This window comes from Pleurodeles waltl, chromosome 1_2 (assembly GCF_031143425.1).
Source record: "Pleurodeles waltl isolate 20211129_DDA chromosome 1_2, aPleWal1.hap1.20221129, whole genome shotgun sequence".
Classification (NCBI taxonomy): Eukaryota; Metazoa; Chordata; class Amphibia; order Caudata; family Salamandridae; genus Pleurodeles; species Pleurodeles waltl.
The window spans coordinates 551,573,830-551,645,918 of NC_090437.1; positions in this window are offsets into that span (position 1 = coordinate 551,573,830).

Below are 72,089 nucleotides of genomic sequence, written 5' to 3' on the forward strand. Positions count from 1 at the left end.
GGAGCGGTAGCGATTCCCCTGAGGGCTGGTAAATGGTAAATGGTAACCATTACGTCCATGGCGATCAAGGGGTTAGCAATTTGTACATAAATATTGCTATGTCTTTCAATTTACCTTATCCTGGCAAAAATGTTACATGACTCACAAATTGCTGATTAGGTATCCTTGACTACAATCTGTATTGGATGCACCTGTCAAAAAACTAAATAAATAAATTCTAATCCGAAATGTTGCTAAAAAATACAAAGTTTACTGCCAGTGTGAATGCTGAATTTTTACTAATAAATATTCATGTATTTTGAATTATGAATCTGCATAGAATTTGACTACTAAAGAAAGTAATGTGCAGTTTGGAAAATGTACCCACTTGAGTGGCTGTCATAATTCACAAAATGTCCTTATTAAATGCATATTAATAATTAATGAAGTTCCTATGTTATTATTGTAGTAGTGTGTTAGTCTAATGAACTTGCGTTATGTATTTGCTTTATTAATTATAGGCCTTAAGTTAGTGAGGTTTCGGGTCTAGTTTGCACAGCCTCATATTAAGCTGCACTGTTCTAATAAATCATGAGAAATGTACTCCTGAAGAAAATATCTGTATTGTTTTAAACTGAGTTGACCAAACGTTAGCAGATGTCTTTAACTTTCTCATGAGAACTGCTAGAATGTCTTTTACTTGTAGGAGAAACATTGCATAGTTTAGTGTGTGAGACAGCAATGTTCCCAGGAGCGAACAATGGATGCACTGACTGGAGTATGGATGGAAACAAAAATGTTACCTGACGGGCCTGATGGTAGGAACAGAAGAAGAGGAGCTAATCATCGGCATGTGAAAGACAGTTTAGTTATATCTTAGATTTGCACCTTTATTTCTATTGAACTAAATGTAAACATACCATTCTTTGACCAGTGGCAATGTGGGAAGTTCTTTAGACCATTTTAACTTAGCCCGACTGCACAGAGGAGAAGGGAGCATTTTTCATTTCATTCTCATTTCTGTGCTCATTCTATTCTGTCTGAGGAGCTGAACAGTTCCTGATGACTTTATTTCTATCTTTAATTTATTGCTTAAACCTCTGATGCTGAATGCTGATCCCTTAGGCATTTCTTTCATAATGTTTTGTATAGCTTACAGTCCCCACTTCTGAACCATTCCATTTCATTGTCCGTTGCTGATCGAACTGATGTCCAACAGACGGAGATAATTGCGGCATGCTGACCCAGACAGAGGAGAGATATATAGCAATATGCTATTGATTTTGTTGTGATTTTGTCTTTTGTTTCTAAGTACCAACTGCTATTTTGATAGAGCCCTAGCTAGATGTTTTTCCAAATTTATGTTGACTAAAATAGTTTTGCATGAAGCCCAAACATGCTATTCTAATCAGAAGGTTAGTAAGGGAAATCCTGAAATGTTGAAAGGTTGCTCATAATAAAAATTGACATTACTCAGTTGCTAAACCTAGATGTATGCTATTTATATTGGGCAGTTGGTCTTGTACTATAACTCTTGAATGCGTCGTAATCCATGCACTAGTTAAAGTGAGATTCTTTAGAAGATTTGGTCAACCAGTGTTGTATTTGTATGTGTACCATTTGGTTTTGAAACTAATTTAAGTGACATTCGCATTGTTATTATAGGGAAATAAAGTTTCTAACTCTTACATAAAGGTGTGGCTATTCATGGCCAAAGGGGTCATGTTGTGTGAGTATGCTGACTCCAAAGGTTATTAATACTGCTTATTGATATTGTCGATGATTTGTATTGTATTTGTGATTTATGGTGGAAATTACTCTAAGTGCAGTCAAAAGGTCTATCAAATCTCTAATGCATCCCCTTATAGAATAAAGATAAGAAACCAAATAAGGTCAGACCTGCTAACACCAGCCCTGCCTTCCCAATGTACAAGAGTGAGATAGGAATAATGAGAAACGGCTAAGCTAACCTGTGTCAAAACACTTAAGCCCAGATTTATCATTTTATTGTGTTACCCTTGCATCATGTGTGGTGTCACAAGGACAGCACAATACTTAAATCAGGTTTACAAAGCAAAGCAAGAGCACTTTGTGTGGGCTACATTGCTTGGTAACTCTGGAGTAACACATTGCAACACAAGTCACTGCCTTGCATTACTCTGGCCTGTGAAGGCATTCCACGGGTGAGCATGGGTGCTCCCATTCATCCACCCATGGATTTTGGTGCATTCCAAGATTAACCAAAGCTTGTAAACCTAGGAATGTGCCAAAATGCTGCACCATCCCATGGAAGGCGTAACAAGAAGAAGTATTTGTATTTCTCCTTGCTGTTTCCTCTTTCTAACTGTGCTGCATTATAAACTTCTAATGATTGTTTTTGTGTTCCTGCACAAAAACATTCCTGCTTGCAATGCAGACACCCTTGCACCATGGCGCAAGTTGCCTGAATTGGCACTAGAAAGTAGATTGTGCAACAGCACAGGCAGAGGGCTTGAATGTATCATATATTGGTAAAAACAGCACATCTCTTCTCCCTTTCACTCAGTGTAGCAAGTTCTCTTGCTGTGTTGCATTTCATGAAATATTGATAAATCCGCATCCTTGATTGGAAATATGAGTTGTGTGATAATTATCACACGCTCTCAGTTTTCCCTTGATAAATTCTGTTGAAGTTTATAAGGGTAAAAGATCTCGGAATAAGGCAAAACATACAGAATTTGGGGGGGTGATTCTAACATTGGCGGGCGGCGGAGGCCGCCCGCCAATGTTCCCCCTCCAAAATACCGCTCCGCGGTCAAAAGACCGCTGAGGGTATTTTGGGATTTGCCCTGGACTGGCGGGCGGCCGCCAAAAGGCCGCCCGCCAGCCCAGGGCAAATCGACCTTCCCACGAGGACGCCGGCTCCGAATGGAGCCGGCGTAGTGGGAAGGTGCGACGGGTGCAGTTGCACCCGTCGCGTATTTCAGTGTCTGCTTTGCAGACACTGAAATACTTTGCGGGGCCCTCTTACGGGGGCCCCTGCAGTGCCCATGCCATGGGCATGGGCACTGCAGGGGCCCCCAGGGGCCGCTGGCACCCCCTACCGCCATCCTGTTCCTGGCGGGAGACCCGCCAGGAACAGGATGGCGGTAGGGGGTGTCAAAATCCCCATGGCTGCGGAGCGCGCTCCGCAGCCATGGAGGATTCACCCGAGCAGCGGAAAGTCGGCGGGAGACCGCCGACTTTCCGTTTCTGACCGCGTCTGAACCGCCGCGGTCAGAATGCTCGAGGGAGCACCGCCAGCCTGTTGGCGGTGCTCCCGTGGTCGGTGACCCTGGCGGTCACCGGCCGCCAGGGTCAGAATAACCCCCTTGGGTGTTTTATATACTAATTCAAAGTGTTAGGTGCCATTTTCCTTTGAAAAATGTGGAATAGGAAGTATTTACAACATATGGTAAATACCTCACCCTGGGATATTGGTGTTTACCACATATGGAAAATACTCCATCCTATGTCAAGAAACTCATAATGAGGGCCTTATACTTTTGGTTCAAGACTTCTGGGCATCGGTTTCAAGAATTCTATAAGATGTAATCATGGTGAATTTAAATATGTTGGATCACAACAGACTAATTATTAAGGTTTAGAGTTATTCCTTGTGACTCTAGGATGAACTCTACCATGGTCGACTGTATGCAGTCTGCCCTTCTTCCATGACTTTGTCCACTGTATGACTTGGTTCCAAGGTGGATTCTCTAGAGACCCACTCAATTGAGCTAAACAATAAATGTAAAGTGCATGTGCTCTACCTCTCACACCTCTTCCTGCCACCACATGCCTAGAAAAAGCGCCCTAAAATTGTATATGAGCACCACCCACACAGACCACAAAGGATTCATCTAACCATGCACTTCTTCGCAATGTATAGTGCCACATGTCCGTTAATGTATTTAGAAGTCTCATTAGAGGCATACAGTGCTAAACATATGCCAGTACAATACAAAGTTGAAATCTTAAATCAGCATGAAGGGATAGTGCTTATTTCAATAATAACTTAAAATAATGAGATTCATCGCCGTAGATGATAGGATACATAGAAAGGATACAAGATGATCTGTTGAGATTTTAAAAAAATGTGCATCATACCAGACATGCTTAAAACACTCACAGTATTTGTTAAATAATACACTTTCAACATTGCCTTTTCCAGACGTCTTGGGGCTGGAATATAATGAGAGGGTTGCGAGATGACTCTAAAAGGGCTTCCACTTTGGTTGTATGTTCTGAGATTGCAGTTGCTTCTGTATCCTTTGTAGGTCATACAGCAAGCCCTACATTCTGGCGATAGTCGGTGACTTGTGACCACATTATGGTATCTCGCATTGAATTAGAGCCTATTTTAATGATAATAGGCACGAACAACAAAAGGATGCCAGTTTGCGCTGGGGATGCAAGGCACTTCAGACGTGCATTTGAAGAAAAGCGAAAAAGAATGATGTCTAAACCCTTGACCTATGAGTTAGTGGGTCAGTGAAAATGCACTTGTACATTCAGAATAATGAGGCACTTTGCATAAAGGGTTCCATTAATGTGAGTGGTGCAACCTTTATAAACTCCTGGAAAAGAGTTGAAGCAAAACGGGCACAGTTCATTGTTAATTTAGATAAAATATCCTTTTAAACAGTGGCAATTTTTCAAAACAGTAGATTGAAAAAATAGTTTCCATAGAGTTCTGCAAATTATTGGGTCTGAGAAAATCCTCTTTGCTGCCAAGCAGACTACCGTGTCTTTATTTTTACAAAACAATTATTTTTAACATTTCAAAGTATTACTACGTTGTAATTAGTCCTGTTTCAAGACATTACCATTGCTATGCACTTTTCGAAATATAATATTCTGCATAGAAGTTCTCAAATTGCTTTCTTTTTTCCCGTTCATAAAGATACAGCGTTAAAGCAGCAGTTTCAATTATATGTAGATTCACACTTAAATGTCAGGCAAATCGCCATTGCTTATCAGAGTAACATACTGAATAATGTGAAAATGACCTTCACTTTAACTTACATTTATGTCAATTTATTGATAATAGTATATAGCATAATGCGAAGGTAATTTCACCCAAATCATGAATAAATTACAAAATATGTGTGAACATTTTTGACATGTGGGGCTGGTGCTTTTGGTGAATTATGTGGATTGTACAATACAAACGAGTAAGACACCAGCAATATCAAGCTTGTTTAACAACTAGGAGAGGCCCTGATGCCCACATTGGGCCAAACCGGCCATACCCTTGTTGAATCTTTCTATAGGTTTGCACCACCACTAAAGGTCTTTGTTAATTGACCTCTCCTATGTAAGACATGGTCGATTCTTAAGGCATCAGCTCCTCATTGCACCCCCTTCTCTTAGAACTGAGAGTCTGCAGGCCTACGTTAGTTTATGTGGGTCTGTTGTATTTTGTCACTGGCCAAAGGCACCCAGGTGATAAGTGAATACAAAAGTTAAGGAATAAATGAGACAGACCTTTTCTAGCTTTCTTTTAAAGTCTCTTCATGATTCCATACCAAAGCATTACTTTTACACTCTTAGTAACCTTGAAATTATTCAGTCTTTCACAATGGGTTTAAGAGGCTCTGTTCTTCCCATGATAAACAGGGAAGGAACTAAACAATTGTAAAACATACATTGTGCAACATTTCACTTTTTACCACATAACAGTGGTATCCATGTCATGCCAAAATATTTATTATGATTTCATGTTCTTCTAAACCTGAGTCCTGTGACCTCTTTCTTTAAGTGATTTGTGCATGCAATTCAGACTTACATTCATATATAATACCCCACTTTACGAATTTAACTACTCTAACTGGCGAGAAAAGATGGTTTTGGACCTATAAATGGATTTACTCACACAGAGTTTTCTCTGTGAGTAAATCACTTCATACTGGTGGCCAATATGCATTCTAGGAAGCGGCAAGTGAATTCCCTAGTAATGTGAGCTTACCCACTAATTTACAGTTTAGTGGATATTCGGAAATCCATTTTTAAACCCCCACCTCAGCGCAAATGGTAAAAATATGTTCTCACGGAGGGATTGAGTAAATCAATTGCCATGCTGGGAAAGAGATGTAAATACCCCCAAAAATTGAAAGACGTGTTACATACAGGGTTTGTCCATGGAGAAAAAAATAAAAAAAGTTCTATGCTGATGTGAGGACCTATTGGACCCGAGTTGGTTCCCCTGTTTCTTAGCTTTGTTTTAGATTTCATGTTTTACATGCTTTAACTGCATTTGTTTAGCTGTTGCATTTCACGCCCTTTTCTTTGATGACATTTTACTTGAAATATATAATACAACTTGCTTGTGTTCGCTAACCTTTTCTCTCAATCTAATCAGTACATTCTGTTCAAGACTAGGAACACAGTACACAATATCCTAGTGCTTGCATTGCCCTTTCAAGAAACAGCTTCTAACATCTAGACCTAGCATTACATGAGAGCTGCGCTTCTGATGAAATGGCTTTTATTTTACAAGTGGTGCACTTACCCAGAAGGGGCAGACAGGTATTCCAGCCATGACCATCCTGGGATGAACAATGTGTTCGACATGGACCTCTGATAGCAGTTGTCTCTCAGCTTCCAGAGAGGATTGACATGTACATTGCAGGCTGACTCCTGACACCATTTCCAAGTATATGGCTAAGGCTAATCCCTCAGATCGGGCCAGGAAGAAGGGCACACCTGCAATGCTTTCAAAATAGTCTTAGGTTTAGTTAGGAACCTCTTGAATCTCTAGAAATCATTTATCATGTTTAGTTTATTCCTCTTCTTTACCATGTGGAGAAGGCTGGTTACTTTACCTTTTTCATCCGCTTAATCATCAGAGCTCATTCTATGCAAGATTACAACTGTTTCAATAAATGTATTGAAGGCATATCTCATATGTCACTTGTGTTTTGCCTAGGCATCATGAGTAATCTGACGAAAGGGTGAGATCTGTTTCCATGACTTCCCCTGAGGAGTCAGAGTGTCATGTTCAGGTTGCCACAATCACCTTCCATCTTAGCAGCGTTCTGGGTGTGGGTGAGGCACTGTGATCTAGCCAGGAGTTGGGCCAGTGGTTTCTGATGGTGTAGACAGACTTAGGGTCTCATTACGAGTGTGTCAGTCTTCAGACCGGCTCATTTGCGGTGGGACCGCCGCACTCGCGATTCGGCCACCGCACTCCTCATTGTCCCACTGCCACATTAGAACCCTGGTGTGAGGGACCGCCTAAGGACCACCATCACTGCCAGGAATGTGGTTCTTGACAGTTAGACAACGGTCCAAGTTGTGGTTAACTACAGCAGTGCTGAACTCAGTGATGCTGTGCTGATTACAACTCAACTTTCCACCAGCCTATGACGGTCACTCCGACATGGGAAGGCTGGCAGAAAGCCAGTGCCCGGGGCCACAGGGAGGGGCCCCCCTACCCAACACCCTCCGAATGCAAATTGTCTGCAAAAGAGGGTGCTGGTGTACTACAGTATTGGTCTTGGTTCTTGAGGCCCATAGTGTAGCACTGATCCCACCGGTCAGCCGTGCGGGAACATTGTAATACAATGTTCCTGCTGGTCAGCCTGGAGTGAACATTGCAATACGACTGGGGGGGACACCACTGACATGGCACACTCTACATAGCATTGGCGGTCCCGTGGTGGGACTGCCAATGTAGTAATAAGGCCCATAGTCTCCCACGTTGTGGTGTTCCATCATTCTCATACTCAGTACTATTACTTTAGTAGGAGCTGTGTAACAATGCTTAGGAAGGAAAGACTGGTATAGGTTCCTATGAATAACTTAGAAATGTTTTATGATTTTTTGAAATTATTAAATCCATACAAGCTTTTAAACATCTGAATACTGATTTAAAAAGGTTTTGTTAAGTTTTCACTTAGCAGTGTGACTATGATGCTAGGTGGTGAAAACAAAACAGAGAAAAGGGAGCATTATTTTTTGACCGTGAAAGGGTATAATTTTCTAGGATAGTCAGTGCCTCTTTTATTGATGGGAAATCTGTTTTTCTCCATAGAAATGTCAAGAGTTTTTAAAAAATAGATCTAAAAATAGATGTTCTTGCAGTTATGGCAGATATGATATGTTGTTAACATCGCAAATGGAACATAGTGTGAGGGTTTGTTGTGCAAAGGGCAATGAAAGAAGGATTTAGGATGTCAAAACAAAAAGTGTGAGTGACCGGCACAGTCCTGTGCAGTTGGAAGGTGCCATGTAATGGGCCTGTTGGAACTTGTACTCAACTGGCAGCATCAGTTCTTTACCATTTCCTGGGTCACTCTCTCTTTGCTCCAAATAGATCCTGCATGACCTGGAAGCAAATGTGGATTAGAAATGATGGCCCATATGGTAAACAACACCAGATGGACACATTTATTACTGGACCTTGCTATTATGGGAATAGTGAAGCAATTCTTCCAATACAAGATGATCGATTTTTGATCTGGTACTTCAATAAAGTTCAATGCAGGACTTACTATTTAAAGATAGGTAATTTTCTGAGGGGATGTGTCACAATTCTCCAGGTATTTCATCTCCATTGGTGTCAGTACCCCGTTGCTCTTGAATCCATTTCTGCTCTTATGTTTGCCCTTATAGTGAAAAACTCCTAAATTCATTGTCAGTACTGTGAGGCCAACCTGTCCGATAAAATAACATTGCGTTACCTTATTACGTTTAATAATGGCTAACTTTTGGTTGAGGCCAGATGGCCAGCTCATGTTTGCCACCTATGAAGTTGTAATGAAAAATCCTCTTTAATAGTAAAGTTGGATTTTTAATTATAATTTAGTTGACATTTTCCTGCCCTTTTGTGCATGCAGCCTGTCTTGATTCACATGATTGGGTGCAACTGGAAGCTAGAATTTGCAAATTCATCCCAGACAGTCATACAATAAAGGGATTAGGTGTGCCTGAATGGTCCACCTGCTTGCAGGATGAGGGTGGGGGCCATAACTGAGCAGACCCATACTTGTAACTAAATAGATTGTGCTCTGCCTTCACATAAAGGAGCTATCACAGCCACATTGTCAATGCAGCCATCTTGGACCCATGTCATCAGAAAATCCCATGGCCTTCAAAGATACTTCTCCCACCTTCCAGAGATAGGGCACCATGGTGTTGAAATAGAACTTTTAAACACACTCTCCATCTCTCTTTCTGGGTCTGAAGAAGGTCTCTCAGAGGACTGCCTGCTACTGTGACCTGTTGTGCACTCTGCAAGATTGCTCTACTGTACCTGGAAGGACTGCTTAGCTGCATGGAGCCTGTCTTTAACCCTCAGAGGCCAACGCTGCTGTTGAACCCTGCATCTTAACCTGAACCCAGGACTATAAGAGTGACTCCAAAGGCTAGCTTGCTGGCCTCCTGATCAGCGCCACAGGGATATAAAATGCTCCCACCAGCTTGAACCAGCACCTGGGCACAGACTGAGTGATTTATGGACCACCAAGTGGTGTCCTACCAGTCCTGGACCCATGATTATGGTGCTAAAGGTACCCAGTTGTCCCATTCCCAAAACTGAGGACTTTAAATAATTTTTACTCAAATCTGTTTCTGAGAATCATAGATGACCAAGGACTAACCTGCTTGCCTATCCTCTCAAGGTGAATTGGTGGTCGGATTGACTTTGCAGCTTCTCCTGCTACATTCTTCTCTGCAGCAGCAAATCCTGTTCAGCAGTCCTTTGCCAAAGTGTTAACTGCTCTTGTGGAACTGTTTTCAGCTACAGCCCACTACTTCATCCTGCTGGAGATTTTTCGACTTCCAAAAAAGAGAGTAAGTCTGAACGTAGACCCAAGGTTCCTTAAAGATGATGCTCCCTCCTCAAACAGCCTTGACCCAGTGAACTTTACTGTCTCAGAACCTTTTTCTCAAAATGACTTTTAAGGCTGAAGGTAAGCGCTGACTGGGCCCAATCTACTTCTTGTATCCAAACCCCGTTCCACCATGGTGAGCCATATTTTTCAACTTTGACCTGGTTTCCCACGACTAGCTGTCCACAGTTGGAGCTTTAATCTTTTAAGCATTAGTTTTTACTAAAAGAGTTAGAAACTCATAACTCAGGTTCTACTGATTGGAATTTAGTCATTGTGGAGTCAAATGATGTACTCAAATGTAATCTATTTTTCTAAACTGGTGTGGGAATTTTATGTTGTTGTGTTTTCACTTAGTTACTGTTTGCCTGACTGTTTTTTTGTGCCAAGGTACCCATGGTTAGGCACAGGTTAACTTTATTACTTTTTGTGGTTCACCCTGCAAGGGATTGTGGCTCTTGCTTGACCAGGATTCACACCCTGTCAAAAAAAAAAAAAAAATTCTCACTCTCTCTTTGAAATATGTTTTGAGAAGACCTTGGCAGAGTTTACTTGAATGAAAATGCAAAGAATGTAATAAATATTTTTCAGGTGCGTCTAGAAGAGAAGCGGAGGTTCCTAGAATGATTGTTACTATTGAACGTATACCTGGATTACTTACTGCCATTCTGCTGTAAACAGGAGTGGAATCTGTCACCTGGCTGCAGCTTAAGGGCGTTAGGGAGCAAAGGTTTTAATAAATACAATTGAATAAAAATGGCCTCTCCTGACTAGCAGTCACAAGGTCAATCTGCTTCTTAGAAATGGCTGGAGACATTTCATTGAGTGGATTCTTATTAAGATTAAGATCCATGTTTAAGTTTAAGGCGTAACCAAATGTAAAGCTTGAGCTGAAATTTCTAGATGTCAGAAATTCTCTCTGGAAGCACCACCCACTAGAATACCTCCATTAGAAAGAATGGGGAATGGGAAAGAGAGTTAGCTCTTTCTTTCACAGGTTAGCTTTGGTAAAACCCATGATGGAATGGCATCTGATTGAGAACCTGTTTAATGACCTGTTCAGAAGTATATGGAATGAGTGCTACATGAGTAGAAGAAAAAGAAAAAACGTCAATAAGCTGGTATTAAATTATATCAATTGTAATAGACATTAACCACAACAGAGCCAGTGTGCTTACCTGGATCCAGGGTGGATGTCACATAGGTATTGACTAAGATACCAACGCTGATCCCCAAAATGCCTAAAATATTGAGTACAGTAAATAGCAGTAGATTAATGTGCACCACCAAAAGATAGCACAGACAAACAGGGACAAGCCAAAAAGGGTTCTCGGTATGGATGAAAGTGTAAGCACAAGGGTAAAATAAAAGATGTGGGGTACAGTATTGTGTAAAACAAATATGTGAAAGGGGAAACAAATAACATTACTACCTGTTGCCAGGAAAGGAGATCTGTGTGTAGTGGAGATTAGTGCAAAAGATAGAACATTAACAACATGATTCCTTCCCTCTATGCACTTGAACTGAATCCTTAGAGGGAGTCAACAAAAATGGATCTGAGTGAGCTACTGGAAAGCCCAAAGGGTGACCGAAATTGTTGCCCTCACTTTTGCTGCACTCATCCCTCAAACCACTGAAGAACTCCAAGGTATGGACATGACAGTGGTGAGTCCCTGAAGGTGAAGGAAGTTGTCAGCAGTCTCTTGAAGTACACATGACCTTGGAGGTCTGTCTTCTTCCATGCATGGCTTTTAGCACTTTAACAGTTTCTTCCATGTCACATGTTGTGCAGCTACTAAGGTGAAAGATAAATTGTTTTTGCAATCTGTGGTTTTGCATTACCAAGAATAATTAGGCAGCAAACATCGCTCTCTGTTCATAACCAAACAGGAAATTACATTTCTGAGATACCATTTTCTATTCTGGTGTCTAATTTTATTTTAGTTGCAGGTTGCTAGGTTTGTAGTTGGAAGTTGCTGTAGGTAATAATTAAAAAATAATAATTATCAATATATAACTAAATATTTAATTGATTAATAATGCAAATGCAAATTGTGTAATCACTATATATTTTAGTTATGATGTTTGTGTGGGGTGCTGGGTTTGTGGTGTATAGGGTAAAAGTTAATTAAGCAAAACTTAATTAACAATTAGTTTTCAATGAATTATGTCACTGATTATCAATTATGTAAATTGTGTAACTTATTTATTTTAGTTATATTTTAGGTGTTAATTGCTAGGCTTATATTTATAGATTTATATTTTTTCTGAATTAATAGGGTTATTCAAATGTGTAAGTGAAGTAGTTTACATACTGTTGCTTAGTTTGGAGTGGAAATAGTAAATTTCTCCAGTTTGAAGTCCAATGCTTTCCCTATTGTTGCAGATTCTGGAGTGGGAATAGTAAATCTTACCTCTCCGAAGTCTAATGTTTTCCCTACTGTTGCACAGGCTTGCGGGCGTGGGAACAGTAAATCTTACCCCTCTTAAGTTTAAATTTACTACTACAAATTCCAAACTTTCCCTATTGCTGCCCTAGCTGAGGTGGTTCAAGGAAATCTAATCCCTCTGAAACCCAACATTTTACGCTGTTTGGAGTGGAAATAGTATATTTAACTCCTTTGAAGCCCTGCATTTTCTTTACTATTGCATACACTGGAGTGGGAATAGTATAGCTATTATTCCCAGACTCCAATACATTTCCTAAAATTGGTTAACTATATTTATTATTGATCTTTGTTTCTAATTTCAATTTTATATTACTTGTTTTTAACTTATTTAATGTTCTGGAATGGATTGTTAATATTATGTATATATATATATATCGACACTGTCGGGGTCGGTGCATTGGCATGAGGCCGGCCACCGCTCTCAAAATAAATTAAAGAAATCCAGGTGCCACCGTCTCTGATAACTGGAAAAACGCACTCCACAGGCTTGCAATACATGATAAGAAGATTTAAAGCCTGTGGAGTGCGTTTACTTCTTATCACGTATTGCAAGCCTGTGGAGTGTGTTTCTTTTATTTATATGTATATATATATTTATATACATATACATATACATATATATATATATATATATATATATATATATATATATATAGTCATACACCCACTGCGATGCATGCCCATGGAGTGCCTACATAATGCATAGTAGTGCAACACAGTGCCTTGTGCTGCATTGTGTTGATTTATGAGGCCACTTAAATCCACACACAGTGGCTTTGTGTGGCTTCAGGAATCTGACTTAGAGACTTGTGTGACACATATTGGTATAGTTAGGGCCTAGTTTCCATAGTAAAAGTGTTTTTTTATGTTTTGGTGCCAATTGACGATTCTTCACAAAATTTTCATAACGTTTGCCACTCACTTCAGATGCTGGGCCGGGGACCACGGAAGCACCGCCAACAGGCTGGCGGTGCTTCCCAGCCCATTCTGACCGCGGCGGTAAAGCCGCGGTCAGAAAAGGGAATCCGGCGGTTCCCCGCCGGATTTCCCCTGCATGGGCTGAATCTCCATGGCGGCGCTGCAAGCAGCGCTGCCATGGAGATTCCGACCCCCTTCCCGCCACCCTGTTTCTGGTGGTTTTTACCGCCAGGAACAGGATGGCGGGAACGGGTGTCGTGGGGCCCCTGGGGGCCCCATAAAGATTTTCACTGTCTGCATTGCAGACAGTGAAAATCGCGACGGGTGCAACTGCACCCGTCGCACCACTGCAACTCCGCCGGCTCCATTCGGAGCCGGCTTCATTGTTGCAGGGCCTTTCCCGCTGGGCCGGCGGGCGCTCCTTTGGCAGGCGCCCGCCGTCCCAGCGGGAAAGCCAGAATGGCTGCCGCGGTCTTTTGACCGCGGAGCGGTCTTTCGGCGGCCTGATTTTGGCGGGCGGCGACAGCCGCCCGCCAAAGTCAGAAGGAGGGCCTATGACTCGTGCTCTAAGGAAACTATAACTCACACCTGTTAGAATGTGGTTTTTATAATCAAGATTAACATGAAATGTTTATGAACTAATGCATAATAATGTCATATAGCAAATGTATTATGTGTTTTACTAAACGTGAGTCCGAAATGTGCCCACGGGGAGTGGCCACCATTATATACGATGATTAATGAAATTGACTAATAGTGAAATAATAATGCACTAATGTATGATTTTGTATTAGTATTAAGAGTTATTTGTTAAGGTTTTGCTAATTAATTCACTAGGCCTTAGTTAGCATGAGTCGAGGCCTCGCTGCCTGGTTTCATATTAAATGTGCTTTTCTAACGTGCAGTGTGCTGACTTGCTGAAGGACATGTAGTTGTACTTTTCCAGAAGCTAGAAGATGAGTGTAACCGTAGTAGATTCATTCTCATGAAACTCGACTTGCTCAAAGAGACATTCTTGCTGAATGCAACAGTGTAAACTTGCAACAGGTACAAGGTCGTCTAAACTGGTATAGACAATGGAATTAATGACTGGGTCTGTGAGAGGACCACGAGAACATGAAATCATACCGGACATTTTACCCGCTGGAGACGTCAATCACAGGAGCCAATAAACTACGTGAGAACTGTTATGGGGTGATAATCGAAAGGTAGTGACCGATGGACTATTGGATGGAGATGATGGTGCGCTAAACCTTGCCCAGTTGGAAATTAGGGGACTGTACCACAAGATTGATTAAAAAATTAACGACACAAGGGTTTGCTAGCTACTACAAGCCATTCCGAGCCAATCTATGCCGCCCTTTTTGCCCTAGCCATTACAAGCTAATTTGCCATTGCATGCTGCCACTTTGATACTCTGCCTAAAGACTTTGCTGTGATTCCTCAAACCATCCTTACTTTGCCTTGCCCAATCATATACTTTCCCTCTTTATTATTTTTCCAGGTCTTGCTGAACTTTGATGCGTTTCCTGGCTGATGGCGAACCAACTGATGTCCTAGGACGAAGACTGACTTTGTATGCTGACCCATTGCGGAGGGTAACTATATGATGATGAAATTGTGATTGTCTATTTGCCTTTTCTTTCTAGGTACCAACTGCTTCTTTTGACAGAGACCATAGCTAGATGTTTTCTAAATTGATGTCACTAAATTGTTTTGCATGAAGCCCAACATGCTAATGCTAATTCGAGGTTAGTTACGGGGTGCACTAAACGGACGCAAATAGACAAATGACCGAATCTATGCTTTGTTGAATAATGCACTCATGATACTCTGCTAAAGTTAATCCATGTTGATGTTGTGCTATGTTCTAATATTCATGATCTTTGCTTTGATGAAATCTTATTCGAGTTGCCATATTATGACAATGTTGATGTGTTTCCTGGTTTTGAGACTAATAAACTTGCTCATAGAGTGTAATCAATAGGGAATAAATATCATAAAACTAACTAAACTCTATGTGGGTATTTGTGGCCGAAAGGTCATGATGTGGTTCAAAGCTTATTGACGTTACTGATTGCTTTAATCGATTTGCTACTGTGATTATTGATGAGGTTATTGATTATTGATTGATATGTTGACTAGATATCTCGTCTTAAGGAGACTTCAATCAGGATCAAAAGATTCATCGGCCTAAAGCGAGTCCCAGAGTGAGTAAATTATCTAAATTGGGACGCATTATCACACCCTTGCCATGCTCTGCTAATTACTTCACATATTATATCAGTCCTGACATCTTCTATGACATCATTGATATTATCACTGCAAGATTTGCAATAAAATTACTCGTAAGAACATTTTACATGCTGGAGGCGATCGTTTTAGTTACCTCAGGGCATGAGTTATGGTTTCCTGAGATAAGCAATATTATAACTGCTTGATTTCTATGGTTTTGTGTATGTAAAATCTAAACCAAACTATAATGTCCATTTAACAGTTATTTTTAGTGATTATATACATTATATATATTTATATATGTGTGAATATGTATATATAGTTACATATATGTATAGGTATATATATATATATATATATAGATATAGATATAGATATGAGTGTCTCTGTGTATATTTATACATATATACATATAAATATATGTGCATACGAGATTCAGCACATAATTTTGTCCTTATTTGATGCATATAATTATTGGCATCCTATTGTCTTATTTCAATATCCAAATCCAAAGCACTCCAGCAATCCAATCATATTCCAAATCTATAAATCTTTATTACTTTATCTTGATCATTCTTGTCCATTTAAAAACAGCCACTAGCCAACGCGTTTCGTCCTCATGGAATTTGTGAGGGCTTTAAAGGCTACTATTTCCTTATCGCAATCATATTGCGATGCTCCAACTGGCTAACAAAAACGTAAGACAATAGGATGCCAATAATTATATACGTCAAATAAGGACAATATTATGTGGTGAATCTCGTATGCAAGTTGAATCGGATTTCTGATAATAGAAGGCTAAGGAGTTGGCCTACTAGATTCGTGCACATGGTTCCAACTATTTGAATGTACATGTGCGGCTGGATTCACCTCATCTCCTATCTGTTAGTGTGTTAATATAATGTGATGCACTTTTTGTATCATCTCATTGTGAAGGTTCAATAAGAGTATTCATAAAGTGAAAAAATATAATGGGTTTGTTAGGGTTTATGGGAAGGTAGGGGCAGGTAAGGGGTTTATAGTGGTAGAGGTAAAGAAGGGTAAGAGGTTTATAGGGTTTAGGGAATGGCAGAAGTAAATAGCATTAAAGGTTTTTTAGAGTTTTGAGGAAGGTAGGGGTAAGGCGTGGTTGGGAGTTTGTAGTGCTCAGGAAAGAGTAAATATGAAGGGAGGGAAAGCTAACAAAATATAAAGGGGGATTTGGGAGCTATATAGATACTGATACATTTTTATATTTAATTTAAAAACAGAAATATACATATACATATATATATATGTTTGTGTACAAACACACATATACATCTCTAATACCCACAAAAATACCTAGTAAAGACCCACAATTTAATGTAACATGTTGTAAAGTATTTCATGTGTCGTAAAGGCATGCATGGTAAAGGCATTTGTGCTAACGTTGTACCTTCTCTGATTTCTGAATCTGACAACAGTATCCACAGCCCCCCACTCACATTTTATAACATATTTTGATTAGGAAAAACAGCTTGCCAACTGGAATTATGGGCCTCATTTATGAGGTACTTGCTCCACCGGAGCATCACTTTTAGCAACACTCTGGTGGCGCAATGACCTGCACCATATTCACAAGGAGGAATTAAGCCACTTTTTGTGGCTTAATGCTGCCTTGTAAATATGCCCCTTCACATGCATCACTTAGCATGGAAGGGGCGTGAAGTGGGTGTTGCTGTGGGTATTGCATTTAGATGCTGCCCCAGATTTATGAGGAATCGTAAACCTGAGGCAGTGCCAAATATTTTTATTTCTCCTAGTTTTTGCATTTTCTATGTGTGCTGCATTCTGCATCACACAAAAAAAGAGCGAAACGCTATTAACGATTTTTTATGTGCAGGAAGGTGGCCCTTCCTGCACATAAACAATCATTAAATAATCATGATTTGCTACTTCTTGTGTACTGCAGAATGAGCACACATAGAACTAGTAAATTGCCATTATTGATTGTTTATGTGCAGGAAGGGACACCTTCCTGAACATAAACATTCGTTCTCTGCAACCCAGGCAGCCTTGCACTATGGCACAAGGGTGTCTGCCTTGGCACTAGGCAGCTACTTTTAGTGCCAGCCCTAGAGGAAACTCAAGGGTGCGCAGAATTTTCAGAAATATGGTGCATCGCTGCGTTTCTGAAGTAAAGCAGCGCCACCAATTTTAGCAGAGTGCTGTGCTGCGCCACTTCCTCCTAAAAGAGACTCACAGTGTCCCAGCTTAAAAAAAAAATCTGTGTAAAGTAATAATACGATGTGTCTTCATAGAGGCCTACCAATATGAAAGGGAAAGTAACACCACACCAAAACACTTCCAAGAGATTCTATTTTAATCTGGCAGAAAAAAAGTTCATAATGAGACAACTAGACTGGAGGTGTGACAGCTCCTAAGGCAAACTACCAAGTGCATCCAAAGGTCAGCCAACAGATGAAAGAAAAGTGAAGATTAAATGGAGAGACAGAAATGCCAGGGCTTTTTTTGCTGACGTTTTCATTAGCAAAATCACTGAATGGTTGTAACAAGGATGACATTTACTAATGCAGTGCTAGAAATCTGTTCTGCATGCGTTGGAATGTTCAGTCAGCATATATTACGAAAGGCATGAAAAGTTACAGAACTTTTGCAGAATGCAGCAAACACAATCAAGACATAAGGGAAAGATAGCACAGAAATGTGTTCTTTCCAGGATGTGCTTTTTATGATGTTTCAAGGTTGTGGTATTTGCACATGATTACGTTGCACAATCGAAGGGAGAAATGGGACATATGTTCACATCTTTTATGGGCTAATAATACACGGAGTGAAATGATTTTGAGACTAAAACAATACATTGCTAAATTGTGTAATATTCATGACCGAATTGCGCTACAAAGCTGATAGGACTGATAAAAATGTTTGCAAAGTATTTTTCCTTTTTAGTTTGATATGATTAATAAAATATCAATAAAGTAGAACAAATATATCATTTAAGGGGTATTGTTTTATCATATCAGTGTGACATTGAGGCGATTCAACATTAATAGGGAAACCAAGCATTAAAAAGAAAGTTAATAATGGATGTATCCTTGATAAGAAGGTTAAATAAACTCTTTGGAAAAAGAAGGAACAAGCTGAATACCAAGGAAAAAATAGTATTGTAAAACCCCTAAGAGCGGTAGATTAATAAAACAAAAGATTTACGAAGGCAAAAAACACATTTCTGATGAGAGGCTGGCTGCACAAAGGTTGGGATGCTTAACTTGTGGAGGAAACAGCAACCTTGACAATGTGTGGTAGGAACTATCAAAGGGAAGAATGCAGTGGGGAGTAATAGTTATATGGGTGGTAATTGAATCAAGAAGAGTGTGTAGAGTGAATGATCGTTTTTGGAGGCGGCACTAGTAAAGACCTCATGACCAGGGCCACTGGAATTATGCTGCGGGAGGCACATTATGTGGCAGGGTTGAGTAAACTATGTGGCAAGAAATGGCTAATTATGCAGCTTAATGCAGCACATTTTATGATAGTATTACTTCATTGTATTGTCAATTTTACACTTGATACCATTGACCTGGCATTTGTTGCACCTCATTATACCAGTTGTACACCCGAATATAGCAAAAATCAACAGACAGGTGACCAGTTAAGCTTTTCATAGGACCTTCTACTATGCGGCATCGTGTCACTTCGTTTTTAATTATTTTTGTACAGGTGATGGATTATATAGCAAATGCAGCACATTTATAATTATGCATAAAAACACCGCAGCCGCACAATTGCATATTTCCAGTGGCCCTACATTTAAATCACAGAGAGTTCCATGACTTTATAATCTCAATGACACGTTACAAAACCAGAGTCGTTTTTTTCCCTGTCCTGACAGTTTTAACTTTGTTCTCTGTATTAGCACCTAGCTTTACAAAAAGTCCTTTCAATTGGAAACTCAGTGATTTTAAGAGATAACTATTCCAAACCAGTCTGTGTACAGTCAACCATATTTCAACTTCAGGTGCATTTCCTCACATCTCATAATCTGTCCATAACAGACCACTTTCCCTTGGTCCATTTTTCCATTTGATCAGCTATACTGTGGCTGGCACCATTGTCTATAAAATGCAATTCTCAGAGCGGGAGAAAAATATTCACTTTTAGCAATTTATGAATTTCGCAGTAATGTACCACCTTGAAGTGTTCTTCTTTTATGAAGTTTTAGTCCAAGGTTACAGACTAAGGGCCAGATTCACCAAGGTAATTTACACTGCTGAGTACATTTACACTTTTAAGTGAGTTTGTTACTTTTTGCTGTTCACAGATTGCACTTTCGTAGTAACTTATATTTTTGTAGTATGTTCAGCACTACTTATGGCCAACCACTGGTGCTGCAAAAACCTCCTATAGAAAATAATGAAGGTAGCAACTTACAACACAAGTTTTGAGTAAGTTACACTTTAATGTAAGTTTGCTACTTTTTGGCTAATCTCAAAATCCGAGTTTACATTTACTCCAAAAGTGTAAATTACATTTCTAGCAAATTGAAAGGCCTAGAGGCTATTTACAAACAGCAGGCATTAACCATATTTGTGACGTTCACTTTTGGGTCATTACAAAAGTTACGCCCTCATTATGACCCTGGCGGTGAGTTATAAAGTGGCGGTAATACCGCCAACAGCCTAGCAGTAAATTCTGCCAAATTATGACCATGGCAGTGATAACTCCCATAGACAGCCAATGTACCACACCAACTGCCACGGGGGAAACAACAGTCACCATGGCGGTAGTCAACAACAGCCAGACGGGAGACAAAAGTACCACCCATCATATAATGATACACAAAACCGCCACCTTTTCCGGGGCGGTACCAATGCCAACATAAGCCTGGTGGAAACAGAGCTCAGAAGTGAAAGGACTCACCATTGAAGACACAGGGAAGAACCACGCCGCCATGGAACCTGAACTGAAAGTTTTCCCAAAGATCGTCCATGTCATGCTCCACCTGGAACACCAACGACGACGAAGACAACGACGGTGAGTACAGCCGCCTAGCACACAAGGGAAGGAGGGAGAAAACGAGAGTGACACACACACACACGCACAACACACACCCGACACACACACACCATACACACAACCAGCTGCACACGTAAACCAATGGCACACAACACACGGCATTATAAAACACGGACCACAATGCTGGCGTAACAACAATGTATTAGCATAGCAAAATCCACCACATGAACCAGCTATATATACAAATGTCCAAAAAGGGCCAATGCCCAGTCCAAAGTTATGAGGGCACACAAGGCCACAGTCCAAGGCCCAACATGTATCCTGACACAGCCGGAGAGAACACTGCAGGGGGTTCATTTTGCAAGTGGGAAGGCACCTCAAGGGGATTGGGGGGGGGTACCTCAGCCAAATATGGTAACGTCCCCATTGGTTCTGGAGGGGACTCCATGCCCATTACTCTGTCCTGGGGAGTGCAAGGCCACAGTCTCTGAAGTCAATGAGTTGCCCACTGGTTCTGGAGTGGGCTCCATGCCCATTTCTCTGTCCTAGGAAGTGCAAGGCCACAGTCTCTGAAGTGGATGAGTTGCCCACTGGTTCTGGAGGGGGGTCCATGCCCATTACTCTGTCCTGGGGAGTGAAAGGCCACAGTCTCTGAAGTAGGTGAGTTGCCCACTAGTTCTGGAGGAGGCTCCATGCTCATTACTCTGTCCTGGGGAGTGCAAGGCCACAGTCTCTGAAGTGGGTGAGTTGCCCACTGGTTCCGGAGGGGGCTCCATGCCCATTTCTCTGTCCTGGGGAGTGCAAGGCCACAGTCTCTGAAGTGGGTGCCTTTCCCACTGGACCTGGAGGGGGCTCCATGCCCTTTCAACTGTCCTGGGGAGTGCAAGGCCACAGTCTCTGAAGTGGGTGCCTTTCCCACTGGTCCTGGAGGGGGCTCCATGCCCTTTCAACTGTCCTGGGGAGTGCAAGGCAACAGTCTCTTAAGTGGGTGTGTTGCCCACTGGTTCTGGAGGGGGCAGCCCGCACAGTAGCCCCTGGAGGGTGGCCTACATGGCATCTGCTGGCGGTGATGGTTGCACTGTGGTGGTGTTTGGAGGAGCCTCCTGGGCAGAATCTGCACTGTCTAATGGCTGCACTGTAGTGGTGGTTGGAAGAGCCTCCTGGGCAGCCTCTGCACTCACTGGTGGCTGCAATTTCATAGCTGGTGGTGGGGGCCCCGTGACAGCTGGTGGTGGTGGCGGTGTCAGCCTGACAGCTTCCGCTGGCGAAGAGTGCCCCTTCTCCTCCTGTACATGGGTCATGGACCCCTTACCCTTCCTGGCAGGGGTGGATAGGCTCTTCTCCTTTCTGCCTGGTGGTGCAGGCTCCTTCCCCTTCTTCACAGGCGGTGCAGGCCCCTTCCCCTTCTTCACAGGTGGTGCAGTCCCCTTCACACTGTTCCCTGGTGGTGCAGGTCCCTTCACACTCTTCCCTGGTGCTGCAAGCCCTTTCACACTCTTCCCTGATGCTGCAGGCCCCTTTACACTCTTGCCTGGTGGTGCTGGCTCGTTCCCCTTCTGTGATGGAGGTCTGGTATTCTTACCATGATGAGAAGGTGGTGCTACCACTGTCCCTGTGGATGGTTTGGCTGAGGCGCGGGGCTGTGTCCTTGGTACCCTGCCCATACGTGCACGACGGTGAGGGGGGGAGGTGTAGGGAAGAGGTCAATTCGGGAAAGGAAATGCTTCTTAGGGACATTGGGGCGGGAGGAGGTAGGAGAAATGGGAGTGGAGGATGAGGGAGTGGTTGTTGAAGGTGTATGTCTGCTGGACTTGGGTGCAGGTGCATGGGCAGTATGCTGATGTGAGGTGGGTGGCTGTTGGGTGTGTGCATGCTTGCATTTGTGTCCTTTAGGAGGGGGGACAGACACGGTGGTAGGGGACACAGGGGACGCGTTGATGGATGTTGTGGAGGTGTCTGCTAGTGAGGTATGTGTTCTGCTTGGTGTGGTGACGCTGGTAGTGGATGCTGATGTAGTGCTATCAGGTGTGAGTGTGGACGTGACTGGGAGGGAGATGGTGGAGGGGGAGACAGTGGGGGCAGTAGATGTTGTTGTGTCTGCAACTGTATGGTGTTTGTGTGAGTGCCTGTGTGATGAAGTGTGGTGCTTGAGGTTGACTGTGCCACTCTTGTGTGTTGCCTTGTGTGCGTGCTCGTCTGTATGAGTGCTGGGATGGGTTGGGGTTGTGGGGAGTGGGACTAGGAAGTGGTAGTTGGAGGTGGGATGGTAGAAACAGGGACAATGGCTGCCATCAAAGAGGAGGCCAGAGCCTGAATCGATCTCTGTTGGGCTGCCAATCCACTGTGAATGCCCTCCAGGAATTCATTGTATTGCTGCATCTGGGATGCTAGCCCCTAGATGGCATTCACAGTGGTTGACTGCCCTCAGAGATGGATCTCAGGAGGACAATAGCCCCCTCACTCAGGGCAGCAGGGCTCACTGGGGCAGGGCCTGAGGTGCCTGGGGCGAAGGAGATGCCCACCATCCTGGGTGAGCGGGCATGGGAAACTCACTGAGGGGCACTGGGAGTGCGGTGCTGGTATAGGGTGGCGGCTGTAGCTGGGGTAGTCACAGAGGTATCGCCACCACCAGGGAGCTCCCATCGGAGGAGGTATCAGAGTCTGTGTCATCTCCTCCTGTCTCCGCCGTGGTGGGTGCTCCTCTCGCCCTCCGTCCCACTAGTTCCCTCGGCGTCGGTGGACTCTGCCTCCAGGATCCTGTGGGATGCAGCTACCTCTGTGAGCGGTGCCCCTGCTCCTCTGTCAGATGATGCTAATGCACACAAGGACAGGATGACAGAACAAAAAAATGGGCGGAGAGAGACAAAGGAAACACTGGGTAAATTACTGCACCAACACCACCGTTGGCATAAACAGCACCCTCACACACAAGGAACAGGCCTTAGCAATATACATTGCACTACCAGTGATATGGCTAGTCACCAAGGCATGATGAGTAGCACACAGTACCAAATGCAGCACACCTGGGACCCACGATGCCCTGCCTGAAAGTGACTACTAACAAGCTAGTAGTACCCTAGAGATGACCCATGCTGCAATGTCTGGCCTGGCCTTAGGGGCACCCACTAATACAAAACCACCACCCAGATACCACACCACCAGCACAAATATATAATGATACCCACTGTACTGACCCCCTTGTGGCTACCGTGATGCTCTCAAGTGTCCATCCAGCTCAGTGTAGGCCACCGCCAGTATGCAGGCCATCAGTGGGGTCAGGGTCCGACGGGCACCCCTTCCTCATTGGGAGACCATCCCCAGCTGGCCCTCTGTGGTCTTCCATGCCCAGCTTCTCAGGTGCTCCCACCGTTTCCGACAATGGGTGCTCCGCCTGCCAGAGACACCCAGGGTCTGCACATCCTTGGTGATGGCACGCCATAATACATTCTTTTGATGGGCGCTGACCTGCAGAGGCAATAAAGATAGGAGAACACCATTACAGTAACAGTCCAGCCTGTCACACACATGGCCCACCATACCCCTTTCCATCACCATTGGCACATAAATAGCCCAGCTCACAAGATGTACACCACCAACAGATAATCCCCCCTTACACAATGCCTTCACACATATCTCTATGCATCCATGCCCCATGCATCGTGCCCACAGTCTACTCACCTGTTGGTCTGGAGGCCCATACAGCAGTCCATACTGGGGTAGGAACCTATCTACTAGTCGCTCCAACTCCTCCGAAGTGAAGTCTGTGGCCCTTTCCCCTGTCACATGGGCCATGGTAGGTTCCAGACACAGTTCACAGCAGCACATGCAGTGTAGGTCTTCTCCTGTTGAAAGTCAGGAAACAAGTGAGGAATCAGTTAGAAAATGGAGGTCACGTCCGCGGCGGTGTACACCGTCACCGCCAGCATACATCCCCATTGGCCACTGTACTCCATAGGGCCCAATATTATCCAATGAGAAATTGTACGACCGCCTACAGCCACGACGCCAAACGTTGGCAGAATTACCTCACTTCCACCTGTCCCTCCACAAATGACAGGCGGTTGCCATTTCAGCGGAGGTGAACAGGCCTATCGAGAAATGCTGCTTCACAGGAAAAATTGGCACATACTTTGAAATTTACACTGTCCCAATACATAAGTGCACAATGTGGACTCCTGTTGTGGTTTAGTTGTTCAAATTGTGACAGCCTACTCACTCTTGTGTCCCTTAGATACCTACTGCTGCGGATGAATAGGAGATGGAGATATACCCCATGTACAGCCCACTGGTGGACGTAGCTACACTGGAGGACAGGCACATTATCCTCACCTATAGATTGGACAGGGCCACAATCACAGAGATATGTGCCCAGTTGGAGCCAGACCTGATCTCATCTATCCATCATACGACTGGGATCCCCCCTCTTGTGCAAGTGCTATCAGTTCTCCATTTCCTGGCACTTGGGGCCAGGTGTAGGTAGGTAAAAAATTGCAATCGGAAATAGCGACTCCATGCGAATTGCTATTTCTGACTCGCAAAATCAGATTCAAGAAATATTTGCGACACCAATTTGCTAAAAGTGAGGTCGCAAATTGCGAGAAGGGTGTCACAAATTGCGACTGACTCGTAAATTGCCTGCAGGTGCTGCACAACAGTTTGGAAACCCACTTCCTGGCTCTTGGTGATGACATCAGAACCAGGAAGTCATCAAATACACCTGGGAGGAGGGAGGACCACACCCTTTCCAAACTGCTGTGCCACACCCAGGAGAGAGGAGCTGCTGCTACAATGGACAAGACAGGAAGTGCTGGCAGGAGAAGGAAAGGGAAGTTTTTAGACAAAGAGCTGGAGGTGCTGACTGAAGAATGCTGCCTGCACCATGATGAACTCTTTGGGAAGGCAGCAATGAGTGTTCCAGACACTCAAAAGAAAATGATATGGCAGCAGATCCAGTACAAGATAAATGGCATAGGGGTGAGCCACCGCACCCTTGAGGAAATTAGGAAATGGTGGTACGACCTGCTCTCCAGGACGAAGGAGAGGGTTGCAGAGCACATGAGGGAGATGAGGGGCACCGGAGGAGGCCCATCCACTGTCCCACCACCCACAGCCATAGAAAGCATTGTTGAGCAGACCCTGGAGCCAGAGGCCGTCATTGGCATGGGAGAAGTTCAGCGCCAGGGACATCCAAAAGTGAGTACCATGAGATATGCTTTGACACCCACAAATGCAGTATACACACTCTCCCAGTACACAGCAGCTGGCACCACCAGAGTAGCTCCATTCCAGTCTAGCAACCTCTAGAATAGTGCATTATGGTACAGTAGTCAGAATATAGGGAAATATTTATTATGAGGCATAAAACAGATGTGAGAGACTGACAGTGTATCCCCTATGTCCCACAGGTCTCCCACAAGACACCCCCAGCAGCGACACCAGGCAGGGAGGAGAGCATGGGCCAGAGACACTACAGGAGGCTGCTGGTGAAATTGCTGGGCCAGGCAGGACACCACCATGGTCCATAGAGGAACAGCCACAGGACATGGGGGCAGCTGACACAACCCCAGGGCCCAGCCCCACAGAGAGGCAATCAGAGCCAGCAGCTGGACGAATGCGCAGACGCCGGTGCAGAGCTCAGTCGGTGCCCCAGGAGGAGGTAGGGGAAGCAGTCTTCGTGGGCTTGGAGGCATCCCTCATCCATGGTCGGCGCCTGCAAAATAGACAATTAAGGACAATCACAAGAACCCTCAACAGGATGCAGAGCAGCATGACCAATGGGCTGGCGGATGTGAACAGACAGTTCACCAGGATGAATGAACATTTGGTTTTTTTTTTGTCACAGGCCATCCGCAATCTGGTGACTGAACTAGTGGCAGACCGAGGACATGCAAGGCGCAGGGAGCGCCACACAGCAGCATGTTTTGACCGCCTGGCTGCATCAATTGGGCATCTTGCCACCAATACTGCAGGCCTCTCAAGACGGACAGTCAGCCTACAGGTAGAACTTGGGCACTTTGCTGGCGATGTGGCGTGAGGCCTTGGCCGAATCAGCCATGCGGTGAACCTTATGGAAAGTAGGCAGGCTGCAAGGGGCACAGGGGAGACCCCTCAGGACAGTGAGGAGGGTTCAACCATCAGTAGCGTGTCTGCCAGTGAGTCCCGTGTGCTTACGGAGTGGTAGTGCACGGCAGGGGTTAGGGGACCCACCAGGGATGAGCCATGCTGGCCGCTCGAGGAGGAGGGTGTGAGCCAACAGACAGCACTGTACATGAGGCACATGAATCATAATGTGTCTTCATTACATTTGGACAATTACAGACTGTGACAGACAGCACTATTCTTTTCCCATATAGTTTAGTAATAAAAAGGGTTTGTTTGTTTCACTACTCAACTGGGCTATGTGTGTCTGACATCAGTGAGTGTGGTGACAGTTGCCACATACCTGCCAAAGTATTGGGTTTCAATGTGGTTCCGTCTCTGTCTGCCTTGATTTGCGATGCTTCTATCCCCAGACTATCAGTGTGGTAGCTCCTGCTCCTCATCCTCTGTGTCTGTGTCTTTAGGGGTGATGTAGGCCACGTCTGGTTGCAATGTTGTGTAGGATTGCACAGGCGGCGACAATCTTGCATGCTGTTTCTGGGGCATACTGGAGTGCACCTCCACTTTTGTGGAGGCACCTGAATCTTGCCTTTAACAAGCCAAATGTCCTCTCAATGACAGTTCTGGTCCGCTGATGAGCATGTTATATCGCCTCTCGTTCTCATTGCAAGGTGTTAAGTATGGGGTAAGTATCCATGGTCTCAGAGCATATGCACTGTCACCTGTTTGACAAAAATAAGCAATTTTAACAGGGCATGAATGGTTTCCACAGTGACCACCTGTATGTAAGGCTTCAGGGTGTATTTAGCAATACCTAACAGATATCCGTCTCCAAACTCCACACATTCTAGGCGTTGGTGTATCCCACTGTGCCTGAATATGTATGAGTCATGTATACTCCCTGGAAATTTAGCTACAATGTCAGTAATGACATTATGTGCATCACATACCACCTGGTTGTTGAGAGAGTGAGTACATTTCCTATTGCGGAACACATATTGCAGATTTGCAGGAGGGCAGATGTGTATATGTGTCCCGTCCACACACCCTATTGCATGGGGGAAGTTGGCAATTCTGTAGAAATCCAACTTGGTGCTGGTAATTTCTGCCTCATTCCTGGGTAGGTATATATATCTGGACATGTGTGTGACTATGGCATCTAGGAATGACCTGAAGAATCGTGAGAGTGAACTTTGGGATACCCCACCTGCTACAACAATCACCCCCCTGATAGCTACCCGAGGGCAAGAGGTGCAGTGAGCATAGCACTTGCACATGTGTTGGGATGGCGCTGCCGCGCATTGTCTGTCTCAAGCTGAGGATTAAGTACTTCAATTAATTCTATAATTGCTGCACTGCTCAGTCTATATTTGTCATAAATCTCATCCTCACTTTGTTGAAATAGGGTCTGCCTGGTTCGGTATATCCTCTCCTGTCTCTGCCTCCTCCTCCTCCTCCTCTGCTGGGCGGCCTGGACTCTCCTCCTCCATGCTATCACGTACAGTTCAGCCATTTTGAGTAACCCAGATGCCTTCTGGGTCTCCTTTTATACTTTGGTTCTGGTTACCACCTGCTCTGAATCATTGGTAATCTGGATGTGCAAAATTGGCTTTTTGTGACTAGTCGCAATTTGCGACTGGCTTTTGCATATGGTTTGCGACTCGCAATTTGCGACTTCCTATTTGTGGGTCACAAAATCAGATCGCAAATTTTGCGAGTCGATAATGGCTCGCATCACTATTTGCACTTCGGAAATGGGATTTTCGCATCCCATTTCGGATTTGCAGCGAATCGGGCCATTTGCGACTTGCAAATGTTTGCTACATCTGGCCCCTGGTTCTTTCCAAGTGACAGTAGGCTTGGCAGCAGGAATGTCACAGCCAATGTTCTCAATCGTACATGCAAGAGTGCCCTGGTAAAACACATATGCAGCTACATAGCTTTCCCCCAGGTGGAAGATTTGGCCACTGTGAAAGCCGGAATCTATGCAATGGGACATATCCCCAATATTACTGGGGCGATAGATGGGACACATATTGCGTTTGTCCCTCTGCAGAATGAATATGTGTACAGGAATCGTAAGAGTTTCCACTCCATGAATGCGCAGATGGTGTGCCTGGTGGACCAGTACATCTCCCACGTCAATGCTAAATATCCTGAGTCGGTGCATGATGCCTTTGTCCTGAGGAATAGCAGCATCCCAAATGTGATGGCCCAACTACAGAAGCACAGTGTGTGGCTTATAGGTGAGCCTTGGTTCCCACATGGTGTATGTTAGTGTGTGCCTCTGATGTTAACCTCATAGGATAGTGTGGGGCTAAATGTTGTCCCTCACTATTTGCAGGTGACTCTGGCTACCCAAACCTATTGGCTGCTGACCCCTGCAAGGAATGCCAGGACAAGGCCTGAGGAACATTATGATGAGGCACATGGGCAAACCAGAAGGATCATTAAGAGGACTTTCAGCCTCCTGAAGTCCTGGTTCAGGTACCTCCATCTGACAGGTGGATCCCTGTGCTACTCACCCTAGAAGGTCTTCCAGAGAGTAGTGGCATGCTGCATGTTGCATAACTTGGTCCTCGGACACCATGTACCTTTTCTGCAGGAGGAGGAGACAGGAAATGCCCCTATGGCTGCAGTGGACCTTGAGGACAGTGAGGATGAGGACATCAAAACATCAGCTCTCCGTCAGTACTTCTAATGACACACAGGTAAGACAGTGCAACTTCATATTTCTATAACTATTAGTGTATTCTGAGTGGTTGTGGCATGATGGCACTACCCACTTTTTACCTCTACTTACTGTCACCTATGGGTTGTCATTTTACAGATCTTGGGGATTTGACAACAATGTCCTGATGTGATCACTACAGCCAGCTACAGGTCATCATTTCTATGCTCTCACATTGTACGGTTCATTTGCAATGGATGTAGCTGTTTCCATCAATACAAATTTTCAATACATGAAATACTAGAAATTGAGTTTTGTCCAAGGGTGTTTATTGTAGTGCTAAGAAATTGAGGGGTAAGTCCAGGGTACTGTTCGAGTCTGTTTGTAGCACAGGTGCAGTGTCCAAGGGGACACAGGAAGGGTAGCAATGGCTGTTCTAGGTGGACAACGGGGACAATCAGGAGATTCTCATTTCCTGGCTGTGGTCTTGACAAGTGTCTCTGGCTTCTGTCTGGGTCGCAGGGAATGTTTACGGGGTGGTTCACCTTTTGCTGGGAGAGGGGTGCTGGTGGCCTGTGGGTCCTGTAGCATGGCCTCCTGGCCACTAGCGGCAGCAGAGGTGGAGGGCTGTTCAGTTGACTGTCTAGTGGTCGGGGCACGCTGGTCTGCTGTTGCCTTCCTCATGATGTTGGCTATGTCTGCCAGCACCCCTGCTATGGAGATCAGGGTGTTGTTAATGGCCAACAAGTCCTCCTTGATCCCCTGATACTGTCCCTCCTGCAGCTGCCTGTTCTCCTGCACGTTGTCAAGGATCTGGCCCATCATGTCCTGGGAATGTTGGTAGGCTCCCCGGATCTCAGAGAGTGCCTCCTGGAGAGTTGGTTCCCTGGTCCTGTCCTCTCACTGTGGCACATCAGTCCTCCCAGTTTACCTGTTGGCCTGTGCCTCTGTCCCCTGAACGGTGTGCCCACTGCCACTGACCCCAGGTCCCTGATTGTCTCGGGTATGTGGGTTGGCCTGTGGTCCCTGTACAGGTGGGCACACTGCTGATTGACGTGTCCTGGGGACAGAGGTGTGGGTAAGCTCGGTGGGTGCTGTGGTGTTGGATCCTGATGGGGGAGGCTCTGTGGTGGTCTGTGATTGTGCTTGGGTGACCAGCTGTCCGGTGGTCCCTGATGGGCCAGGTAGGTCCTCCTGATCCAGAAGTCCAGAGTTACTGTCATCACTGGGGCCTCTTCTGTTGGGAGACTGGATAGTGGTGGCACCTCCTCTCCATTGACATTGGCTGGGGTACCCGCGGGTATGTAGGTGATATATTTTGCTTCAAGTGTATGACATTAGTACATCCCTGGCTTCCCCTCTTTCATTGGTGTTGCCCTGCCAGCTTTTGCTTGTGTATGGTGATGTATTGTGGGTGTGTTAGTTTCCCTATGCTCTGCATGCTCTTGTGATGGGTGTCCATGCATTGGTTTGGCATGCAGGGCTTGGCATTGGGGTTAGTGAGATGTGTAGATGCAGTGTGTGGGTAGGAGTGGAGTGATGGGAGTGAGGGTGTGGGTGTGCGATGGCATGCAGGTTTTGGGTGGGTGATAGGTAATAAATGTTGACTCACTAGTGTCCAGTCTTCCGGCAACTCCAGTCAGTCCCTCAGAATGCAGTAGTGCCAAGACTTGCTCCTCCTATGCTGTGAGCTGTGGGGGTCCACTGCCAGTCCTCTGTATGGCGAGCTGGTGCCTTGCTGCTATGGAACGTACCTTCCCCCATAGATCCTTCCACCTCTTCCTGATGTCGTCCCTTGTTCTTGGGTGCTGTCCCATGGCGTTCACCCTGTCCATGAATCAACGCCATAGCTCCATCTTCCTCACAATGGAAATCTGCTGTGTCTGTGCTCCAAAGAGCTGTGGCTCTACCCTGACAATTTCCTCCACCATGTCCCTTTACTCCTCCTCAGTGAAACGGGGGTGCCTTTGTGGTGCCATGGGTGTTGTGTGATGTGTGTTGGTGAGGGTGTGTTGGGTAATGTGGTAGGGTGTGTGATGTGGAGTGTGTGAGGGGTGTATGGGTGTGAGTGGTGTGTGTGTCTAGTTGTCTCTGTGCTCTTCTTCTCGGTGTCCTGGTAGCAATTGGTGTTATTGTAGGAAGTTGGCTCTGTATGTGCTATTTCAAAGTAAGGAATAGCATGCACAGAGTCCAAGGGTTCCCCTTAGAGGCAAAATAGTGGTAAAAATAGATAATACTAATGCTCTATTTTGTGGTAGTGTGGTCGAGCAGTAGGCTTATCCAAGGAGTAGTGTTAAGCATTTGTTGTACATACACATAGACAATAAATGAGGTACACACACTCAGAGACAAATCCAGCCAATAGGTTTTTATATAGAAAAATATCTTTTCTTAGTTTATTTTAAGAACCACAGGTTCAAATTCTACATGTAATATCTCATTCGAAAGGTATTGCAGGTAAGTACTTTAGGAACTTCAAATCATCAAAATTGCATGTATACTTTTCAAGTTATTGACAAATAGCTGTTTTAAAAGTGGACACTTAGTGCAATTTTCACAGTTCCTAGGGGAGGTAAGTTTTGGTTAGTTTTACCAGGTAAGTAAGACACTTACAGGGTTCAGTTCTTGGTCCAAGGTAGCCCACCGTTGGGGGTTCAGAGCAACCCCAAAGTCACCACACCAGCAGCTCAGGGCCGGTCAGGTGCAGAGTTCAAAGTGGTGCCCAAAACACATAGGCTAGAATGGAGAGAAGGGGGTGCCCCGGTTCCGGTCTGTTTGCAGGTAAGTACCCGCGTCTTCGGAGGGCAGACCAGGGGGGTTTCGTAGGGCACCGGGGGGGACACAAGCCCACACAGAAATTTCACCCTCAGCAGCGCGGGGGCGGCCGGGTGCAGTGTAGAAACAGGCGTCGGGTTCGCAATGTTAGTCTATGAGAGATCTCGGGATCTCTTCAGCGCTGCAGGCAGGCAAGGGGGGGATTCCTCGGGGAAACCTCCACTTGGGCAAGGGAGAGGGACTCCTGGGGGTCACTTCTCCAGTGAAAGTCCGGTCCTTCAGGTCCTGGGGGCTGCGGGTGCAGGGTCTCTCCCAGGCGTCGGGACTTTAGGTTCAAAGAGTCGCGGTCAGGGGAAGCCTCGGGATTCCCTCTGCAGGCGGCGCTGTGGGGGCTCAGGGGGGACAGGTTTTGGTACTCACAGTATCAGAGTAGTCCTGGGGTCCCTCCTGAGGTGTTGGATCGCCACCAGCCGAGTCGGGGTCGCCGGGTGCAGTGTTGCAAGTCTCACGCTTCTTGCGGGGAGCTTGCAGGGTTCTTTTAAAGCTGCTGGAAACAAAGTTGCAGCTTTTCTTGGAGCAGGTCCGCTGTCCTCGGGAGTTTCTTGTCTTTTCGAAGCAGGGGCAGTCCTCAGAGGATGTCGAGGTCGCTGGTCCCTTTGGAAGGCGTCGCTGGAGCAGGATCTTTGGAAGGCAGGAGACAGGCCGGTGAGTTTCTGGAGCCAAGGCAGTTGTCGTCTTCTGGTCTTCCTCTGCAGGGGTTTTCAGCTAGGCAGTCCTTCTTCTTGTAGTTGCAGGAATCTAATTTTCTAGGGTTCAGGGTAGCCCTTAAATACTAAATTTAAGGGCGTGTTTAGGTCTGGGGGGTTAGTAGCCAATGGCTACTAGCCCTGAGGGTGGGTACACCCTCTTTGTGCCTCCTCCCAAGGGGAGGGGGTCACAATCCTAACCCTATTGGGGGAATCCTCCATCTGCAAGATGGAGGATTTCTAAAAGTTAGAGTCACTTCAGCTCAGGACACCTTAGGGGCTGTCCTGACTGGCCAGTGACTCCTCCTTGTTTTTCTCATTATTTTCTCCGGCCTTGCCGCCAAAAGTGGGGCCTGGCCGGAGGGGGCGGGCAACTCCACTAGCTGGAGTGTCCTGCTGGGTTGGCACAAAGGAGGTGAGCCTTTGAGGCTCACCGCCAGGTGTGACAATTCCTGCCTGGGAGAGGTGTTAGCATCTCCACCCAGTGCAGGCTTTGTTACTGGCCTCAGAGTGACAAAGGCACTCTCCCCATGGGGCCAGCAACATGTCTCGGTTTGTGGCAGGCTGCTAAAACTAGTCAGCCTACACAGATAGTCGGTTAAGTTTCAGGGGGCACCTCTAAGGTGCCCTCTGTGGTGTATTTTTCAATAAAATGTACACTGGCATCAGTGTGCATTTATTGTGCTGAGAAGTTTGATACCAAACTTCCCAGTTTTCAGTGTAGCCATTATGGTGCTGTGGAGTTCGTGTTGGACAAACTCCCAGACCATATACTCTTGTGGCTACCCTGCACTTATAATGTCTAAGGTTTTGTTTAGACACTGTAGGGGTACCATGCTCATGCACTGGTACCCTCACCTATGGTATAGTGCACCCTGCCTTAGGGCTGTAAGGCCTGCTAGAGGGGTGTCTTACCTATACTGCATAGGCAGTGAGAGGCTGGCATGGCACCCTGAGGGGAATGCCATGTCGACTTACTCGTTTTGTCCTCACTAGCACACACAAGCTGGCAAGCAGTGTGTCTGTGCTGAGTGAGAGGTCTCCAGGGTGGCATAAGACATGCTGCAGCCCTTAGAGACCTTCCTTGGCATCAGGGCCCTTGGTACTAGAAGTACCAGTTACAAGGGACTTATCTGGATGCCAGGGTCTGCCAATTGTGGATACAAAAGTACAGGTTAGGGAAAGAACACTGGTGCTGGGGCCTGGTTAGCAGGCCTCAGCACACTTTCAATTGTAAACATAGCATCAGCAAAGGCAAAAAGTCAGGGGGCAACCATGCCAAGGAGGCATTTCCTTACAGTTATTAAGGGGCTGTGGGTAATGTGGGTGTGTGTTTTATAGTACTATGTGGGTGTGATGTGTGTATGAGTGTCAGGTGTGTGTTTTTAGTATTGGTCAATGTGGTGTTGTTTTGTATGTGGGTGTCCATTCTGAGTGTGGTGGTATGTACCGCCTATGGTTTACCGCCGTTGAAAGTCTGCTGTGGTGATTCGTGGGTGATAATGTGATGCGTGTTGTTCTGTTGGCATAACGGTATGCGTGTTGGTATTGCCACTTTATCACTGACCTTGGGTCTGGCGGATTTGTGTATGTGGCAGTATTCTGTCGGATTGGTGTGTGTATCATAATATGGTGAACGGATATCTGCCACCACAGCAGTATGTTGGCAGCCGTCAGCATGGCGGTAAGTGGGATTTACCGACAATGTCATAACGAGGGACGTAATTTCCTCTCACACCTTTACATAAGTGTACTACTTTTGGGTATTCACCAAACCTGAGTGTAGAATTACTCAAATGTTTAAGAGTAAATCACACATGTAAACCATACAAAAATGTAAATTACCTTTGTGAATAGCCCCTGCAGTTCCCGAATAGCCCTCAGGCCTTTCATTTTGGTGGAGACAAATAAGTTATGCTTTTGGAGTAAACTTACTCTTGCATATTGTGAATAGCGAAAAAATTGTAAACTTACTCAAAAGTGTAAACTACTCAAAGTTGTAATTTACCTTTAAGAATCTTTAAGAATCTGGACCTGAGTGTTTGTCTGCTTGAAGTGGTCCAGGTTTCCCTAGGTATGCAGTGATTTAACATTCCCACACAACTTGACTATAGCCTAGAGAAGGTTGAAGTTGCTACACACTATTACAACTGGCTACAAACATGGTCCCTGACAATCTTAGCATTACAGACTATGGGGGTTATTCCAACTTTGGAGGAGGTGGTAATCTGTCCCAAATGTGACGGATTTACCACCAGCCGTATTACGAGTTCCATAGGATATAATGGACTCGTAATACGGCTGGTGGTATATCCGTCACTTTACCGTCACTTTTGGGACGGATTACCACTTCCTCCAAAGTTGGAATAACCCCCTATATCATGTATAGTAACAAATTCAAGATAATCCAAGGCAATTCCCTGAATATCTTATTGCTAAACGTTTCCCTGAAGGAAGTGAATCTATTCAGTATTATTATCTCTTGCGTCCACTTTTACATTCAATATAGGGAGAGCACATATACTTCCAGAATATTCCTGTTATGGTACAATAGAGACTAACTTGCTATTTGTTTGACATTATAATCCCTGCTTGGTGTAACTAATGGACCATGTGCTACTGCCAAGCAATATATCTCATAATCAGCAATACTGGTCATATAAATTCACAAGCTGTCCAGCAGTACAATTAAGCAGTCAAATCTAAGATAGTACAACGCATCATAGGTTCAAACTTATTTTTTAAAAACATGAATATCCCAAAATGTCATATGGATCTCTAGCTCTGATAAGCTTTGATAAGCTACAAATTCTATCTCAGGGTTTTTCTTTACAGGGTCCCTAGCAGCCAACTCCATTTATCAGCTGGGAATTGCTACCCTCATCTGTATTAATCTTATAGGATTCCTCTACTTTCTTATAGTTGCCATTACTGTCATTTACCTATAAAGGGTAACAATGGCCTAGCAATAATTCATTAGGGTAGAAAAATCTTCCTGTTTTGTTTAACCAACTGCATCTTTTGTCCCCCACACTTGGGGCAGTCTGTCCATTTGAAATTGTGGTCATGCGTTTATCATAGAAAAAATACCAATCCACTAAAATTGCAATTAACTAGTGCACGCCTCGGCCAGGTTCTGTGTGCTGTTATTTATAGAAACCACTCATGAGGCATCATATAATGAATTCCTTACAAGGACTGATGGAGACTAGCTTCAAAACGGAAGCTAGAGTAGCACAAAGAAATAGGACTGTTGCAAATGACCATCTTTTGAGTGGTATTGCCCAATGTTTTTTGTCTTGACTGTTTTTTAGAAGTCTGTGCCCTTTACCCCTGCTAGCCAGGGGTAAGGTTCTATGCCACCATTTAAACATGATGAAATTTGCACACAGTTATTGCCATGATTAACGTACCCATACAACCCTAGTATATGGTACAAAGTGTACTCAGGGTCCCTAAGCTAATTATGAGTAGTGGGCTGCAGGGCACATTATGCCACTCGATATAGTCACATTGCCATTCCAACCTATAAAAATATCTCCTTTTCAAAGACTTAAAACTTCCTTTAAACTAATGATGTCAGGGTGCATAGTATTTCAAAGTAGGATATATAAAAGTTTAATGTTACCTATTTCGTTACAGTAGAAACACCTAAATGCTGTATTCACTATAGCATGGGTGGCTGCCTCTATACAAAAGCACTAGATTAAATGATTGCACTTAATAATGCTAGATTAGGGTTGGTAGCAGCTAGAAAAATATTTCAATGACTTTTTTATAGTAATTCAAAATCCAATTTAACAGAGTTGTTCTAACTATTAAGGAAAGGTACTTTTCAATTAGTCACTTTTTCCTTGCCTAAAACCTTTCTGCCAGTATTCAACTGTCACCTGACTCTTGATGGCACCCTCACTGTGAGGCATGAACTGCACTCAGGACAGGGACAAAGGGCTTTGGGTGTGGGGAGGTGCTGTCGATCCCATGGTTCTGCCATGTTAGATTTAGGGAGAAAGGCACACCATGGAATTGTTTACAGTAGAACACACAGAAGTGCTGCAAATGTGGGTAGGTCATCAACAAGCACCTCTTTGGCTAAAGGCTACAGCCAGGTCTTGCTGCAGACTTTTGTCTATCAAAAAAGGTAGAAGATAAAACATCTGACCAGGATGATTCTGGTCCCTGTAACCATCACACTCTCCATTGTAGTTGGCCTTAACTTTCATCTTAGTAGTGGTCAAGCACAAACAGATTACCGAAGGTTTTTAAATCTTTATTTTACATTTTTTTCATGGCATTACATAGCACAATGACAGAAAGAAAACTTGCATAGCATATACCTAGTATACTCCATTGTGAAGCTGGTGCATATATATGCACCAGTCCCAGGATGAGACAACCAAACCAAAGTGTGACTATCATCACCACACATCATTTTATTAACCACATTTCATCCATCTTAGTCCATTTCATTCAGTTATTTATACTCTTGTTTCTTCAATTTTTCATCCAGACATCATGATTCCGATAGTTAAATGCATGTAAAGTGCCCATCCAGGTGTTTTCTACTGCATGTCGAAATACACAATTCATAAAGTAACATAGAGTGTTAAACTCAATGCATTTTGGGCACTAAGCCCTTCATCAGGGGTAACTGTAATGTAGAAAAGGGCACATCAGAACCGGCAACAGCCCAAACTTGCATTTGATGAATAATTACACAAATAGTTACTCCGCCACCCCAAACCTTATGTGCAACGTGGTAATCACGTAAACAAACTCATGATGGGACTCAAAACATGTATCCCGCTCCAACCTATTGAAATACCAAACAAAGTAAATACTTACACCTTGGTGAATATTAGCATTCTAAAAATATGCCCCATGCAGAACAAATCAAGTCTAAAAGAACTGTGTCACTACCATGATGTGCTCATGCTGTATCGCCATAAACAAGAACTGGTAATCTTCATTACTCCAATTCTTCCTTCCTCATCCCCTTCCAAACACATGGAGTGAAGTGCCCTCTTCACTCCTCATGTCAGCTTTTAGAATCCACTTCTTCCGTTTCTATGAAAGGACATGTGTATATAGCCCCCTCTTCTCCCCTGAAAATACCTGTATATCACCAAGCACCACCAGAATGGCTGACGAAAGAAAAGGGATGGAGGGAGGGACGTATGGAAGGGGATGAGGAAGGAAGAACCAGAGTAATGAAGCTTACTGGTAAGTAATCCAAGCATTACCTCCTCATCGCCCTTCTTCGTCCCCTTCAGAACGCATGGTGGAATCCCCAAGCAAAGACAATTCAGAACCCTGAGCAATGTGCTATCTGTAATGGGTAATGAAAGTGGAAGGCGAAGACCAGGTGGCAGCATTGCAAATATCCCGGAGTGAAACACCAGACCATTCAGCCCAAAATGCGGCCATCTGACGATTTGAATGAGCCTTGACCCCAACCGGAATCTCTCTGCCCAGGGCCTGGTGAGCGACAGGTTTGAAGAAGAAGGGTGGCTGCTCTTCCGTACAGACCCATAACTGACAAAAAGGTGGTCGGAGAAACGAAGCTCAAAAGTCCTAGAGAGATAGATCTTCAATGCGTGGACAACATCTAAAAGGGACATGGAAGGGTCAGAGTCCAAAGCTGCCTGAGAGAGGACAGGAAGAACAATATCCTAGTCTGATGAAAAGAAGAGTTCACCTTAGGGAGGAACTTAGGATCCAAGGAAAGGATGACCCAGACCTCCAAAATTCGTAGGAACGAACGGCGACAAACCAAGTTATTAAGCTCCACCAAACACCTGGCAGTAGTAATGGCCACCAGAAAAAGCACTTCAAAGTCAGGAACTTAAGGGAAACAGATTCCAATGGCTCATACAGAGGGGACTTCAGATGTGAAAGCACCATAGGAAGGTCCCACGAGGGAAAGGGTTCTGAAGTGGAGGACGAAGAAGGCTGAAACACTGGAAAAATCTAGAGGCTACACTACAAAAAGAGGACAAATCATCCCATGGGGCTCAAAATGTTTTAATAGAGCACCACTAGAGCTTCCGAGTAGCCACAGAGAGACCCTTATCAAAACCCTCCTGAAGAAACTGAAAAATCAAAGAGGAAGGGGCAGAAACAGTAGACAAACAGCAACTCCTTCACCAAGCATCAAAAGAACCCCAATGATGTGCATAAGCCTTATTAGTGGAACCCCATCAAGAAGACTGGAGTGAACCGGGAAACTGCAAAGAAAGCACCCGCTTCATAAGGCCCTCCCTCTCAACCTCAAGAGTATGAGACGCAAAGGTGCCAGAGTCCGCAGAGGTAGGAGAGGGATGGACTGAGGGGAAAGGGTCAGAGGGAACACCACTCCAGCCCCACCGCCAGGAGATGGAGAAGGGGGAACCAAGGTCTCCGCAGCCAAAGGGGGAGAACCTCAACCACATCTGCCAACTCCTGGAGCAGGCGAGACAGGAACTGCTGGATGAGAGAAACCAGGTGAAATGCTTAGAGAAGACCCAGAGGCCACGGACTAGACAGGGCATCGGTCTCAAATGCACCTGGAGAGAGGAACCTGGTGAAGAAGAGGGGAAGCTTGGCATTCAAGGAGGTAGCAAAGAGACCCACTTCAGGGACACCCTACTGACCACAAATCTGGGAAGACACTGAAGGAGCCTGGACGAACTATAGGTAGAACGGGAACACCCGACTCAAGAGATCCATCTGACAATTCAGCACCAGGAGATCCATCTGACAATTCAGCACACCCCGAATATGAACCGCCTGTAACTCAAGGAGATGGGACTCCACCCAGTAAACGATGTGGCGAGCAAGGAGTTTGAGGGAGGGGGACCTGGTGCCGAACTGGCAATTAATGTATGACATAGCCACTAGGTTGTCCACCCTGACCACCACCAAGTGACCCGGAAGGGGAGCAGCAAAGAACTGGAGGGCATACAAGACCCCTTAAAGCCCCCTCCAATTGGAGGACATTGAAGCCTCTGCCACAGACCATAGACCCTGGGCAGTGAGGACCACCAATAATGCCCCCCAGCCCAGGCTGCTGGCATCGGTCGTGAGGAAAACTATGGTCTAGGGATGGAGGATGCAACCATCCTCCATCAAGGAGATCCTGACAAATAGGAGTTGAAACAGGAATGAGAGCCTCCAAGTTGCCGACGGCCGGAGTCCAATGAAACTGGATATGGTGAACCACCGAGCCCAAATGAAGGCGAGCCCATAGGATGACATCCAAAGTCGCCGCCTGGAAAGAAAAGAAGAAAAATGAGGTAGCACCTAAACATCCAACAACTTGGACAAGCAAGACAATGGTAAGGAAGGGGGAGAAACTCAGGAAACAAATCCAACTAACCATCAGACTTCAAAGATGCAGCCAGTCTCTCGCAGAAGTGGACTGAACCTGTAGGAGGCACCGAAGAAACTGACAGAGCACACCTGGAGGCAGGAAGAGACACTTCCCAATTTCCGTATCGAAAAATGCACCAATATACTCCAGACGCAGAGAGGGTGTTAGATGAGACTTGGAGGGATGTACTAGGAAACTGAAATCCCCCAACAGGGAGACAGCAGAGGATGTGTCCGCCAGAGATTGGTTCAGAGAGGGTGCATGGATCAGAAGGTTGTGAAGATACGGATGAACCGGAACACCCCTGGAATGCAGGAGACCCACCACCGGGGCTAGAACCTTGGTGAAAATCCGGGGGGAGGACTTCAGTCCAAAAGGGAGCACCCAGAATTGTCAATGTATGGAGCCCACTGCAAACCTCAGAAACTTCTGAGAGGCGGTGGCCATCGGAACATGTCCTGAAGATCGATTTTGGTAATGAAGTCCCCTGGAAAGACCAAGGGAATCACCTGACACAAAGTGGACATCTGAAAATGCAATGTTGGGACAAAGCGGTTCAGAAACCTCAGGTCGATGATCAGACAAAAATCACCTGTGACCTTCCTAACCATAAAGACACAGGAATAGCATCCATACCCCCTCTCCCGAGGAGGAACCGGACAAATGGCACTTTTCAGGATCAGGGAGGAGATACCCTTGGCGAGAGTTGATTGATTCACCAGATCCTGAGGCCACGCCATCTGAAGGAAGTGAGGATCCGGAATCTCTGGAGAAACGTCCAGACAAACACCCTGGGAAACTACCTGAAGAACCCAGGCATCCGTGATGGAGGCAGCCCAAAATGGAACGAACTGAGCCAGGTGCCCCCGACGGGAGAACCTGAGAGGCTGGCACAGTCAGGAGGCGGCTTCTGACCACTTCTACCACAAAGCTGTCGAGAGGCATCCCCTGAAGGAGAACCTCTACGCTAGAACCAGGAATGGAGTGGCAGGGAATCAGGCTGGTGTTCCAAAACTGATCCCCCTGCCTCCTACCACCATCCCAAACTTTTGGATGTGGTGGAAAGGCTGAACATGTTTCAGACACTTGAAGGATTTCCTGATGCCCTTCTCCAGTTCATCCCCAAAGAGTTTAGAACCACCAAAGGACATGCTCAATAAACAATTCTTCAGGGAGGAATCAGCGCTCCAGCTCTGAAGATGACAGCAAGCAGAAACAGAACCAGCAATGGCCATAGCAGAAGCCTCAAGAGAGTCAAAAGCAATATTCAAAAGAAACTTAGCTTGAACTTCCATACAGGACAGCAAATCAGAGAAATCTTCACCCTCCTGAATGGCAGAGGAAAGGGACTGAAGATCTTAAAATCCTTAACAAGGGACTGAGATGTATGGACCCTATATACCTCAGAATGCAAAGAGAAACTAAGACCAGCAGGAAATCTCTTGAGAGCAGCCTCAACCTTCTTATCAACAGGATCAGACAAAGTCACACCCTCAGAAAGTAAAGAGGGTTTGCCCACAAGGTTAGAAAAGAAAGGGTCCAAAGCGAGAACCTGAGGAGCAGAAGTCTCCCCTTGTGAGAAAGGATACAAGTGACCCATAAAACGATCAGAATCCTTCCATTCATGCTGCAGTAAGGGCTGGACAACAGGGATAATGGGAAGTTTAGGAAAGGAAGGACTCTGAAACTTCTGGAAACAATCACCACTAGTAGAAGGTTGAGCAGAATCCACAGGGAGTTGGAGATTAGAGGATAAGTGAGAGATCACAGGTTCCAAATCCTCCTTCAAAATAAATTTTCCTTTAGAGGAGGCGCCGGACGGAAACCCCAGATCATCCTCATCATAATCCGGAGACAGCCAGAAGGAGACCAAAGAAGGGAAAGAAACAGACCAGGAAGAACCAGAAGAAGAAGATGCCTGAGAAACAGGGTAAGACTGCCCACGTTGAGAATTAAAGACATCTGACGAACCACATTCTGGATTTTAACGTCATGCTCAGGAAGATGATGATGTCGAACCCCTATCACGCACCCCAGTTGGAGGCAAAGGAGAAAGATGGCGACTCTTCCCAGTGTGCTTCCCCATGGTGGCTTTATGCAGAATAAATAAAACCACAGAGTGGCCAGAAGAAAAAGCAACCTAGGACCCAACGGAGGACCACCAGAAGCCAGAAGGGAAAACAGAAGAACCCTAGGGTGCAAAAAAGACACCCGTGGGGAGGAGAAAAGCGGAAAGGTAGGTGAAAGCTGTAACCAGCCCACAACACAGGAAACCAACACAGAAGGCAGGCCAAACCGGTACCCAGGCGCATCAAACAGTGCTGGCCGCGCAAGCAGGCCAGCACAAAAGCTGGGGCACAACACCAAGCCCAGGTACCTAGGTAAGGTAAGGCATAGGAAAAGTCCCAGCACCAGGGAGGGCAGCTTGAAGAATAACATAAGATGCCTTGCCCTCCCCCATGGAAATAGGGCACCCTCGCAACCCAAGAGGCACCAAAGGTCATGGAAGAGGGCAGCTCCGTAACCCAGAAGGTGCCAAACGCAGCCTAGGATACAAATGAGGCGCCCAGGCAAGCCGCACGGGGAGCGTTAAATATGCATGAAGTTGATCGGCAATAAATTGTTGACAAGATAAACAGTGTGGCTGAAGTACGGAGAACAGTCATCGAGTGCAAGAAACGCTGGCATGACTGCAAGTGCAGGACCAAGGAAAAGATGGCCAGGAACAGGAAGGCAGCACTGCAGACTGGAGGTGGGAGTCCTGCACCGCAGGAGGCCCTGGACCACATGGAGGAGATGGTGGCAGCCGTCATCCCTGAGCAGATCGTCAGAGGGATTCAAGGACAGGACAGCGCAGACTACCAGGAGACAACACAGATGCAGGGTAAGTCACATTGGGAATTAAAATGCACAAATGTTAACTGCAAGCGGGGGGGACATACCTACTACACAATGCATGTAAGTCATGATATTCAGGGAGTGGAATGGGTAAAGGGGCAAGGCTCAGGGGCCTGGTCCGTTCAGAGGAAACCGGGGCACAGCACTATACTACACCAACAACTTTTGCATGGGGGTATGCAGCCATGCCAAGGATGTTGGAAAGGTAAAGCCAGTCCAGGAGGGTAGGGAACAACGTAAAACTGGCCTGCTGTCACACAACATCTGGTATTCTCCCTACATGAACTAGGGCTCAATTAACAGTCTCAGGCCATATCTGCAAGTGGAATTTAACATTGACAACAGTTGCCACTACCACCTCTGCTATGTGTGCAGGTCAAGTAGCTAACGGCAGTAACGTCCCCATGGATCAAACACACCCAAATTAGAGGGTTCAGGATGACAACGTTATCAATCCGCTGTAATCAATAAAAATGTTCTAATCCTGTCAAATGTGAATGTCCATAGTTGCTACAAACATCAGCCATTGTCATAAACGTTATGAGGTGCACAGCACTAATGTCATACCCATGCTGCATATGTCAGGGTCCACCCTGTGCCTGGGTCACGATAGCTCCAATGACACCATGCTACATCCCAAATGTCGTACTGCTCAGACAACAGCATGGAGGGGGAGGACATCTGACACTGGCTAGGGAAATTCACCCTCACAGTCATAAGAGGAAATGGAACACTGCTAGGACCATCAGTGCAATCCAATGTAGCACACATTCCTCAACATCAACTTTACATACTACCAATGCTGACATCTGTAGTGTGCCTTGCCAATGCTATACATAGTATATGTTAGGTCTCAGCAACATATAGCTGGATGTGAAATATCTGAGACTGGCTCAGTTCCAGATTGTTAAGTGTGGTACAAGTGCCATCAGAACAACCACAGCCAGTGCAAGGCCTCACCATGACAATGTAAGTAGATGGAGGGTTGAGTAGGACAAGAAGGTGGCAATATACAATTTGGCCAGAACCAACACCTAGAGGATGTGATGCTGACAAGTCCCCAAACTGACCACACTATATGTGACATGCAGGTGGGGCATAGGCCTGGGAGAATTCTAATATTAAAGACAGGATTAATAAACAGGAACCAAGATCACAATGTGCAACAAATAGGAAGGCAGGCACGTCACATTACAAATACCACCACACAGACACACTAATTGTACAATATCTCATTGCAGAGGATGATGGCTCTCCTGGGGATATACCTTTCCTGGACTACCCTGATGGCATGGATGACAAGCTGACAAACATCAGCCAGCAAACCCTCCAAGATGTCCTTGGGACCCTCCAGACCCCACCTTCAGTCGCAAGGAGGAGCACAGATACAGCAGCCATCACAGAGGACCCACCCACCACCCCAATTGTACGACCTGCTAGCTTCAACCCAGCTGAGGACTCTGACGACACTGGCACCAGCTTTGAGAGAACTGTAGTTGGAGTACAGCGGGAGCTGGCCAAGGAGGTGCGGGTGGGGATAGAAAATAAGTCAGCCAGCCTAGAGGGGGTGCGTTTGTGCATGATGTCAACTGTAGAACAGGCAGCAGCCATGCAAGGGCGAACATCAATCTTTCATGAACTTGAAAAAAGTGTGAAGGAAATCAGCACAGCTGTAAGGGAGTTGACACAACACCTCCAACAACAAACTTTTCAAAGCGTGCACACATGTAATATTGACCCCCTCAGGGCCGACCTGGCTGCATACCACAGTGATGTGGCTGCTATTCTTAAGAACCAGCAGCTCCTCCTTGCTGCAGTACTGCCCTTAATAGCCCCACAGTTGGCAGCTACCGGGATGTCTGACTCCACGTCTTCAAACACTGAGGTGTGTGTTGCCCCTTCACAACCACCACCACCAAGGGCAGAGGAGACAACACACACATCAGAAGATGAAGACGTGGAACAGATCACCTTCACCCATAAGAGTACCCGGTAGCACTAGTCCCTGCCACCTGGCCATTTATAACCAAGGTCCTGTGCTTTGTAACATGTCAGTCTTGCAGCAGCTGCTCTCAAGCAATGTTCTCCAGCCCACCTGGGGAAACACCTTACCTAACCTAACCTATCCTAACTACACATTACCCACAACAGGCCCTAACTAACCTAAGCTAAACTTACTTATCACATTTAACTATTCACTCTAAACATCAACCCCCCACCCCTCTTATAAGACAGGACAAATGGAGGGCAACATATACTAACTTAAACACATACTATCATATACTAAACAAATATATTTTTTTATATATTTTATTTTATTTTATTAAAACCCCAACATCATCCATCACCCACCCACCCACACACATAATAAAAAAAGATATTAAAATTATCATACCCCCACCCCTGAACCCACTACTACTAACAGCCTATTCTAACCTAACACTAAGCCCCCTAAACCCACTAATTTAAAGAACCAGGAAAGAGGAGGGAGGAGAGGGAATCATGGCTGAGGGTATATTGTTCACAAGTGTGCCCTCCACAGGGTCTTATTGATGGCACGCACCCTCTGATTAACTTGTTCCAACTCCTGCTGCAGCCTGTTAATTTTCCTCAACATATGTTACATCCGTTGGAAATCTGCAGGGTCAATGACTGCAGCAGGGGCGGTCTGGGTGCCAGTTGAAGATGTTTGTCTGGTTGTCGGTGCCATGCTTGCAGGTGGTGCTGTCATAGGTCCTGGAGCAGTGGAGGTTGATGGTCCTGTAGTGGTGCCTGATATGGTTGGTGCCACCTGGGTGGTAGTGGTGGTGCTGGTGGTGGCGGCTGTGGTGGACACCGAAGGGCCCCTTTGTGCAAATGCCCTTCACACTCCGGAGGCTCTTTCATGGCGATAACGCCGTGCCATGTGTCGGAACCCAGACTCCACATCCAGAATGTGGCGGTAACGCATCGCCTGGCGCTGAAACTCCCGAATCTGGATGCCATTCATATTGGCTGCTGTTAAAAAAAGATAAAACCAAACATTAGGTACTTCATTGTGTGATGTAGCTACTGAAGTAAATCAGACAATACATCTAATGTAGCAGAAACAGGCCATATCATCATACATATCACATATTGTCCCTGAGGAAGCACATGCCAATGCAGCACAAGCAGCAGAGCAATGCTCTAAAAGATGTTTAACAACTTAAATGACCTATGCATCATTGTTCAGCCATTTGTCACGTTAAAATTGCTGCAAGTCCTCCACATGTGACAGGCCAACTAATGACTATCTTCTGGATGACAATCAAGGGCCACAAGATCTGTGATTTGTTAATGGAATTGCCATGATAGAATGCAGTTGCTAATCATGAGTGGGTATCCTAGTTTTGGACAAGTGATTTACAGATTTACATGTCTGTGTACTAAACTTGGATCATCACTCATAGGTACACATTTCAGAACTCTAACCCTGTGCCTCGGGGGGGAAGGGGTGGACAAGCAACAAATATTTTTCAACATCTAGGACACCCAGGAAGCTTTGGACTGCTGTACATGGGTTTGGGCAGTCCACCACAGGTAAGGAGGATGTCCAACTAAGATACACCCAAACCTTGGACAATCCCATCCACATTTATGTTTGGAAATGCAGACAATTGTCAACATCATTTAATACCACTAATACATGTCTTACAACAAGCAGATAGATGCAAGCACACATCTGGCCATGAACTGCATGCACACCTATGACATTGTACTCAAGTGTCACATACACGTAGCACAACATGTGGAGCTACATGCTTCTAGGAAGTCAAACATACAGTCGAACATGTTCTTTACTGAACAGGGAGGCTCAAGTCTGTGGGTAAGACTTTGGCATCCCTATTCTGTGAGATTCAGGGTCTGACTTGCTGACTAAATCATAAATATGGCCCTCTGCTACATTTTCTTAATAAATATTTTATCAACAAATGTCAACCTATTCGCATGGCCATGCCTACGGGGCTGCACTACAATCCCAAAATATGACTATACGCTAATGATTGTCCAACTCAAAGATGGAAAAAAAGTGATACTCCACACAAGTAACATATCCGATCATTTCCCAGCACATCATACCTTGCTATGTGTCCAACACACAGGAGTCAATCACACAACAGCTGCAAACACAACACAGAACTGAAATATCAACACTTACTGGAGATGTCTGGGTCTGCAAATCAAGCCACCTCTCCGATTGTGTAGGGGGCAGGTCCACCTGTAAAGCATGGAAGGGAGAAATGTGCTCAATGTCTGTGCACTGTACAACACTTCCAAATACGATTACTGTGTGTAACATTAAAGCTGAAAGTCCAGCCTCTCAGGCATGATGATACTTCAAAGACATACCACTGCAAACATGAACAGACCCGGTCACTTCAGTGAGTGAATCACACATATCTGCACACATGCAGTGGCCCTAACTGTCATGTGGTGGCAAACATGCTCCATCAATTGTTTGCAGACCCGTTTATGGAGTGTACTCCTCTCATCATTTTTAGTAATGAGAGACATGCAAAGCCACTTTCCTGGAGCACTGCAATACCAGTCACTCAGGTATTGTGGCTTGTGCATCGAAGGACAATCATTTACTGTGTGATGCATCTGTGGGTTGATTTAAGGTCGTGATTTATCATGCATTCTATGGTCCCTTACATGTAGGGCCTGTGTTGTGTCTAGGTTACATATGCTACATTAACAGTGTACTCTGAGCCACATATGCCCCCTATGACACCATAATGACAGGGATCCTGTGCATTATTTGGTGACAGTTTGAGGATAGCCATGGATTGACCATGTTTAATATTTGGATACAACAAAGAGATATATGTTGACAGTGTATATTGTAGTCATCAATGACAGACTGCATGGGCACAGGTGTAGTCATTGCACCTGAAATGTGTCACTCATTGCCCTGTTTACCCATTATGGGTTTAGGAAACCACAGATGAGCCACATTCATCATCTTACATTTTCCAAGTTGGTTGATCAGCGGATATATAGCAAACTGAAACTGTGATATTATTAACACATGGTTTAGCAAATATACCACTGTGTCAATCATGATGATGTAGGTTTCAATTTGTATGTACCTTCGGAATGACAGCAGTCACAGGAATGCTGGTCTTCTGATCTTAGCATACACCCATGTCAGTGATAGCATCCATACTGGGAGGTCAGTTATTAAACATGTGCTGCACTAGATCAGCATGGGTGTGCCAAACTAAACTAGCAAATTATCAGTGAACTTTATATGTATGATGGAATTGATCAACGGTCCCTTGCACGGCATCATGCACGTAATGCATTTTGATCATGCATTCCCCAACGTCAGGTATCCCATAATGATTCCATAACTTATGAGAAGTTCATGGCAATACAGAAATACAGATGGCAAATGCATTAGCTCTGTTCCAGCTATTGTGACTAAGACCAATGTAAAACACACAGGTACAATGAACAGAGGGCTATGGACAGTTGTCACCCCTCAATTTGTATCATTTGCTTCATTTTACATGCCACAGCTATGGAAAGTAGCACCAAACATTTAGATATGAATCTGTGTGCATTACTTTTGGCATCCATCCCTAATTTAATTGCGGCACAACCAAGTCAAACTATCAGCCTAAGATGTTACCTGAGGTCAGAAATAACTTGTTACACATGTGTCAGAATCCAGTTCAGACATGTATCAGAAATAATTGGGGGACACATTCCTTCTTGAAAATATCTGGATTAAAAACATGTCTTTCCTGGTACACTCACAGACCATGCCTAAAACATATGTTAGAGCAACATGTGCATCATCCATTGACGTGAAGGCAGCACTAATTTACAGGCTCCAGTTGTGTTTTGTAACTCAGTACAGTTGTTGCATTAACAAATGACGGTAATGTGTAGAAATGATTGTATAACTCACGCCCACTGTATGTTTAACTTGCATTCCACATGTCCAAAAACATTGCCTGCAGCATCTGAACAAATCTGCTACTGTCACTACAGAGCATTTCAATGTGCACATTACTCTGAATTGTACTCACCAACAGGGCCACCAATCACAATCCCCAAGTGGTCCAGCAGGTCTTGCTCCCTGGCAACCAGGTCAGCCCAATGGTGTTTTAACTGGTGGCCGTTGCGTGGTGTGTTGTATATTCTTTGCAGATGGTACAGGACCTTTGCCCACTGGAGCCTCCTTGCCTCTGTCTGATACCCCTGTACCACCTGGCCACCTGCTTCTATCATTAATGGGAGGAAGTGGCACACTAGCCAAATGAATCAACCCAGCTCCTCCTCTCCCATTCTACCAAGACATGGCCTACCCAACATGCTTGAAAAAAAAGAAGGAATTAAGGGGTACATAGGATAATGAAGGGAAAGGAGGAGAGGGAAATGAAAAGTAAATAACACTACAACAGCCCAACTATCCCCAAACTAACACTACCCACAACAGACACCCAACACTACAAAGACAAAATTAGACACCGGAAACGACATAAATACACTTACACAGGATACCACAGACACTTAGAAAACCCCAAAAGACAATACAAAGAGCACACAGGAGACAAATTCACAATATTCACAGAGAGACAAGTCCAAACACAGCCACACAGTCAAGAAAAATCACAGACTGCAACTTGAAAGTGAAAATACACCCACTGTACCAATTCTGTAAACAGGATATCCTATTACATCACTTCCTGCCTCAAATGCGGTGCGTTTTTATTCTTATGCGTCAAAATATTATAAAGCTTACAGTAGGTGCATCATTTTTTTATGCACATACTTAGAAATTACCCCTCATCCATATTTTCAAATATTTTTCACAATTAACCAATTTCATGGGGTACAGTGTGGGAATTACCGCTCAGGGCCAATGGATGTATCATAGCAGTGAGCGTCATTTTTCGACACATATGCAACATTTTTTGACGCATGTGCGTCTTTCTTTACGCGTATGCGTAAAAATGTCTGTCTTTTACTGGGATTGGGTAAATTTTATAGTACATGACAGGTGTGACTATACAGAGATAGGCTGTTTGCACCTACATGGTGCATTCCAGTATATGGGCACATGTGGCAGATCATACTACTGCGGACCATGATCCTCTAGTTGTTGTACCGGATTTGCACTCTTCACTGATGCAATAGATCCCCAAACCTGTGGAATACAAATTGGTATTACCCAGTTTGAGCAGCTTGTGCATCAATAGAGGATAGCAAGGCTACGCAACTCAATACAGTAACGCATTGCCTGTGTGTCAATGTGTCTGAATTGGGTCTTACAAATGTAATTGTCCCACTGTGTGAACATCACAAGACGTGTTTTCACAAATGTGCTTGTATGCATGTGTTGTCAATGTGGCCAACCATCAGATGCTATTCAGTGTGGGAATGAGAAACGAAATGTGTTTGTCATACACGTAGCAACAATTGCTGTGTGAACTTCCCAGATGTTTGGGACATAAGCATCTCCAATGACAAACCATGCACAGGATAGATAGAAGACAGTTGATCATAGCAATGTTCCAAGACTAAGCCACTTGTTTGTATACTACCCATGGGTCAGGCATTGGAAAATGCTATGTGGGTACAGTGTTTGTGACACCGAGTCCCAAAACCAATCCACAAATGTAATGTCATTCCACAGTTTGAGTCGTATAAATGACCTAAATTCCTCCTGTGGCAGTGGAGGACCAGCAGACCAAGCAGCACATGTTCACATATTTCCAGTGGTTAATTGCACAAAGGTGTCCAGTTCAAGTGTGTGGGCCAATGTGTAGCCTGTATCATTATTGGGGTCCATGTTGTAACAGTTACGTGCAGGTCTAGTCATGAGTCTATGGAGCCATTCCCTGCATTAACAAAGTATCCTTCACAGCTGAATTGAATGAAAGCCAAAGAGGAATTGACAAATCACATGGGGAAAGTCCAGCTATGGCACTGCAGAAGTTTGATGAGACTGACAACAGGGCAACCTTGGTGTGCTGAAAAAGTTAATGAATCAGTAATTTTAAACAGCAGGTTTCCTTACAACATTTGCACACAGAGTGGCCTCTAAAATTCCCACTGCATCCGGGAACATCAGTGCCTCTGTGCTGATTAATCTCACAGCTATTCACCACGCAAGCCCCATCAATATTTTGGGGGTGATGTGAATCAGTGTGTGGACTGTCAGGGTACAAACGTGTTGACATTTCATGCACATTATCTAACGTTTGTTGTGCTGGAGGCACCATTCCCAATCCATGCTTACAGCCATGGTACACTGTCACTATTTGCCACTCATGCATACATGAAACCCATCACCCCATGATACGATAAGTAAACTGATTACGCTATACAATGTATTTGAGTATTCATTATAGACCTACCTGACACAATACCCCAGGAGGAGAGTGAGGGCATGGAAAGCAACTATGAGACAAATGTAGCCACAGGGAACCTTTATGGTAACGCAAAGACAGGAACCAGTAAGGCTAACAGGATGCAGGGTCAATCAGGAACAAAAATTAACAAGGCAAATGCACAGTGAGCAGACTGAGACTGGTCAAAGCTGGAACAACACTGTGGAAAATGTAAACTGTTTTTGTCCTGTGTGCTGCAACGTTACACAATAACCCAAGGCCTGTGTTACACAAGTAATTTATACGGCAATGCATAACAGTGATATACATATAAGGGCAGTTTCTATGCCATTCCAGGCAGCTGCAAGGGAAGTGCATGTTCAAATGGCTGGTCTGCATGGAGGTGCTCACGGGTGTGTGCAACTTCAGTCTCTCACAAGTCCTGTAGGTGAGAATCAAGTTCTAAGGGCCAACAGTACCTTTCACATGGGAAGCAATGGACAGGTGAGATCAGGTCCTACAGACTACAAGGCAGTGCATTATCCAACCAGAAGTCCATGCAGACAGATGAACAATGACTATGGCATACCATACTAAAGAGGGAAGCACACTGGAGTTAGAATGTGAGTCTGATGAGATGTAGATGAGGGATTATCTTGGTACAAATAGTCCATTTCCAGGGACCCCTCGAGAAGGGTGGGCGAGACAGAGAACATGGCAGTGGCAGGACTTATGGCCTGGGATGGCATGTGCAGGGGATGTCTTGTGAGCAATACTAGTCATACCTGGGGCACTCGTGCTATCCATTTGCTGCTTACATGGATTTCTTGTCACACATACTCCTTCCAAAGATAGCTGATGTCACACTTACTGCTGTCAAGGGTCTGGTCATGCCTTCCTGTTACCAATGCTATAGCACATCCACTGCCTCATGTAGGAGGCATTTCTTTCCTTAGTGAATGATGGTGGCTTAGTTGTGTGCCATATGCTGCAATGAACCATGGTTGTGTGAAATAGCTGTGGTCTTCTGCTATTGCCCTTCAAATGTGAAATGGACAGGATATATGTCATTTACAGTGTGTGTGAAGTTGGCTGTACATTCATACCCATCAAATGTGATGTGGATTTTTCAGGATCCTAATATGTATTTCTGCAATGCTCCATGAGGCTACACTTTGATTATGAATCTCAGGGATAATGTGATGCAAAAATGATTACCCACACCATGATATAGTGATTAGAATAGGTGTTTAATGACATATGGTAAGACAGTGGTGATGGTGACTATAGTTAAAAGAAGTTGTGGACTATGGGCCTCATTCCGACCCTGGCGGTCCTTGACCGCCAGGGCCGGGGTCGGCGGGAGCACCGCTAACAGGCTGGCGGTGCTCCTAAGGGCATTCTGACCGCTGCGGTTTGACCGCGGTCAGACACGGAAAACCGGCGGTCTCCCGCCGGTTTTCCGCTGCCCTGAGGAATCCCCCATGGCGGCGCAGCTTGCTGCGCCGCCATGGGGGATTCCGAACCCCTCACCGCCATCCTGTTCCTGGCGGTTTTGACCGCCAGGAACAGGATGGCGGTCAGGGGTGTCGTGGGGCCCCTGGGGGCCCCTACAGTGCCCATGCCAATGGCATGGGCACTGCAGGGGCCCCCGTAAGAGGGCCCCACTGACAATTTCAGTGTCTGCATAGCAGACATTGAAATTCGCGACGGGTGCGCCTGCACCCGTCGCACACTTCCCACTCCGCCAGGTCCATTCGGAGCCGGCTTCCTCGTGGGAAGGGGTTTCCCGCTGGGCTGGCGGGCAGCCTTCTGGCGGTCGCCCGCCAGCCCAGTGGGAAACACAGAATAACCGCGGCGGTCTTCTGACCGCGCAGCGGTATTCTGGCGGCTCCTGCCGGCACCGCGGTTACCGCGGCCGGCGGGAGTCGGAATGACCCCCTATGTGTTGTCTCCGACGCAATCCTGCTGCTGTGTTTGGATGGTCCCCCTCATGTTGATGGACAACGTCCTCCTCTTCCTCCTCTTCAGCCATTTGTGGGTCTGGTTCATAGAGGGGAATGTTCCTCCTTACACAAATTTTGTGCAGGATGGCACAAGTCAAAATGATAGTGCCGACCATTTCTGGTGAGTATAGGAAGCTGCCTCCGGTGATGTCGAGGTACCTGAATCTTGACTTCAGGATGCCAAAAATCCTCTTGACTATGGTGCATGTCCTCCGATGTGCCTCGTTAAAGGCACGCTCTGATGCTGTGCTTGGGTTTACAAATGGGGTCATGATCCATTACTGGATCCCATACCCTTGATTAGCTGAAAGAGAAAATGAGTGAGAAAATGTTGATGTTGCTAGCACCATGATTATCACTTTGCATGGCAGTTGTTATCTTGTGTTGTCTGTGACTCATATGTGTTTGTGTTATTGTGTGGAATCCTAGGCTTCTAGGATGTGCCATCAGCAATGGGTTGTTTCATTATCTGAACTGCTGTTTGGCTGATTGACCGGATGTAACCGGTATTTTTGTAGAATTCCAGTACATTGTATACTCCCTTGCATTATGTCATGTGAAAGAGGTGTCCATGTGTCTTAACTGGGGGTGAAATGATATTTCCATACACGGAATCAATTCCACAGTGGTGGTAACACAGTTGCATCTATATGGCCTGGACATCCCATCCAATTTAACATTTGCAATAGAATTTGTTAAACATCAGTGAGGCCCTTTGATTTGGCTAGTTGACAATGTACAACACATCTCCATAAATTGTCAGCACTGACGTGTTGACATTTGACAATGCACAAATATCCCATGTGTGACAAGTTCTCTGCAGACCTATTTCTCTGCCCTTGCTGAGTTGACTCATGTTCAAACGTGTACCTATACTCCTGAACCTGGTCCAGTTCAGCTGGCTAACGTGGTTGTGAGTTTGTCGTTTTGAGTGTCAGACGGTCCATATGCCTGTACATCTGTTTTGTGTGTGTCAAATTGTCTCAATCCGTTTGTGTAGGAATGTGCACTTTCAATATTGTCACATCAATATGTATTCTTAGCACAGTCCACATGCTTATTGGTAGTGGGCAATGTCAGAGCAGGAGTGATGTGAGATATTGGTACAGCCTCAATGATTCCATGTCACCTTCATGGTAGTCATCATCATCATGCTATGACCTGCAGCAAAACACATTGCACACCCCTTACACAGTACTTAGTTCTTGGAAGGGTGTTTAATTGAGTGTTATTGATGTGATATTGAAAGATTCATCTTCCAAGTTGTACTGCCAGTTAAGGCCATGTCATTGTCATTGTGTTGTTTTAAATTGTTCCCTTGTGTCTGTGGAGTGGAATCTGTTGTTATTCATAACTGTCATTTGTCCACAGGTGTGTATCCCATTGGGTGAGGATATCAAACATGCCTAGCAGTGTCACAACCTCATTGTCTTCCTGGCCACGTGTCAATGTAGTGGTGCTTGTGTTGTGTGTCCTACAGGGTTGCTTTGCAGTGTGTATATAACTGGGTTTCTGTACTTACCAACAAGTAGACCATTTCCAAATCGTCCATCCTGGAAGTGTTGATTGATGGTGCAGTGACGGAAGATGTATGAATCATGTACACTTCCAGGATACTTTGCCACAATGTTGGTGATCAATCCCCGGTGATCGACAATGGCTTGCACATTGATGGAGTGTGTGTGCTTCCTGTTGCAGTATAGATGTTCGGTTGCAGCAGGTGGCACAATGTGTACATGTGTGCAGTCAATGGCACTAAGCACGTGTGGGAAGCTGTTGATTTGATAGAAGCCCTGTTTGGTCTCCTGCTGCTTCTGCTGTGTGTTGGGGAAGCTGATGTGGCGGGTGTGAGGGAGATGATGGCATCCAATACCTTGAGTAGGAAGGCAGAGAATGAGGGCTGTAAGATCCCAGCAACCAGAGCACCAGTGGTTTGAAAGGAGCCACTTGCCAACATGTGGAGGACAGCTAGCAGCTTGGTTTCTGGTGGAATGGTGTTGGGTGTCTGCAAGCTGGGTGCCAACTGTGGCTCAATGTTGCGAAGCAGCTGCTGAATGGCTTGCCAGTTGAATCTGTACCTCTGGATGATGTGGGTGTTTAACTCATTTTTTGAACAGGGAACGCCTACCTTGTCATTAACGCAAGGCGGTTTCCTGCATCCAGAAAATGACGCACACGGCAGACTTTTGGCGTTTGCGGGCGTCATTGTATAAATACGGTGCTAGGTTTGCGCTGAATGTGTGTCAAACTTTTTGGAGCACATTCGGCGCAGACAGAGTATAAATATGCCCCAAAGAGTATTTATATAAGTGGTAGGCAACACATCCACTGTAAACGACAATTTCACCAAGTTTTTTTCATAATTGCTTAACGACAGAATGTTCAGGTGTGCTTTCCTAGTAAGTGCTCCGTCCCTTTTGCACTAAAGAATACTCCAAATACTTAGCAATGGGAAAAGAACTTGGTGAAATTGTTCATGTGTTTGGGGAGGCTGCCTCCGCAGTTGATCTCTTAGGTCGGGCTTCACTCTTTGTCGGTTCCAGTCTGCATACTCTGCTGTGAACTAGTCATTAGTTTGCTCTCCTCTTCACTGGATACTACGTCTGCCCCAGTGTGTGCCAGATAAGCCTGGTAAGGGCCCCAAATGTCTTTTGGACTAATACATATTGGTATCAATTTCTATGTAAACATCATACTGTGTATTGCAGTAAGTCATGTCCGCATGCCATTCCTTTAATGTCAGGAGTGGACCTCAGGCCCATTTTAGTGCTATTCCGTGCCTAGCGAATAGCAAGCCTATGGCTACTAGGTGCCACATTGCAAATGGTATCTCTTTATCATAACCTAGTAAAGCCAGCACAGGAGTCATCGCCATACTTTTGCGAAATATTTCATCAAGGACCGCTTTCACCGTCTGCCTAATCCCCTGTATACCAGGTCAAAACCATGCCACAAGTGCAAATTCTGCACCGTCCACCCCACAATGGGCACACTATCCTGCAACCCATAGTAAAACAAACAATGTGATGTGTAATATACTCTGTTGATATTTTTAAAATGAATCAGCCAATGCCTACTATTTAATGAGCCAGACCACACCACAGAACTGCAATATGTCCACTGCCTGTCACTAACAATGACATCCTGCTCCCTTTGCTATTCCAATCTGACCCTTGTGACCCAGACCCTGCGTGCCTCCAGTGCAAATGCATAGATATTAGCCATAAGACACCGTGGTGTGTTTGTTTGTATCAAATATGTTAATGCTGGCAATTCTAGGGCCTCAAGTTGGTTCTCCCCAAGTAAGTCATGTATCATGTGGTGGGCTCTAAAGTAGTGAAACTGAGCAAGTATGGTTGATCCAGCGCACTGCCCACTCACCTGTTTCCTGTCACACCCTCCAAGAAAAAAGTTTCCCATATTGGTTAGCCCCACTCCAAGTAATGCACTCGCTGTGCCATTTTACTGCAAGAGGGCAAACTAAGTGCAGCTCCCTAGTGAGATACATGGTGTGTAAAGGAGAGAGCCAACCTGCCTCACCAGCAATTGATGCCAAGAGTAGACCATTATATTTAATGGGTCAAGCAGATTATAACATTGATTGGGCTTCACAAATAGCATCTGTGGAAGAAACATCAGGGAAGCAGCATCATGTTCAAGCCAGAGAGGTGGTAGACCCTCTGGTTCATTTAACCAATATTGAGCATGCAAGATTGCACGGCATCATAGTGAGCCTCAAAGTCTGGGAAATTCAGTCCCTCCATGTAATATGCTAAGATAAGTGTATACCAGTTCACATGAGGTTGCTTTCCAGCCCAGGCTAGTCTGGTCAGTATTGTTAGCAAGTTGTGGAGTACACTCTGTGGCAACCATACTGAAATGCTTGCAAATAGAAACAAACATCACAGTAAAACAAATTGCTATATACCCAATAAGTGATAGTGGGAGCCGTATCCAGTGGTTTACTACTACCAAAGGTTTCTTCACCACTTTGCCATAGTTTCCAGCATGACCACTGCTGGGTAGGTATGCACCTGTATTCCCAAGTGGCACACCAAATCCATGGTCCACTGAAGCCGGTTCGCCAGCTGCATTGATGTTGTTGCCTCTGTAACGGGATTCAGAACTTGGCCCAGTTTATGAACAGACCGGAGTGACCACCGAAGAGTACTACCTCTCTGAGAATAGGTGACAAGTTATGCTCCAGGTTTCGTACATATAAAAGAGTGTTCTCCAGGTAAGCGGAGATAATTAGATTATATTTCAGGAATCATAAGCCTATGTGAGCGTGCTATTCTCTAAGAGCACAGGCAAGTGGTTTAGCCACCAGCACGTGCACTTATGGTGTCAGGGGACATCCCTGCTTGGTCCCCCTGATAATTTCTAGAGGGTCTGTGAGTTTAGCATTAATTTATATACTCGCCATCGGTCTGGTATAAAGCACTTGAATTAAGCACAAACAGACTGCTCCCACACCAATACGCCTCAGTACTGCATGCATGAAGCCCCATTCCACCAAAATGAATGCTTTTTCAGCATTGAGTATTACAGCTGCGGCCTTCACCTCTGGATCTAGTCCTGTATTCACCCCAAAAAGGGTCTGGAGTTTATATGAAAGTGGTATACCTGGAATAACCTCAGCTTGTTCAGGGCCCACTACTCCTGAGAGCAAGAGTGCTAATCGGTTGGCTAGTATCTTTACACTTGTGTCAACATTCAATAATGACAGTAGCCTGTAGAACGCACAACTGTCCGCTGGCTTACCAGGTTTTAATAAAGTGACCAAAAGTACTTCACACTTTTTTACTATCTCGTCGTAGCGAGTTATTGGGGGGAAACAATCATATCTTGATAGGCTTTACAAGAGGCCACAGTAAACCCATCAGTTCTCGGTGCCCTACCACAAGGCATGTCTTTCAAAGTCGCCACTACCTCAGTTGGGCATACCAGGGCCATAAGGCTCTCCCTATGCTCCACTGAGAGACATTTCATGGCAATATGCGAAAGGTAGTCTGCAGTGTCTCCCTCATCTTGCGTAGGTCTCAAGGTATATAAGAATGTATAGTACTAATGGAAGCATTCAGAAATTTTTATCAATTGCATATAATGAAGTCCCCTGTTCACCTCACAGTGTTAAAATTGCATCCTCTTCATGCCTGGGGTGTAGAAGTGCCACATGGGTGGCTCCGGTCTCTCCCCCATACGCTCATTCTGTCATGAACTTCCAAAGGTGACTGAGTTCATGATTGAGTTCACTCTGCACTGTGTTGTGATATTCTTCTAACTTGACTTGAATGTCACCCAGTACTCTCAGATCTGCCGATTCCTTATGCTTCCTCTCCAGTTCTCCAGTTTCTTCCTCCAACTTGGCCAACCTACCATGCAGGGATCAGAGGACACCAGCACGTTTGGAAATATTAACCCCCCCTCCAATATAGACTTTGAAAGTCACCCAGATCATTGCAAATTTGAGTAACGAGCAAACAGTTATATGAGAAACGTTTTCTATCACCTGCATTGGCTCCTGCTTAAATACAATGTCCAGTAGGGAGTATGGTGGTAACCACTATGCAAATGCAGTTGAGCATGGGTTGTGTAATTCGGGCTTGAGCAGGACTGGTGCGTGATCTGAGTGCCTGTGCACCCAGGGATCGCAGCCATGCACCTCTTGTATCAAGCTGCAGGACAGTAACCAGTAGTAAATTTGTGTATGAACATTGTGCACTGTAGAGTAGAGGGTATAACCTACTCCCATGGGATACATAAAATGTTAATGGTCCAGTAAATCCTTTAGCTAAGCTATCTCCTGGAGGACCCAGACCGCTGCTGAGGGATGCTGGGGTTGACACCTGGAACGGTGTTGGTCAGGATCCAACACACAATTGAAGTCTCCACCCCAGATCTGTGTATGGTCCCCTCATTTTGCTAAAGTGGCACTCAATACATGATAGAATTGAAGGTCACCGTGATAAGGGCCATACTCCCCTATTACTATTGCGGCCAGGTCCTCTTTAGAGCAAGGTACCACTACATATCTGCCACCCTGGTCTCCACATAAGTCCTGTAACTTTATGACCGAACCTCGTCAGACCCAAATTAACACACCCCTAACATGCAAGGTGAAACCAGTGGTGAAGTAAACACCCTCTATTCAGTGCTGTGAGAGCATGTTGCTTCCCGGTGCAAGGTACATCTCCTGAAACAGAGCCACATCTATTTTGTCTCGTTGCAAGTATGTTATGACTTTGTGCACCTTTCAACAATCATTTAGGCCCATGTGTTCCATGTAAGAAACCTAATCAATGAAGGGGTTTGTGTGCCCCGTGTTGCCCCGCTCATGTCATCCACCATTGCCGTACATCTCAGCCTGTCTCTTCTCAACAAGATGTGTGACTTTATTAGCCTGCAGCTATTGCCATTGTACAATAAACAACTTAACTAAACAAAACCCTCCCCTGTCCCACAATCTATGGCCACACAACTTACCTCCTTACTTTCCCAATACCAAATCCACAAAAATCAAAACATAGTAACGTGGTGCATACATGGGGATGGGTGTTGCTGCACTAGTAACCCCCACTCTGATAGAGTGCAGGGGGCAGTGTTAAGTACATAGTGTGTGCTACAGTTGCATTATATTAATTGTGCTGCATAGACCATTTCAGCCACCCATATTGCAACTGTCAGCAGTACTAGCCCCACATCCTGATATCATGAACAGAAAGACAATGGGAGCGGGAATGTCAGCCCAGCATTTACCTGGCTTTTGCCAGTTCAGCAAGTGGTGACTAGTTAGTTGAGGAGTCCAATGGGACAGTTCAAGGAGTGAGGCCCCTATCAGGCAGTTTTGTTGCAGAGTACGTCACTCCTCCAGGTCTTAGGAAACTGCTGCATCTGAGTCCTCCGATCTGGGGAAGCGCTGTGTTGTTTCTGCAGATGTACAATATTTGAGTAACTGATGCAGCTGCTTTGGGTCTCCAATGATTAGCCTTTCCATAGATCATCACCCTCAAGTTAGCAGGATAATGCTTGTTGTATTCTAGCTGTAGTTCTTGTAGTTTGCGTTTGGCTAGGATGGAATGCTTTTAAGCTTCCTGGACTTGCTATGTGAAGTCGGGATAGAGCATCAGTTCCATGCCTTCAAAGCGCAGCACTTTGAGTTCTCTCTCCTTGCGGAGTGCTGGGTCCTAATCTCTATAGTTTATGAGGCAGCCTATAATGGGATGAGGCTCTGCTCCAGGCACCGGTCAAGGCACCAATGATGGATGAGCCCATTCCACCATAAATATGTCAGCAAAAGTATATTGTCCCAATAGGTCTGTAAGAAGACTCTCTACAAACCTCTGCATGTTGTCAATATTCATGAATTCTACCAGCCCCACAATCTGGAGTTTGTTACGGTGGATCTGGCGTTGAGGTTCTCTGCCTTTGACTGTAGAATAAGTACCACCTTTTCCATTCTCTTCTGCATTGCTGACATGGTGAACTGACATCTCCCACTACCAAGACTCGCTGTTTAACCATGTGTAGGCGCTCATTGTGTTTGCCATGGTGCTCTGACATACAGTCCATTCGAAAGGTCAGGGCATTTATCTAACTATCCACTTCCTCCCTTCCAGAGTCCATTGCTCTAGCATTCCTGTGGGTTTTTAGTGTCTTTCACATATCAAACTGTAGCTTGCGTTGGAATTTGTCAGATTTGCCCATCTTGAAGAGTTATTCCAGCAGGCCTTATGCCAGGCTTTGAGGAGCGACTTGTGGTATAGTGCCAGTCTGCCCTGTATAAGAGGTTTTGATTCAGTTGCAAAAGACTGTACGACGAAACAACGACTGCAAAAAAAACTACTGCCTTAACAACGAGGTCGGAACACCGACCTCGTTGCTACTACTAATGATTTTACCACGAATGCCTTAACAACGATATTTCGTTGTAAAGGCATTCCTGATAAAATCATTAGCAATAGGCACCATTCACCCTACATCCCTCACCCCACCTTCCCAACCCCACCCCAAAACCTAAAACCCCCTGACCCCCCACCCACTCCCCAAAACCAAAAACGCCCCACCCCCCAAACCCACCCCAAAACCTAAAACCCCCTGACCCCCCACCCACTCCCCAAAACCAAAAACGCCCCACCCCCCCAACACCACCCTAAAACCCCCTGACCCCCCACCCACTCCCCAAAACCAAAAACGTCCCACCCCCCCAACCCCACCCCAAAACCTAAAACCCCCTGACCCCCCACCCACTCCCCAAAACCAAAAACGCCCCACCCCCCCAACCCCACCCCAAAACCTAAAACCCCCTGACCCCCCACCCCCTCCCCAAAACCTAAACCCACACTTACCTTTGCCAAGTCCCTTCTTTGTACCTTAACCACGCATGTTCGTTGTTCAGAACATACGTAGTTAAGGCACAAAAAACCGAAGTCGTGGTTAAAAAAAGCGTTGTTGCGCTTTCGTTAACCACGACCTTCGGAAAAAAAAAGTCGTAAAAAAGGATGTTTCCCGTTGCAAAATCCTGTAGAAGCAATATTGCACCATGCTCAAGGGCAGGCTACCCTCTGCATCCTGATGTCGTGGGAGGGGGGCAGACTCAACACTCCATGAAGGAAGGTTGCAGTCACACAGCAGTCTTGTGAGGCATGCAGCTTTTCACTGGGGTCTCCTGTGTAGCTTCCTACTGTGAATGTCTATCGTGGGTCCTATGCACATCCCACCACAATCAAAAACATCTCCAGATCACCCCCCAGGTCTATGGACTCCAGGGGGATTGGGTACTATCATTTTCCCCTCTTAGTGATGTCCACAAGGCCACCACCAGCACAGAGTCATTCAGAGGCTACCTAGGCACATACGTGCTTATGCCCTGAAGGGATGCCTGGTTCAGTTCACTTTTGACTGTTCCACTTGCATGGTAGGTAATTGGACCTAGGAGGAATGAGTCCCCCACAAAATTCCTCACAGTTCACTCCTGAAAGTTTGTGTTCTGCTGGAATGGTCAGTGCTTAGATGGTAGTGAGAGGCGTATCTCACTTTGTGCCAGTGCTGTCATAAATAGGGCCCTGATCAAACCTCCTCTGGGGTGGTTTGCAGGCCATATTCCTGAATTGGGTAATCTTTATTATGCCCAATGTAGAGGGTTATCCCCTCGTGGCCAGTGCTAAACTATTGCATGCCCCCGCGGCCTCCGTAACTCTGAATGTGTTTCTTGAGAGCTTGATCGGCCTCCCAATAGCCTGTGTATTGCAACTCTATGCCCTGAAGTCCAGCCGCTTCCTTTCTGATGCAGGAGGAGCGTGACCACTCTGTAGTTTTACCACGCTGGCTGGAATCAATGCGGGGTGAAATGCACTCCAGGGGCCCCTGCTGCAACTCTGACACCCCTGGTGGGTCTGTGCGTCTCTTCCACATCCATTGCAACGAAGCTGGGCCTCCCTCTTCTTCAATGGCAACTCACCCAGGTGCACCACACTGGGCCACTCACAGATCCCTTCCCGCTGTCACAGTGTGGTCCCCGATCACTGCACTTAACTCCGCCCCACAAAGGGTTCCGGCCACACCTAAGGTACTTTCAACTAGACGCTGGGCTACCAGAACTGCCTTTCTCCTTCCCCAGCAACAGGCCAAGCCAGACGCCATTCACTCCGCTAAGTGGTGCCCCTTACAGGGTTGGCTTAGCAATGCTGTAGTGGCTGGTTGAGGCTTCTTTTTGGCTTGTCAGGCACATGGGTTGTTGTGGGCTGCATGCAGGTAGTTTTGGCAGTCTCCCAACAATAGCACCAGGATGATAATGGATAAAGTTACTATTGAAAGAGCTTGCCTAAGTAGAGGCCATCTTCAGTCCCGGCAACCGCCCTCTTCCATGATCACAGTTGGCATTATTTTTTACTTTAAAGTTTAAAAATTCTTTACTCCAGTTCGGCTGTTTAGGTTTTTGTTCTTTCAGTGCCATTATATTTATTAAACTATTCTCTATGGAGGTCATTCTGACCCTGGCGGTCCGAGACCGCCAGGGAAAAAATTAGCAAAGCACCGCCAACAGGCTGGCGGTGCTTTTTCGCCGTTTCTGCCCTGGCGGTGATAATCCACCAGGGCAGCGCTGCAAGCAGCGCTGCCCTGGGGATTATGACCCCCTTAACGCCAGCCTGTTTCTGGCGGTTTTCACTGCTAGGAAGAGGCTGCCGATAAGGGGTGTCCTGGGGCCCCTGGGCATGGGCAGTGCAGGGGCCCCCTAACAGGGCCCCGGCCAGCTTTTCACTGTCTGCATAGCAGACAGTGAAAAGCGCGACGGGTGCAACTGCACCCGTCGCACGGCTGCAACACCGCCAGCTCCATTCTGAGCCGGCTCCTGTGTTGCGGCCTCATTTCCGCCGGCCCAGCGGGAATGTCGGAATGGGGGCCGCGGAATGACCCCCTATGTTTCTAAATTGGCTTGGGATTTTTTTTTTCTTATGTTATGACTTCATTACAGTTTGAATACTTCATAAATACTTTGTAGATTGCCTCTAAATACAGTCGGTCTACTCTATACCATACACACCAGGTGGTTGAAAGCAGGTTAGTTTGGTGACTGCAGTGGTTCACTGTGCCAACAATTCTGATTATTACCTGAGGTGGTTATGTATTTCCATCAAGTAATAACCAGATTTCTTACAGGGACTGTATAACAGAGCTGCAATATTCAGTGACTGTACAGATACTGTGTTTTCCATCAGCAGGAAAAGAGGGGCAAGAGTCAGTTTCCCGGTGAGTACTTCAGTATTTCATTTAGTTTTGTGCTATTTTGATGATTGCTTCGTGGATAATCCTGCATACATGCTGCTCTAAGGCAGTGGGACTAGGGGCCAGATGTAGCAAAGCGTTTGCGAGTCGCAAAATCCTCCCCGGAATGCAGAAATGCAAAATGCATTTCCGACTCGCAAATAGGAAGGGGTGTTCCCTTCCTATTTGCGACTCGCAATGCTATGCAATTCCATTTGCGACCACAAAAGCGGTCGCAAATGGACTCGCAGTTACCATCCACTTGAAGTGGATGGTAACCCAGTCGCAAACGGGAAGGGGTCCTCATCGGACCCCTTCCCCTTTGTGACTGGACATGACAATATTTTTTCAGAGCAGGCAGTGGTCCAAGGGACCACTACCTGCCCTGAAAAAATCAGAAACAAAAGGTTTCGTTTTTTTTTTCAAAGTGCAGCTCGTTTTCCTTTAAGGACAACGGGCTACACTTTGAAAAAAAAAGACTGCTTTATTTAAAAGCAGTCACGGACATGGTGGTCTGCTATCTCCAGCAGGCCTCCATCCCCGTGGGTGCCCAGGCTCGCTATGGGGTCGCAAATTGCGACCCACCTCATTAATACTAATGAGGTGGGTCTTTGCGACCCCATAGCGAGTCGCAGAAGGTGTCTGAGACACCTTTCTGCATTGCAAATTGCGAGTTGCAATATGCGAGTCGCTCGGACTCGCAAATTGCAAGTCGCAATTTGCTGTGTTCCTACATCTGGCCCGAAGCTACAATAGCTTGGTGTAGGGTGTATTTAAGTGTCACTCACTTCCTAAGTGAAGAATTTGAGTTAATCAACGGGTGATTTTTAACTGAAGATTTATCTTGTGAAATCTTATTTAAAAACTTATGTTGGCGGTATTTGCACCTTCCTTGTTTAAGTAGTTGTGGAGATTACAAGAATATTCTCAGAATGGTGAAAATATTTCTAAATGCTATCTGTGAAGAAATGGTCTTATCAACAGTGCTTATAGATATTTTACAATTTGCTTTTCCATACTTAGAAGTATGCATTATATTAAATCCAACACCCTCATTTAAACTTGCTGTGTACCACAATTTAAACTAACTTATTGGCGCATGCAGTGTTTCTGCTTCTGCATGAGTGCATAATTTCCTGCTGGCCTTCATTACATCATGTATATTCTGTCATGTGTCTGCAATGGTTTTTTGGGGCTTAAATTGAGTTACCTAGACTTACCGTGGACATTAGTTCCAAAATCAAACAAGCACCGAGAAAGCCAATACTTCTCAGCAATCCGAGAGCTGTTGGTGTTTTCAATATCAATGAGTTTGGGCAATTCCAAACATGTCAAATGTAAAGTACACAGCACATGCCGTAAGCCTCAATCATTCTAGGCGCTAGAGAATAGGAGTCATTGTTACCATAGAATCATGCCGTTCTCAGATTAGACACACAAACCTCTCTGCAGCAGGTGGTACACACAAGGGCTGTTTTAACTACTGGAAAATGGTGTTCGAGGCCCTCTAATTCCAGACACAGGGCCTACACGTCTTATTTGGAAGAGGGGCCTTCTTTGCTAAAACCTCCGAATGAAAGTGTCCAGTATACAACAGAGGACGAGGAGAAGGCGGATTCATCAGGCGGAGGCACTCTCACCAACATTTGGAAGGGCCCCCCTAAACTAACAAAAGCGCAACTTGGATGAAGAGCTGCTTTATTCAGTGCATATACATGCCACAGAGAGCGGCAGAGTGGGTTAAGATGCCTCTCCCAAACCAACAACATGCACATGATTGAATAGCCTCTCCCGTTAGCTTTCTACCCTCTGCCTTTGTTCTGGATGAAAAGTTTGAGTAATCTCCAGTGCTTGGTGTAACTAGATAAGGAGCAGATAATTTGGTTCGGGAAGGGGCGGGCAGAGGTGCGGGTCTGTTCTCGCACAATGGGCAGTGTCACAGGTATTTTTGAAATTAGGTGTCCCTGACTACAAACTCTTCTGCAGTGAGAGCTTTATGGCATATGCGATGGCGCTTGCCAAGAGTGATGTGCTTTCAAGAGCACGCTCAAGCTGTGTAGGTTTGTGGCTGCAAAAAGGCTTGAAGGAAATGGATGAATTAAAGGTTCTTTGTGGCCATCCCCCAAAACAATCACTGTCTCTTGATGAACTCCTTTATGGCGAGAAACACCATTCGTGGAGTCACTGAAGTGCTACCTTATGATACCTTTTTGTGGTATGCTTCGTCATCATGCTGTATACATTGGTTCGGGAGAGGATGTGGCTTAATGGATAAAGCGGCTGACGTTAACACTGGTGAACCAGGTTTGAGTCTTAGGAGGAGACTCAACATCCTGTGATTCTGTGCAAATCACTTAGGGCCAGATGTAGAAAGGCTTTTGCGCCTCGCAAATGGCGAAAAACGCCGTTTGCGAAGCGCAAAAGCCCTTACGCGATGCAGAAACACATTTTGCGAGTCGGTTCCGACTCGCAAAATGTGTTTCTGACTCGCAAATAGGAAGGGGTGTGCCCTTCCTATTTGTGAGTCGCACCGCGATGTAGAGTTGATTTGTGACCGCGAACCCCTTCCCCTTTGTGAATGCTCACAAAATTATTTTTTCAGAGCAGGCAGTGGTTTACTCTGAAAAAACCCGAAACAAAAAGGTTTCAGTATTTTTTCTATTTGCAGCTCGTTTTCCTTTAAGTAAAACGGGCTGCAAAGAGAAAAAAAAAACTGCTTTATTGAAAAGCAGTCACGGACATGGTGGTCTGCTGTCTCCAGCAGGCCACCATCCCCGTGAGTGCCTAGACTCGCTATGGGGTCGCAAACTGCGACCCACCTCATAAATATTTATGAGGTGGGTCTTTGCGACCCCATAGTGAGTCGCAGAAGGTGTCTGAGACACCTTTCTGCATCGCAAATTGCGAGTTGCAATTTGCGAGTCGCTCTGACTCGCAAATTGCAAGTCGCAATTTGCCACTTACCTACATCTGGCCCCAAATCTCTGCGTGCCTAAAAATGAATATGTCCATCTGTAATGCAATTTTTGCACATGTATAGCACTCTGATACCTTTGGGTTGAGTGAGTTGGGGCAGCAAAAAAAGTAAGAACTGCTTGCAAGCCTACTGATTTGCAGGTAGTGCAGTTTAACAATGAATACATAGTTTGACAAGAAGCCTCCGTGGGAGGAGAACTAGAAGCTTGCTAAAACAGGACCTCTTGTGTAGAGTGCTCAAAGAGAAAAGTAGCTTCTAAAAGGGGAACAGTGGATGGACACTCATACTTTTTCCATGATCTGGGGGAGGGCTAAACATAAAAAGAGGATTCACACATGCATGCCGTGGACAAATGAGGAAAAAGGATATGAGAAGAATGATTGAACAAGCAAATGGTAAGCCTTTGGGGGACTTTATGCCCACAAATACAACACAACATGTCTCTTTGAGACAGCACATGTGCTGCCTAGCTGAGACCTATTAATAGAAGTTTGACCCAAAAGAGTAGAAATCGTTCTTGTTTTGTTTTTGTAACAAAACAGAAATCTTTCTATTCGTTAGGCTCAATTTTCCTATCCCCTTTTGGGTTTCTTATATTTTTTGCTTGATGAACATAAATGTTACTTTTTCATGTGTAGTACCAATTCGTTTAGACATTTACTCACAGGGTCTTGTGATAGTCACTTGAGGGCAGGACTTTACTAGGACCTGTTGTCAATGCATTAGCTCCAGTTGGGCACCTGGCTATTTTAGAACCAAGAAAGTAATTCAAATATTAAGCTCCAACATTCACGATTGGGTAGTAGGTGCTTTATAAATGCCTTCAGTCACCATATAAATATCTCCCCTTGGAGACCAAATATACAGATGTTTGCATATTGTTTTCACTACCTTCATGTGGAAGACAGACCGCTTGGAGCCCCTATGTTTGGAGGGTGACATCAGTCCTGAAGTGAAAGGCATCAGCATCATTATGCACAATAGTATTTTCTTTATATCCCTCCTCATGACAACTAATTGTTGAGCACTGTTCATTTAGTGGCCAATAGTTTGCATATAATGGCATTATTTGTGAAGCATCTCTTGTGCTTTAACCTCTGCCTATCGCCCATACAGGACAATTGTAATTCTCTTAGTATTACTGACATGTACCACCACCATCCTCCGTGTGTGTCAACTTCTTTCTTCTGTAAAAAATATAATTACAGGCTTTGACCTAAATGTAAGGGGGGGGTCATCTTTTTCTCCTCTAATTTTCATAATAAAACATAATCACAGGACAGCCAAGGCGAGTACCAGTTTTCATTGTTTCTGGGTAAGATAAGGCTTTCATGAAAGGCCGGGTTTCCCATCTTGTATATCATGCGCTCACTCAGAAAACCTACAGGCCCTACATGTACAGTTGAGAAACACGTTGGAATGAATGATATTGCTTCAGGTGCAGAATCATCTCAGAGGTGTGAGGAGCGCAAAATGATCCTAAGCATCATTTTAAATAATTGGAAAGATTCGGTGGCGTTGTGAGGGCAAAACAGACTGAGTGCTGCAGGAATCACCCCAGTAAAAGTCCATTCGGGCAGGTCACTGAGTTTTGAGCAAAACTGCTTTTGCAGATCTCTATAATGTAAAAATAAAGCACGAAGACAGCCCGCAGAGGTGGTAGCTATGCCAGTCATCACGTGAAAGCTCACTTTTCCTTACTTGATAGTCACTCGTCCTCCATACATTGTAATAATATAATTCATTATTAATGTCATGCAGGTTAAAAGCAGTTCCAGGTGTCAACCAAGTGTTAGCTGGCCCGAGAGTATCATCAAAGCCTCTGTCAGTGACGCAATTGTTCTTACTGATGCTGTGGTTATCATAGGATTATTACAGCCAATTAACCATATCACATCACCTGATTATTCCATTTCAAAGATTATTTTTCATTCACTCGATTTCCTTTCATTTGATATGTAATACAAAGTGAGCATTCACAACGCTATAAAATGAACGGGTTCACAAAATAAATTTGTGATGAACAGATTCCCCCGAAGGGTTTAACACTTTGGCATCAAATCAAAAAGCCTTGAACTGTACAATGAAGAATCAACATGTGTGTACATTGCTACCCTGTGCACTTCATATAAGATGTACAGCTTCCACTAGCCTGGCCAGTGGTTGTGCTCTAGAATTACAGAGTATGTATGCATACATACATACATACATACATACATACATACATATATGGTGTTTCTCTATATTACAGCAATTAGGTCTGAGATTTGCATGGCCAGGGTGTAAAATGCATAGGACTCAAACTATTCCTCACTGATGTGGTAGAAGTAGGTTGAAACGAGTCTGGGGATGTTGATGTTACTATCCAGAGGGCAACATGCCTGGCACTTCAGGCTGGACTATTTGTACTGGAGCAGGATGAAGACTCATATGCATACAACTGACATTGCTTTGGAGTTGCATACTGGGTAAGAAAACGATGGGCTGTAATGCAGCACCAAGTGATTTCCAGTGGCTGACATATTTGGAAGCATTCCAGCCATCTCCTTTGTGTTTTCCTCAAATGAGATACAGCATACCAGATAAGATTAAAAAACCTCACATAGCTTTCGAGATAAGAATAAAAACACTTCAACCAAGTTAAGTGCATTTAATGTGCACATTTTTAGTGAACCTTTACAAGTCAACCAGGTGCAGTCTTAGACCTGAACTCGCTGAGCACTAATGGGATTCTTATAACAGCACGCCTTTTAAAACTATAAGCTTCTTAAATAAAGAGGGGCATATTTACTCTTATGTCACACAATACGCGGCAGCAAAGGAACTACCTGCGTTATGTTGCGTGAAAGGGAGAGTAGAAACACTCCATATTTACAAAGATATGGAGCTTTTCTGTTCTTTCCTTGCACAGGCACACTGTGTGCTACCTAGCACCAATGCAGCTATGCGTAGGAATGTTTTAGTGCAGGAATCAATACCTATTGGCACAAAAACAAGCCAAAGAGGCACTTTTCTCTTTCTTAACTTGATGCAGGATACATCATGCATAGAATGAGGAAATAATGAGGAGGAAAAAAAACTTCTTTCCTTGTTATGCCATCTTCTTGGAGCCATACCGATTTGACACCATCCCAGGTTTACAAACCTTTGTAAAAAGTTGAATTGCCCCTAAAATATAGGTGGTTGCATAGCAACATCCATGCTCCATCCATGGAATGCCTCACAGCTCAAAATGTAGCATAGTACAGTGCAAGCTGCTGAGAAGTGCTGCATTTCTTTACAAAGCCACACAAGGAGGCATGTCTTTGTAAATCTTACTGAAGCCTTAGCATTGTCATTGAGTCTCCTTACCTGATGAAAGTATAGTGTAAAAACCTAATAAATCTGAGTCACATTAGCATATGAGTGCATTGGTTGTTGAAAGGGGTGGTTTAAGTCTCAATGTTAAATTCAATTTCCAGACTGCAGATGTTGATCCACTACCTAAGGTCCTGGAATCAGTTTGAAGTGGTTCATTTTCGAATGTCTTTTTCTGGATACAGTGCAGCCACAGCCTTTGTCAAGGTAATGGCTCAGAACCTAGGTAGTGATGATGCTTGCTCCCAGCATGAGTATCCCAAAACATGGGCACAATGAAATGTGAAAACCTTACACGTAGCTGGCATCAGACATCTCAAAGCAGCAGTCAGTAAAAGACAGTGCTCAGGAAAGAATAACCAGTAATCCCCTGCTAAAAAGGTCCCCAGGGAATTTCTAAGGGTAGCCCTGTCTCAACCCAGCCTCAGTTCAGTGCCTCAGTCTCCTTCTTCCAGCTTCGGGAATGCAGATACATCCACTGTCTGGAGAGTTGTATCCCATCTTCCATCTTGTGTTATGCTAAATAAGGAGCAACTCAAAATGGATCCACTGGTACCACCAATCAGACTCTCACCATCACACGGAGTCATACATGGATGTACTCAATGCACACACAGTATGTCAGCTCAAGGGATTGGGTGTTAGCAGAACATTGTAGGACCGGTATTCCATGTTATCCCCTGCAAAACAAAAAAAAGTCACAGAACAGATTTTGGACTACCGATTCACCAGGGAGAGACATTTGTCCTGGTGCATGCACTAGATTAGCATGCTGGGTGTGCCAACAAATGTAAGGGTATGAGTTTCACATGCAGTCTAGTCAATCAGGGGAGGTGAACACACCCTTTTCCATGCAGGTGCCATTCCCATACTAACAGTGAAACAATTCAGAATTGAGCAGGATTATAGTGCCCTCTTGTTTCAGTGTGCCAGAGACAAGGTAGTAAACAGTTTTTAACTGGAAATATATGCAATAATAATACAACTGATTAAGTAATAATTTGGATGCTGTCCCTATTACTAGTTTAAAATGTGGAGATGCTATACAATACTTTACAAAGGTATTTATTGTGGTAAACGCATACACTCAATAATCCAGCAAAGTTAATTCAATTCTTTTCTCGGGGGCTTTCCAGGCACTTACTAAAAACTTATTTGGCATTAGGGTATCATCCTAACACACAGTCATGTAAAAGAAATCTAAGCTACATTAAGTGGGGACTTAAAAAAAGGTCTCTTTTGTAATTGATTCCTGCTTGTGTGTGTGTGTGCTGCTATTGCAACACAAAAAGATGATGGGTGGAGTGCTGAAAAATGCAACCACTCACCCCCAGTCACAGATCTGGGTTTAATCCATTGTTCTTTTGCTCACCATGCCACCCCAGTTTAGACCCCCCCTCATATGTAATTCATTCTTGACCCTGTTCTTCATGGGAACAGTCCAGCCTGAACTGCAAGGCCAGGTCCTCGCTGGACCAAAACAAGCATCCTGGGACTGGTTTCAGAATATCACCCTTCCTCAGCCAGGATAGCTTGACTCCAGTAGCACAGTAAGCACGGGACCAACATCTGGGAATACCCTTCCCACGTAGGGTAACTTTAGCAACAACAAAAAAGATGATGGACAGAGTACTGAACAATG